Source organism: Lycorma delicatula, chromosome 3, assembly GCF_047948215.1.
Source record: "Lycorma delicatula isolate Av1 chromosome 3, ASM4794821v1, whole genome shotgun sequence".
In the NCBI taxonomy this organism is placed as follows: domain Eukaryota; kingdom Metazoa; phylum Arthropoda; class Insecta; order Hemiptera; family Fulgoridae; genus Lycorma; species Lycorma delicatula.
This window is the reverse complement of record NC_134457.1, coordinates 185,978,457-186,050,545: the sequence shown is the minus strand read 5'-3', so window position 1 is coordinate 186,050,545 and position 72,089 is coordinate 185,978,457. Positions and strand designations below refer to the sequence as shown.

Below are 72,089 nucleotides of genomic sequence, written 5' to 3'. Positions count from 1 at the left end.
AGAGGGACAGGTAAATGATAAAAATTGTGCAGGCAGGCAATGTTTGTAATATGTAAAAGAGATTGTTAAGGATGTAGAGGGTATACCGAAATGAAATGACAGGCACTTGATAGGGAATCTTGAAGAGCTGCATCAAACCAGTCAAATGACTCAAGACAAAAAAAAAGTAAATGAGACTATGTGATCATGTGAAATGATGTGTCAGAATCTACAATGCATCTCTATCAAGTAACTTAATTTTTTCTGTCTGTTGTTTCTCATTACTTGGATTTGATTTCTGAAGACTTGTTACAAATGAAATATTATTGACTTGTTAACTAAATTAGTATATCTGTAGAAAATATTTTAGCTTCTATGAAAATTATTGGATTAATAATGTTCATTACTGGTGCTTAATTGTAAAACCCTAATAAAATAATATAAATTTATATTTCACAATCCATTTACAAAACCAATCAACAGCTAAAAAAAATACCATTATTTATTATTTTTGGTCTTTGACAATGATTGATTTCATGCTCCTTTTATACGCCTTTTCTTTTCACAACATAGGCTCACATTACTTATATACTACATCCTCAACTAAAAAGAGAGCTTAGATTCACAACTAAGGAAAGAGCTCCGATTCCAGTGGTATTACTTTGGTTTGTAATGCTTGAAATCTATAACTAAATTGTTCCAAATTTTGAAGAAATAATTTTCATGATGTTTTAAATGGATTTCCTTAATTTCAAATTACATCTTTCATAATATTTTATGTTTGAAGATGCGATATCTGGAACTGAAACTTATGGAGTTAAAGGACTTAATATATTCAAGTCAGTGTATTAAGGGCTCAATATGAATTCAATGTTATAAATTGATAATTAAAGTAAATTTGTGATATGTAGCTCTTTTATTAGCAATTTTTAATACCAAATGGAAGAGGAGAGAAGTTCAACAATGTCAGAGCTTGTGGGCAAACAATTTTTCAACACTTGGGTGAGCTATATTTTTAAACTGGCAAGGAATCCATACAATTTTAATTTTTTTTTGCCACGAATACCATAAATTGTTTCTTTTTTACCTTTAATAGCTGATATTAAAAAAATATATATCATTTGAATAATATTATTTATATTTAATTTTATTTACCTATCGTTAAATAAATATTAAATTTTAGATTAAAAATTGTTTCCTGTCATTTTCGTAAATGAGCTTTAAATAAACTATGTTTGATGTTAAGTTTGTTTTACAGAGATTTATTTTACGAAATATAATAACTACTTTACGTGTAGGATGTGTGCATGAAAAATGTAACAATGAATTGACGTAAAAATGTAATCTACTGACCGGTGAATATTTGTTTTCAGTATTTTGTTTGTAGACGAGAACTCAAAGGAAAATATTTAGGTTAAGCGGTCATGAAAACAGTTGTACTGGACTTCATGTTATTTACACTGAATTAGTCTTTTTCTGACTGGCATTGAACGCAAAATGGAGACATAACGGACATTTTTAGAATTTATTTATTTTTCTCGACACGCATGGTTTTTTTCTGTAATAATGTAAGGGAGAATGTATTAATTTAAAAAATATTCAAATTAGTTTTCGTTTACTCGTTCATTAAACGACATAACTTAATAAATTCAGCCGCCACACTGTATGTTCAATTATGACGTTTTCATGACGTAACCGAAGTTTCACTGATGTGTAAAAGGAGGTATTTATATCGGTAAATATATTTTTAGTACTCACGGGCACTCACTCCGTTCATAAACATTACTAGTCGGACAAAATAACCTATTTATTACTGCTACACTGTTATAACAGTTCTTCACTTAGCGGTTACCGAATAAACGAACTGTTAACTGGATCCGTTTTCTTTCAGATATTTTAACACAACGTAACAATTCTGGAAGTGAGACACGCTGTTGTAGAATATACTACAAATTCGCTGTAAGTTCATTAGAAATGAAGAATATCATCTAGAGAAAAGCAAATTTATTGTAACAGCTGAACGACGGGAAAGTCTCTGAAATAAGATTATACTTTATCATTGTCCCAAAGATTGATACAGTTTCCACCAGTAAAAAGTAAAGAATTTTTTTTTTTGGTATTACAGTATTCTGAACTAGTACTAAAAAAATACCATCTTTTTTCAATGCCCAAACTTAGTTTGATGAATCAGTGAATTGATATTGAAAAAATATCAAGGGTAATCACTGAGAAATTCATGTCAGACAGGTATTAGTGTGCGCGCGCGCGTCTCTGTATTACGTGTTGTAATAATATTTTTGATAGAAAATGTTTTTATAGTCTTATTTTAAAATCAAAAATATTAATATTTCATAGTTTTTTTACACATTAACCATCTTCTTATCACAAACAACAATAATTTAACTTCCAGGAAAATGGATAATGAAAACGTTGAAATTTGATGTTTAAAGTCTCCCTTGGATACTGTATGTATTCTTCATTTATATGAGTACACTGTTGAATCAATTAAAAATTGATAAATAAATATATATGCACTAGGATCCCTGTCTCGGTTTCGCCTTCGCTATATGGTTACTTGCGTTTCTCGTCGTGGTCAATTTTTTTCTTGTTTTATGATTTTTATTCAAGTAACCGGAGGTAGGTGCAGCCAGACGCGTCGTACGTACAGTAACAGTCAGTGGCTATCTTGGTTAAGCCGCCGCGCCGAACACCGTCGCACCCTTAAAAAATAGAAATTAAACAAAAACTGAGAATGGTTTTTAAATATTTATCTATTCTAAAGAGTGTTTACAAGTGCGAATTTACTGAATAACTCATTTAATATATTCGGAAATTGGGAAAATTTACCATCATTGTTCAAAATTGTTTTACCTTTCTTCACCCCTTTAAGGTCTAATTTCGAGAAATCTAGAATTTTTTTTCGATATTCATATGAAGATTACACAGACCAAAAATCAGGCTAATATCTTTATTTGTTGGCGAAAAATTAAAAAAATAGCTGGATTTAAAAAAAAATCCACTTTAACCTCTTAAACTCGGAATTAAAAAAAAATATTACACACACTAAAACTCAAGTTCATATCTTCATTTGTTAGCGAGAAAATACAAAAAAAGTCATTTGTTACTCCATTTTGACCCTTTACACTCCGAATTTCAAAAACATTTTTTCTTAGTGTGCACTTTAAGAAGAACGTGCGTACAAATTTTCATCAATTTATCTTAAGTAGTTTTTGTTGAAGTTGATGAATCAGTCAGTCAGTCAGGACATGTTCTTATATATATATATATATATATATATATATATATATATATATATAGATATGAGTTGGGAAAAAGTCAAAATATATTTTTTTTATCGGCTAAATATTCAATATTAAAGTTGATGTAAGAAGATGTCTGACATGACGTTAAAGTAATACTCAGTGTGTGCCGAAAATGTATAAACGATTAAGAATGTTCCGAATATTATAAAAATGTTATTATTGTTATATTTTAAATGTAAAAATATAAATAATTTCAAACAGTCCTTATTACGTCGGTTTAAAAAAATAAGTAATAGTTATTTTTTATTTTAATTAAAAACTACCTTGTAGGTATTTGAATTTTTGATTCCACGGTATTATTGCGTCGTCTTGTTTCATCGTATAAACACACTAGACTGAAATTTAAAAAAAAAGATTATTTACATAATCTTTAATTAAATAAAATCTATTTTTCTTTTTCTGTTTAGCCTCCTGACCCGCCGTAAGGTATTACTTCAGAGGGTGAATGAAGATATGTGTATGAATGAAGTACAGTCTCAGGTCGACTGTTCCTGAGATGTGAGGTTTTTTTTTATTTTAACTTCTGGGACCACCGTTAGGTATTTACTTTAGGATGAGATGAATGAAAATTTTTGTAGCGTGTGAAAATGCCATGTCTGACCGGGATTTGTACCCGGAACTTCCGGATGAAAGGCAGAGACACTACCACTCGCGCCACGAAGGCTGGCTGAGATGTGAGGTTAATTGAATGAAACCCAACCGTCAAGGAACACCGGTATCCACGATCTAGTATTCAAATGCATATAAAAGTAACTGTCTTTAGTAGGATTTGAACCTTAGAACTGTAGACTTCGAAATCAGCTGATTTGCGATGACGAGTTCAGCATTAAGCCAACCCGGTGGGTAGATAAAATGCTTTTTTTGTTTTGCTTTTTTTAACCTCCGGGACCACCGTTGGGTATTGCTTCAGAAGACGAGATGAATGACAATTTTTGTAGCGTGTGAAAATGCCATGCCTGACCAGGATTCAAACCCGGGACCTCCGGATGAAAGGCAGATAAAATGTATCTTTTTTTTACTTAGATAAACTTCAGAGGATATTACTTCATTAGATATTACTTCAGAGGATGAAATGAATGATTTGTAGCGTGTGTGAAAATGCCATGCCTGACCGGGATTAGAACCGGGATCTCCGGATGAAAGGCCGAGGCGCTATCATTCGCGCCACGGAGGCCGGCAGATAAAATGTTTTTTTTTTTTTTTTCTAGTAAAGGCTTTTATATTTTATTTTTTATTTTATGCGGATTTGAATGCTAGATCGAAGATACCGGTGTTCTTTGCAGGTTTGGGTTTCAATTAATCATACATCTCAGGGAAGGTCGACCTGAGGCTGTACAAGATTACATTTCATTTACATTCATACATATCATCCTCATTCATTCTCTGAAGTAATAACTTACGGTAGTTCCGGAGGCTAAACAGAAAAAGGAAAGAAAGTTAGTTGTCATGAATAAATTATTTAAACAAAATAATAATCTTTTTTTTGTAAATCTTAGTAGTACTACAAATTTATATGGTCATTGTAATCAGAAGCATTTGAAACGACAGTAATAGTGATATGCTTAATTTAAAAATTAAAAGTAATTTATAAATGTAAAAGTAAACATTTTGTTAATTTTCGAAGCAACCTTATTTTTAAAGATTTTCAACATACCCGTAGTATAGTTCTGACGAATAACTTTGCACCGCCGCGCGCCGTGTCAAACACCTTCCTACATCTAGTAGAAGCCGAGATGATTAAAAGAAACATTAATGACAAAGGGTCTTGTTATTGAGTATATATAAACGCATAAATAGGCTGATAAGTATATTGAGTGCTAAGGACTTCATATTAAGGACACAGAGTAGTTTTCCTTTAATTACCCTTTGCATTAGTATGAAAGCTCCTGTGATAATCGATGCATTTTGAACTGATAACAATTTTTTTTGGCAGCTTTATTGCCTCCAGATGGTAAACATATTAAGGGGGTTAGTTTCGCCAATAAAATTAATATTTTTAGGTTTAGAAACTTAATCTGACATATCAGTCGGTATCAGATTTGATTTTCATTTGCTTACGATTAGCACAAGTCCTAAATTAAGAGTTGAAAAAAACATGCTTTATTACAATATTCATTACTTAGTTACTTGATCCTTAGATACTAACTCTCTTGTTAAAAATCAGTCCTCTTGTGTTTAACACCCATTGTAAAAGTAATAAATACGAGTTATTAGGTGCACAACGAAAAACGTATGATTAGCTTTTCAAAGATTTCAGTTATGAAATATTAGTATTTTATGAAACGATAAAGTTTATTTTTTGGAAATTGAAGATCGAGTTTACTTCAAAGATTTTTTATTTGCCTTGCCTTTGATTAATTTCAATGTTCTCCAACTCCGTAATCTTCCACTTTCTTACTATTTTTTTTTTTTTTTTACTTTTACAATTTTAAGCATCCTCTTTCTTAGAATTTCTTACCCGTCTAACGTAAAGTTTACTGCCGGATGACATAGATTTTTACCATGGATATAAGATACGCATGTGGCTTCTGACTGTGGTCGCTACTGTTCGCCTTCAATTGCTTTGAATGTCGTCACACCCTGCCATATACTACTGTACATGTATTCATTTACGCCGTTGCAGCTGGATAGTATCATTTAATGTTTGATATGTATGAGTTGTATGTTTAGTCACAATTATATTTTAAAGCAAACAGCCGAACCGATATTCAAAATATTTTTATAAATCAATCTTTTATCACATTTCTTAGCAGAATTTTTAACATTTAAATATTTAATTTTACAAACTTTTGAAAATTATTGTTTTGGCTAATATATAAGAATGACTTTCCCCTTAATAGGAATTTTACTATTTTGTGAATTAAGCTTTTTTTCAAAATAATTCTTTGAAAAATTCTGCTGAAATTTTACGTTTACAAGCGTCAGATAAAATTCTAAGAACGTAATAATAATAGCTAATATTATTAAGAATTTACTTTTTTCAAAAATTACAAATTTAAAAAATGTAAAGTAGTTTTAGGACGACCAGGAACCGCTTTTGAATAATCCATGGTGAGTTCATGTTTTATAAGTTTCCGCAACCACTTTTGTAACAATTCTTTCAGATAGATTTCAGTCATTTTCTTTCAGTTAATTTTAATATTACAAACTAATAATCATTGCGTTAATACAAACCACCAGTATTACTAAATAAAATCCAATATTGTGATTTTTCAATAGTTCTCCGAAAATTACCTAAAGGTGCTAAACATTTACAGTAAATTACAGTAAATTAGTTTTCTCAACAGCGATAATTATATCAAAATCGTGTGAACTATAATTGAGAAAATATTCGAAACAACGCAATGCAGAAGAATCATTGACAAAAACTTATTTAAAATCTAAAGCTAGATAGCCATTTCGATTGTTAAATAATCGTAATTAATGGTTTTGAGAAAAACTAAAGATTAACTAAAATTATAATAACTTATAATAAAAATTATGATTAACCTGAAAAAATTATGATAAAATAATAAATAAAAAAAATAAAATGCTCAGCGAAACACTATAAAAGAGGATTTCTATGTGTTTATACAAAAATAATAATTGTAAACAAACCCGATTGAGAGTGAAAGACTTTAAAACTACTAACTTTTCGCTTTCATTTGGGGTTGTTTTAAGTGGCAATTCCTAGGTTTTGTCAACAGGTTTTACTATCTTTCATCTCATAAACATGAGTAGAAATCCAATTTCTGAACCGTTTCGTAATTATTTTTTAAGTATTATATTATCATCATTGTTTTTTGTTTTATTTTAATTATATAACGATCATTTAACAATCAAAACAACCTTCTATTTGGAGATTTGAAATATTTTTTTTATGAAAGATTTTTAAGCGTTCTCTAGTTAAGAATCGATTTCAACAACCGTTAAGCACAGCTCTTTGTATTATTCTGAATCTAGTTTTGAAATTTTGTTGTCATCATTCAGAAATAGTAGCTTTGCATTTGTCGGAGGCTGGTTCTCAAACAATAGTTTGTAGTGTAATTTTTATTTTAATATTAATTTACGAAAAACTGTAACTCGAATGTTTTATGTTTAACTTTGAATTAAACGCTGTAATCTGTAATTAACTTTTGTTTGGTGAACGGTATTTTTTAAATAAATGTTTTCAGCGAGATGACTACTTATTGACGTAAGACGTTTGAGTTTAGGAATCCCTATGACTATTTCTTTCAAACTGCGCACCGGACTCATCCGAGTTGAATATAAGCAAGTTTATTATAAGTCTAGCGAGAGTAGGCTGTTGCATTGATAAATTGATACTAGTAGTCTAGAAACTGTAAAGTACACAAGATTATTTTTATCTCTTTTAAATTATTTGTTCAGAGCTTTACGAGAGTCAGAATAAACTACTTGGTTTTTTCTCCTATTCGTGAATGAATTGATGTTAAATAAGTAAAATAATACATAAAGTACAAAATAAATGAGTTTAATGAATAAATCTCTAAAGGTTCGTACAGAATATTATTATACGCTCTCGTTACTTTTTGTATCTACTAAGAGGCAACGCGCGCAGGCGATGCGATGTCAGTGGGCGAACTCAGAATACAGCCAGCACCAAAATAGGAGAAGTGACATACGCACGCAACTGTACGCGCATGCGTCCCTCCCTTCACTAAGTGACACTGGGCAAGCAGTTATGGATCGACGAGCGATTTCAAGTGCACGATTAAGAAAGATTATTTTGATTATAATTTAAAACGACTTTTGCATACACATATTCATATAGTAACGTTCTCTTATTGTACTATTGACCAAGCTACTAATAACTTTATTAATTTCTCATTTATGAATTCATTACATAGATTCGATAAGAATAGATTAATGATTCAAAACAGTACCCTACAACGTTAAATAATAATTTTTATTTACTCTATTAAGGTTACAAAATTGAGCAATTATGAACCAAAATAGACTCGATTCTATCGAATTAGATTATTCTAAAATATTGAATGGCCAGCAGTTAAGTAGATATTAAGAATTTTTTTATTGCGGTGTTTATCGTGCTTAAAATTTGCCATAACATTTCTTACAAGTTATGCTTTATTTATTTAACAATAATGCAAAAATACTCAGAATTATATTTAATCTCAATCATAAATACCGAACGTTCCAGGACGTATTCGCCGAACATCAGGAACTGATTAAAGACACCAAATTGAGCAAAAATGTTCATATCCACATAAGTCCTATTTTGTTTTGTTTTCCTTCTGGACGCCATCTTGTGATTTTCAACAAAAAAATTATTTCTCAGGAACGAGTAAACCTACTGTAATTAAATTTGGCAAATCTAAGACTAGTGTCTTGTTCTACAAAATAAAAAATTTTGAAAATGTCACCTTCAAAAATTTCAAAATGGCGGACGTCTAAATCTTCAATATCTTTGTAATTATTTGTTTGATCAAATTTTTATTTTCACAAAATTTATTAATAATTTTATTTTAAATAAAATGACACCTCATTAGTAAAAATCCGTTGACAAACGATCGAGTTATTGCAGACAATTTACCCGGCAGTAGCTTTTGTACCAGAATGCATGGTGATAAGTTTTATTAAATTTAGTAGAATTAAAGTAGGTCTAGTCGTCCCTGAGAAATACTTTGTTTGTTGAAAATCTCAAATTGGCGTCCAGTAAGAAAACAAAGCAAAATAGGACTTCTGTCGATATGAACATTTTTCAATCGGTTCCTGAAGTTCGACGAATTCGTCCCGGAACACTATATAGTTGCCACTGATAAATATTATTGAGTTCTAACCTAATGTTTCCTTAGCAATGCAATATTAAAATATTCTATTACACAACCTTACTGTACATGACTGCTAGTATTTTATTTATCTTTTAATCTTTTTTATATGAGTATTTTTATTGCAAAATAAATAAATGTAAAGAAAGGTATTAAAAAAGATTAAAATAAAATAAGGGGTTTTGGTACTTATTTTTAACATATTATCTATACCTTGTTATCAGTTTTCTTCACTTTCAAAGTTCAAAAAGCAATACTATGAAGTCAGTTGTACTACGTGAATGCTATCAATGAATAAACAATAAGCAAACATAAAATTCAAGATGTGTTGGCTAATAATACTAATCTGTTTATTATTATCGCTATATCTTCTTCGATTTTCATAATCTATATTTAATCGATTACTGTCAAAAATTTCAATCTGAATGCAATGCGACCAAGGATATGATAATTGGCTTATTATTTGTTTTCCCATCAATTTTCCGTATATTTTTGTACATCTCTAATAGCCTAAATGGTTGGCACAGTCTGCACACTGATCACACGTGAACTGATGTGTGATCATCGTCAAACAAACAAATTTGAACCAAATCTGGTTGCACATATTTGCAAACATTTTAATTGTAATCATAAAAAACAAACTGAAGAATCCTAAGCGCTTAACATTCTGCTTGTGTTCAGTCTACTGTATTTATTGTTCTTAAATTAAAAAAAAAAAAAATTACTATTATTTCAGTTAAGCAGTTACAAACACTAACTTTTATGTATTGTCTGTAGTTTAATTATTAGCATACAAAGGAAAAAGACATAGGTTTTTTAATGTTAAATTTAAACATCAACAATACAAAAACTGATTGAGAAAAAAATTGAAAATTTATGTCGGTAGTAATTTCAATCCTAAAATTATAGCACTTTATTTTTAAAGAATAAGAATTTTTTTATAAAGAATTCTTATAGATTAGAATAATGGTACTTATAAATACAATGTTGGGAAGCTACTAAAACAGTTATGAAAGAAACAAAAATACACGTAAAGTACAGTACCAATTCAACAGAGTATCAGTTTCCAGTATCATACAGTTTCTTTCTAGTAGATGTGCTTGTCGACTTCTGTATTCCCAAATTATCCTTTACTGAAAGTAGTAGTTTGAATATCTGATAATTTTCACTAATTTTAAAAGTAATTGAAAAAGTTTATTATAAAGAATTCCATTGATATAATATATAATTTATATATTTTAAGAATTTATGTTTTTTTTTATGAATTGTCAGTTGGATACCTTATTTTTAGTACTACAGCAAATTGAAACTATTCACTGTTTACCATTAGGGAATGGAAAATAATAAACTCGTGTTTATTGCACACACTACAATATTAAAAAAATAGATAACTTACATGAAAAACCAAAAAATAAAACTTTTCAATTTTTTAAAACTCAACTATTTTAAATTTGCATTAAATTAATGTAAAGTTTAGATGGTAATTCATTCAACCATCTAGACTTAATATTAAAAGATAAACTTTTAAAGAATTTTAATATTATATTTTAGTTTAATTAAAAATTTTGATAGTATTAAAATAATAATGAAAATAAAATTAAAAAACTGATAGCGCGATACAGAGTTGAGAAATCTACATCAAAAAAAAAAAAAAATGAATGTAAAAAAATAAAGATAAGAGTCTGCTACTGAAAGTACAATAGGGTTTTCTGAAATTCAGGGAATATCTATTACTGCTTTATTCCCTACAATTTTTCTAAATAGTGTGAAAATATTCTAAATATTAGAATGATGTCAGGCTCGCTTTCTCTATATTTATATAAACTATTCTACAACTCAACATTAAGCAATGATAATGACCAAAAAGTGAAATCTATCTTCTAATCATTCATGTGGATTAATCATCCAGTGTGTAAACATTGTAAACGACTAGACCGGTTTCAAACACGTGCACAATTCACAACATTTTCACACTTTCACAAGCTACAGCTCCAAAACGTTAAGTCGTACAAGAAAATTGTTTAATAAAAGTTGTCTGTTTTTTGAGATTAACAACTTTTCCAAATGCAATACAGACGAAAAACAATTTTTTCCGGTGAAAAAAAACACGTTTTTTACAACTTCAGTGCCACAGAGTATTTCAATTTCAAATTATACGATATAACTTCAAAGATATTAATTGTAGAGGAGAACGTCCTCTACATTTTTTTTTGAAAAACTTTTCTCTAAAATGCATAGATTCAGAGAAAACGCATTTCAAAAACGTTTTGAGTTTTTCAAAAATCTATTGGAGGGAGGATGTTAAAAATCTGGAGTTAAGCTTCCCTCATCACCCCTAACATATGGAAAAAAAATCAATCGGTAGGTAAGGATTTTCAAATAAAAATACAAATTGACTATACTGCTTTTAATGAACTCTGTTAAAAATAAATTTGTTAATTTTTATGGATTTCTATAAAGATTACATTTCTTGTAATAGAAATAATACAAAAAAGTATTATAATTTGATGTTTACTAATTATTAAAATCCTATTTACTCTTTATTTATTTTTAAATTATTTGTTTGTGGTTTATATCGCATTTAAAGCAAATGACTAAATTTAATTAATTAAATTAGATTTAAATTAATCAAATATATATTATACTTTTTTTCTGTTTTTATTTAAATAAAATTACTATTAATGAATGGAATTTATAAAGAAGCTAGTTTTACATACTTCAGATACCCTAGTAACACTGAAAGCGTGATTTAATATCTATTTTTATTACAGTTTTATTATTTATAACAGTTTTTATTATTTCAGACATGATGTTCACTCTTAAAATACTAATATTGACTCAAGAATACTTGAAAATGATATTATTAGTAAAAAAATTACTTCTTTTACGCATTGTTTTGTTAAATATAATTGTTAAGTGCAACAATCATAAAGATTATAAGTGATCTGGCTTAAGTAACTTATTCGATTGAAATAGCAGTAATCAAGGTTACATGCATCCCATGCCAACCTTTAAGAGAAGCAAGGAGTGAAGTGATTTCCTATTTACTTCTTCACTGATCCAAACATACAATGGTATACGGGCATGTCAACCCATTGTAATGCAAACGTTGAGTTTTCTAAGTAAAACCTTTCTTTGTGTACAGTACAGGGCTGGCTGAATAGTGAACATCACTATCAATATCAGAGAAAACAAATCATGACTATTGCTTCTTAATCTAGTTACTTTGTGTATTACAACCATAAGAAAATCTGAGAGTAGTAATCTAAGCAACAATTTAATTTAGCTCTACATTTGGTGAACAATCATACAGTTATACATATATTATCTCAACCTAGTAGGAATATGCCAAACGAACAATCCCTTTGTACAAGTCATATTCATAAAGTAAGGACCGTTTGGTCATTAAAAAAAATTAACTCGTGAGAAAAGGTTTTTACTTTTTACTAAAGAGTTTTAGTTTACTACATATACTTCACATTTCCACATAATCGCCATTCAGTTCTAAGCACTTTTCATAATGCTGCACGTTTCTTTAACCCCGCTGCATAGAAGTTCACCGCCTTGGAATTGAACCATTTGACAACGGCAGTCTTGAGTGCCTCGTAGTTTTCAAACCGTTGTCCACCAAGCCACTTTTTCAAATGCAAGAAGAGGAAGTACTTGCTAGGTACAAAGTTGGGACTATATGGAGGTGATCAAAAAGTTTCCAACAAAAATCTCGACTCTTCTTCTTGGTTAAGGCAGCGGTGTGAGGATGCGTGTTGTTGTGAAGGTGGATTACGCTGGACACAACAGTTTCCTGCATCATCGATTTTGGATCGCACGTCTCAGTTTGGTCAGCGTTTCGCAGTACACATCAGCTGTAACTGTTGATCCATGTTGCATGAAATCAACTAAAATGATGCCCTTTTCATCTCAAAAAATGTAACCAACATTTTTTGACTTGAATACAAAGATTGCTTAAACTTTTTCAGTTTTGGGGAACTTAAATGGCGCCACTACATTGATTGTTGTTTCGATTCTGCGATGGTGTAGGATATCCACGTCTTGTGACCTTTAACAATGTGGGAAAAACAAATCATCTCCATCTTGTTGATAGTGGTCCAAAAACGCTTGTTTACTGCACATTCTTTTTTTTCTTTGTGTTGGTCAGTAAGCATTTTTGGTACCCACCTTCCACACAATTTGTGATATTTCAGCTTTTCTGTGACAATCATGTAGATAGAGGTGCATCCAACATGTGAAAATTCGTCATCCTGAGCACTAATCGTGAATTGTCAATCACATTGCAATTTTTGGTTCACTTGTTCAATGATTTTGTCGGTCTGAATATTGGGCCTGCCACTCCACTCTTTGCCATGCACATTTGTACAGCCATTTTTAAAGTACCAACATCATTGTCCAACCTTTCCTTCACTCATTACTGTAGGTCCATACACTAGGCACAACTCCCAATGGATTTCAGCAGCTGAAGATCCTTTTGTACACAAAAATGTAATCACAGTGTGCACTTCACAACTGGTGGGAGAAACGATTGTCACAGACAGACATTGTGATCTGCATTCACCAACAAGCAAACGACTACCGAATCAAAATAACTGCAGTGGCTTCGTAAATAACCAACTGATGGCCGTGCATGCGTGAAACTGTATTCAGACCTGCTTATATTTAAGTATGAACTGGTGGTCCTTACTTCATAAATGTGCTTCGTAATTACAACTTTAATTTTCATACCAGTAAAATCTAAAGTAATAATGATATATAATCCACTTTATCTGTTTTACATAGAAGTACTATAATTACAGATTAATGTGAGTAATTGCAGATTTCTGTGATTCTCCCCATTAATAAATATGTTTTAAAATTTGGAAAAGATAACTGTAGTTTAAACAAATGAATAAAGCTGCAAACTGTAATTTTTAGCTTGAACCATGAATCAAGATCAATTCAGCATTATTTTAAATTCAATAAGCGAAATACACGTGTATACTTTCCCATTAATGAGTTAAACAATGTTATTAATACAGTTGTATTAGGTTAACAACTTTAAAATTTTCCATGCTAAGTCTGTAAAATGTGATATGATGAATGATTTTGGTTATTAAAAATATCCCAATTAAGGAATAAATGGAACAATGCCAAGATGTCAATGCTTGGAAAGTAAAATGAAGAGGAGGCAGAATTAAAACAAAAAATGGAACATAATGCAGAACAGTTTAGGTGTAATAAAAAAGCAGTAGGAAGAAGTAAAATTAATTAATCAATCTGAGGCTGCTGACTCATAGATTCTAGGATCATTTCATAGTATACTGATATTTAAGTAATTTTATTTTTAAATATTCACTTTTAATCTTGATCATAGTTGTCTTAAAATTAAAAAAAAAAACAGTTACTTTTTACGAGTAACACACAAAAAAGAACTGACAACACAACTTAATAAATGATATGTTAAAATTAAGGTAAATAATGATTTTTGAAGGTAACTAAGTAAACAAATTTCTCAGGCAAAAATTAATAGACTATCATGATCAAATTTATCGAGTGGCAACAAACAGGTGTTGCGTAGCAATAAAATAAATATTTAATAGAATTTACTTTCAAATTATAAATCTAAAGCATTAATGACACTTGGATTTTCTTTCTTTTTTTTAAGTAGGATGAAAAAAGCATAAAGAATTAAACTTATGTTGTTTCTCCCATGAGCAGAAATTGTAACTGACAAAGGTATTGCTCTTGAAGGGAGGATAGGAAGCAAGTTTGCAAATTATAGAGGCTGCTGTTACAGCTTGCCATCCACTAATAAAACCGCAATGAATTATCAATTCAAGTTGGAATGTGGAACCTATAAAATGAATACTGAATACTCTGGCATCCTTCATCAGCAGCACATTCATGTGTGTGCAGTGGTGATTGGTTTTATCTCAAGTGCGATTGCTTCACAGCTCGCTGCATGGAATTCGAAATGTTATTGCTTGTTGCAATAAACTAATGCTTTTCAGTTTCTCTTCTCCCAGCATTATGTCCGGTTCTGTTAATCTTGGGCCACCCAGTATTATGAAAATGAAGGATGTACAATCCGGGTGATTTGATTGAGGAAACAGAGTATTATGGGTCTGGCCAATCCCCAAACGTTTTTAATATCTTTATTGACACTGATAAAAAATACTCTAGAATGAAGGAAAAAAGTAAGAAAATAAACAGTGCACAACATTTAGGAATGAAGTTCAGAATATTCTTAATAGTTTAGCTAGAAATCAGTGAGAGAGAATATTATGAATGGTAGGAAAACAAATATAATGTAAGCAAGAGAAAATAAGGAAGAACTGAAAGCAATGAAGGTACTTTACATTTGTAGAAAATTGTGAAATTGAAAAAAAATATTACAGCAATTCATAGAAAGAAAGTTATTATGTGGTACAATGTTGGTCTTGTGAAAGTGTAATATTTTGGAGTGTACTTCTAGGTGGATGTTAAACTTGGACTCCAAAGAAAATATTAAAAGAAAGGTTGGAGGCACTTAAAATATGAGCCTGAAAGACATCAGAGAAAATTAAATGGAGATCATGAATAATAAAGTAATAAGAAGAATGAATGAACAGTACAAACAGAATTAAAACAATTTAAAATAGGAAAGCTAATTGGTTGGACATATGAGTGAAGGGTTGTTGAAATCAGTAGAAGGTAAAAAAAGAGGCAGTAATGGAAAATAGTAAAAACTGTATGTAATCTAAAAGGAAACAGGTGCCATCATAAATTCAACATGTCTTTTTCTTATGGTCAGTACAATAGTGTAATGTTCTAACATCTTATTTTTTCAGTATATCTCTGAAAGACATTAATATGTTATATAACTGATACATGAATAAAAAAGTATGCACATCATTTTCTATATTTAATGAAAAATGTGTAATAATTTTGTGTTACACTTAAACCACTCAAAACAATGCATGTAATATCAATGATGATATGCTGTAAACAATATTTCATTAAGTCATTTTTTATTTCCACAAAACTGTAAAATTTACAGGGTAAACATGAAAGCGTGACAAAAAGTAAACTCCACAACTATACATTACTGACTGTTCAAATTAAATTTACCTTTGTTAAAACCTGAATTTCTTAGCTGCGATGCATTGCTACATCTTCTTTTTAGACATGCTCACATTCTGATTGTGAACAGAATCTCTGTAAAATCCAATTAACTGTCACAAACTGTCTTTTGAAATCAGTGCTGCAATGGATTTATTAGGTTGAAAAATTGCTTATCTGTTGATAGAAAGTAAAATTGTTTATTTTTTTAATGCCAAATGAAAATATAACTGCAAGTGTCCTAATTTCATTTTTTTTATGTCAAGCAATCAAAATGCACAATAAAAAAATGTCAAATATCACTAAAGATAAATGTCATAAATTTCAATATACAAAACAAATCAACCTGTCAGCATGATCAGTAGACTCCCTTAAATGAAAAAAATTGTGTTATCAGTATGCATAAAAGTTTAAAATTTAATCATATTGAAGGACAAAACCTTTCAATACATAACTTTTACAAGTATCAAAAATTGCAATATGAATAGTTTTTACATCAGAAATCTAAATGACAGAAATCTCCGTAGTAAATGTATGTTAATTTACAATCAATAAAACTTTCATTCATGAAAAAGTTCACAGAAATTGGACATAAAAATATTTTTACTTTCCTGTAAACATAGCTAAATAGCTACAAAAATTAAAAATAAATCAAAATCTAGATTTTATAAAGGGAAAGTATGGTGATCATGTCAAAAATGGGGTATCATGTTTTTGCAAACCTTTACGTTTTAGGGCCCACATGTTCATCTAGAACAAAACCATATGTCTTTGCACTACTTTCGCCTTATATCACAGGATTGAACAAACTGAATTTCTTTCACATTTGGCTTAGATAATACTACTATATATAGGGCATTGATCATATAATTTTTTTTTCAAAATTTTTTAAGGAGTGGAGGAATATCACAAAAAATCCAAAACTTAAATATGTTTTTGTTCTACCTTCCTTAGGTTAAGATATTTTTCAAAATTTTTTTGAAGTTTATACTTAATATATAGAGCTATCAGAAATGTCCACACAATTTTGTTAAATTATAAAACCTCCACTAAAGGGAGTGAAAGATTCAGGGAAAAAACTTTACTTAAGCAAATTTGTTAAGCTTAACTATATATATTTTTAAAAAGAATTTTCTTAAAATATCATTCCTTACATCTAAAAAATATATATTTTATTTTTTTGGCTCTTTTTTTAATTTTTATTATCTGTAGCCGGGAAAGTCATACAATACTTTGCCAGCTTTTTTAAAATCAAGAAAACTTCTGAAAAATCACCTTTCAATGCAAAATTATAAATGAAGTGTTAAATATATTATACATTAAAAAAAAATACATATTAACATAAAATTTAAATAAGTAAGAATAGAACATTTTTTGTAACACTTCGGGTTTACTGTAAAAAGTGTACAGTGATCTACTTATCAGTAGATGAACAATTCTTTTGTTTTAATCAAGTAATAAATACATACTGTGTATGTTACGAGGGAAGTAATAAAATAAAACAGCGGAGGAGGAGCAATGCACTGAATTACTTTGACTGTAAAGCAAAGCAAGGAAGATCGGAAATGCTGCCAAGTTTCCGCTGTATTGAAATAGAACACATTACATTAAAATGTTTCAAAATTAAAGATATTGAAATGAATCTTTCAAAGAACAAGTAGTAGTATTTGATTATTATTAACTTTAACCTGTGCCTTTTTTTATTCTAAGGAGTTAATACTTATTTTAAATAGTATTACTTTCTTAAATTGTAGAATTAAATAAATAAAGTAGTTTCTGTATCAAACAATTTAATAGCCGAGTATCATTTTATTAACTATTGTTATCATTATAAAAATATCTCTAACACTAACATTAAAGTCAGGAGCTAGTAGGATTTCATAAACAACTTTAACAGAATTTTTGAAAAATATTGAGAAGTATGCACTGAAAATTTTATATAAAATTTTCTTTTATCATGATTTCTGAAGAGGTTCACATGAACATTTTATTTTTTCATAATGAATACTAAGATTAATTATGTAGTATACTTCAGATCTAAGCAAGTAGCATTTACATTAAAAGACTGACAAAAAAACTGTTATAAATTAAAATTACAAAAGATGAAAAAAGGTGCACATTTTTATTTATTTTTTAGTTATAGAGTTTCCATGAACTGACATGAAAGTTAATATAATTTAAATAAAATTCCAACGGTTTTATGCTGTATCTAGGGTAAACATTGAAAAGATTAAATGAGGTCAATATTGACATACAAACATATTTAAACTCAAGTACTGTACAATACATAAATGGACTGAAAACAAGCAAACTGAGACAAGTCAAGGCTATCAACAAACATTACAGCTGCATCATCAAACATCTGTAGAATAATTAATATGTACATAAAAAAAAGAATCGTGCATACTAGTAATTTTTTTGTGACAAACTGAGTAGTAAAAGTGAGATAAGGTTTATTTAAAAAAATAATAACGATCAAGTTTAGCACTAGGAATTTATTTTTACAAATGATCACTTTATAATTTATTATAAAATACAATGTATAACATTAACAATATGTACAAGTATTATGTATATAATATATTTATTAATGAATTATTTACCTAAGATATTTAAAAATAGAATTCAATATGTATAATACAACTATAAATAAAAATTATAACACATGTTCAATAAAAGCCCATACACCAGAATTATGCAAAAAATAAATAACAGTTTACCCAAGTTTAGGAGATTAAAAAAAATTAATTGAAAAAAGAAATAAAATAAGTTAGGATGGTACAATTAAATTAGTAATGTCATATTTATCAGAATCTAATTTTTTTAATATGCACAAACTCATTTATCAAAATTGTGATATTCTGGTTTACTAAAAAAAAATCGGATACTAAACCAAAATTCACAAATTTAGTGAAAGGTTAGCATTAAAGGTGTATTTACTGGATTTAAATCCATACACTATTGGTGTCATTTCATTACTGATAGTGAACAGACACCACTATCATAAGAATGACAACTGCAACTGGACAATACAAACTACCAGGCTTAACTGGGCTTAAACCTGCATTAAGGTAGTATAAATATTTAAACCAAAAAAATCTGCATTTGGCACTAAATTTCCACATTTTGAGTTTTTATGACTAAGAGACAGCAAAACAGTTGGATAAGAAGCATATGTTAAAATCTTATGAAAAATTTTATTTCTTGTTTTACTTTAACAAACCATAAATAAATGCAGATAAAAATTAATAATTTTTTATTCAGATATAAATAATAAAAAAGACATTAAATTTTCACACTGCAAAGGATTCAAACATTTTTTGTATTAATTATTCTTTGATTGTAATAATAATAATAATAATAAAATAGAAAGTTGTATTATTACATTTAAATCTGTTTAGTATTTAATTTATAGTAATAACAGTAAATGAATTTTCAATTCTATGCAATCAAAATTATAACAGGAACCATCAAATCAGATAAATGAGTGTTTATAGAGTGCAAGTTACATGATTAAATAATCATATCTGTTAACTGTCTGTCAACAATCTGATTCTTTGTAAAATTAATTACAAGAAGAGAAAGTGTATTTCCTAAAATGTACTAAGTACATGAATACATAGTGTAATAACCTAAAGCTCCTCAGTTATAGAAATTATGTCTGAAATAATTTGAAGGGTTTAAATTAGAAATAATCTTATTAAATTAAAATGATGTTTAAGTAAATGGAATTATGATTCATAAAGACTGACCTAACTGGAACATAAGAAAGAATTTAAAGCATTGACAGTATATAAGAAATATATTAAATAAAAATTTAATTACATTTAAGTGGGATAATATAAACATTAAAATTCAGTCTTACTATTAGGCATTATGAAATGGATACTCTTTAAAGAAAATTTATACAAAACTGTTAGAAGGCATATACATAACACAAAGAAATCTACTTTATTATTTATTTTAAAGAATAAAAAACATATAATCTTTTGATATAAACAAATATATTTAATTACAATAAAGAAATAATAACATATCTTAATAATTGTAACATTTTATTAAGCTAAATAAATTATTCTTTATAAAAAAGCAATAAATATTTGTTAAATGAGCAATGTTGATAAAAGTCTTAGAAGCACAATAAATTGTGTTCTCAAATAATCAAGCTTAAACTCAAATCAACCAAAAAACCACACAAAATAAAAAAAATTATAATTTATATTTTTCACATTAATTACATCACAACAGATTATTAATATGATTATATAGCTGACTTATAACATGTACATTACAGATCAAAAAGAAATAATAAATACAATTAATCATGCGATATAAAATGTCCATTAATATACAGAAAGGTATAACAAATCAATAATATCAGAAATTAACTAAAAATAATTAACTATTTAGCTTCTGGATATTTAACACAATTAAAGAGGAGTCTTGCGATTTAACAGAATAAGACATTATATAATATGAAAATAGGCTATAATGAGACCGGATATTTTGTACTAGTTCAGCTGAGTGTGCAAGAGCAACAATGGAAATTAGAGCACTACTTAAAAAAAGTATAAGATATAAAGAAAAAATTAACATAGAAAGGTTTTTTAATGTCAAGACACATTTAAACTTCAACTACTTGTATTGATAGGCAATACTATACAATAGTAACATCTATTCACACAGAGAAAACATCAGTGGGGAAAAACAGATTCACAGTGAATACTTCATTATCCCTACCACTTCACATACAGTTATTACCGATAATTTGTTAACAGCACAAAATAAAAATAACTTAAAATTTACATTATTAAGCGTTGCATTGTTATTTTATTATACTGTTAAATGTAATTATTATCTTCATAAAATATTTCTTAGACACAAACATAGATATTTAATTTTATGCATTATTCATTTATTAATTTTATCTGTACTGATATAACATTAAATATTACACACTACTTGTAACGTTATACTTATAGCAATAGAAATTTTATACCAGTCTGATGAACAATTTATTTTTTATTTATTTTATTTTTTTTAACAAATGCTGGATGAAGTATGATATGTGAATGAATAAGATGACAATGACAATATGATGATGATGATGGTGAAAATTGATGGTGTGACAGTAACAAAAATTTTATTACATCATAAACTTTCATTACTACGGTAATGTGTCGTATAAGATGTCTTTTGTGCTAGATGACAATGACTCGGGGAATTTGATATCAAATGATGCTAATAGATCTCCTTTGCGACTTGGTTCCTTAGGGAATGGTAAGCCATGTCCTTGAATACGTTTTACTGTAGTCGGTTTTACTATTTCATTGGTCAAATCCAGAGTTAATTTAGATCCAGTAAGTGTAGGTACCTCTAGCACTGTACCACACAGAGCCTGGAAAAAGAGAAAAAAAAGATTAGCAAAATTTATCTAATAAACAGAATTTTGTCTTCCTTGGTTATATATATTACTTTTTACCATTAACACTGACATTAAAAACTCAATTAATAAAACTTTATTACTTCCCAGTTTAATGTTTTATGAAACTATTAAAAATGCACAATTTTTTTGATTAAAAGACCCCTTATGAATTTAGGAATTGGCATAAACAGCTTCTTTCCATACACAACACTTCTTAGTACAAAAAAAACCTTATACACGACTCAATAACTATACAAGTATATTGAAGGCAAAGTAGAAAATAGATTTCCTCAGCTTGATCAGATAAATAAACAATTTCTTTATTAATAAGACTTTGATAATTAACTTTTGAAAAAAACAACTAAAGGGCATTTGGGTGTGTGTCTGTGCTGTGTGCGACCCCCCCCCCCCTTAGCTGAGAACGTGCTTACATAATCAAAAATACTGCCCGTCAAAAAATTAACAAGATTTTTCTTAATGTTTATAAACAAACAAGTAATAATAATTATAAAATAAATTAATAAATTTTACTACTGTAATTCATTCATTAAATATCATAGCAGATCTTACAACACAACTATTTTTGATACAAATAAATCTGTACTGAAAATACTATCGATTACCCATTTAGAATCATATATATGATTTATTTTTGGCCTTGTAGTTACAATTAAACATACATGTGGGCAAAACACGTGGGTCAAATCAAATGGTAAACAATAATGGTCAAAATTAGAAGAATTTTGAATCCTATATATCCTCCTTAGCGATTTATTGATTTTGAAGCCAACTTCTCTTATGTTATTGTGTCAAGGAAGGTTAGTGTTGTATTATGATATTTATTTTGTAAATTGAATATAATATATAAATAACAAATAAATTAATTTAATTTATATTTAAGCTTCCAACTCTCCTAAGTTGAGTGAATTTGCATATGGATATTATGGATCTTGATGAAAATTTTGAGAGTATGCAATGTTTAAAAGATGCCTAAATCGATCTAAACCAAATTTAATTGGGAAGATTTGCCGATATTTTTTAGTTTTTCCTTGATCAATTTTCATCATTCAAACGAAAAAAAAAAAAACATTTTACAAAAGACGTAATCAATTTTGGAAACCTAATAATCCAATTCAGAGATGCTGACTGCCAAGTCTAGCTGTGGATGTGTGCCTATGGCACGCTCCCTCCAGCTAGTATTGCTTATATAGCTGACTTATGACATGTACGTTACAGAACAGAAAGAAATAATAAATACAATTAATCATGGGATAATAAAATGCCCATTAATATACATAAAGGTATAACAAATCAATATCAGAAATTAAATAAAAATAATTAAGTACGTAGCTTCTGGATGTTTAACACAAAGAGAAGTCTTGCAATTTATCAGAATAAGATGTTATACAAAATGAAAATAGATTTCTTGAATGGAGTTGAGATATTTTAAAATTTTTTGTTTGTCAACTATTTTATATTAAATTTTTGTTGCATTTTATTGTCACTCTTTATACGCTCTTTAAATCACTCTTTATACGTATGGATCAATCATCCACATAGGCAACATGTTTGTTATACATATTATGACAACAAAGGATGTAATAATATAATGGAAATGAATGTACATAATTTCTATTTCAAATTATTTTTACCAAGTGGGGCGATGCATTATATTATTTCTATATGATATTAGTGGTTCCTTGTTGGTCTGCAGCGTTATTTTTAAAGTAATGTAATACATTTCAAAAAATTGGCTAAAAATTTATTTCACTTATAAAAATTCTCAACCTCCTAACTCCCATGTTTTATTCTTTTATCGCAGTTAAAATAAAATGCTTGCTTAAAACCTGTTTCCAGTCTGTCCAGACATTCTACTGGATGGGCTAATTTTTTCTATTCTGTTTGGAATGGCCTGCAAATATGTGATCAAGCATCATCAGACCTTTAAGTGATTTTTCTGTGAGTAATAACCTTGGAATGCTCCTCAATTAAATAATAAATGAGGATTTTTTGAGGAATTTTCAGACTCAAGTTTGGGGTCTGATGATGCTTCTCTATGACATATTTCTGGGTCACTTCGAACAGAATAAAAGAAAAAAATCAGCTCGATCCATCCAGTAGAACCACATGGACTGGAAATAGGTTTTCAACCCAATTTTTTTAATATACTAGATATTTTTCAACAGACCATCAATCAGTAACATTTTTGGGCAGATTTGCTCATGATTTTTATATTTACAATTTATGTTAACATTCCCAATGATGTGTGATAAATATTTTGTTTTATGTATATTTTATGATGAAATATAGTTTTTGTTAGTATTCATTAAAAGTAAATTCATTCTTTTTTTGTTGGTTTAGAATTTTCATTTCATTATTTAAAGGTTTTATTAAAAAAAAAAGAAGGAAATAGATAACTACAGACATTATACATACATATTTTACTTTAATGTTCAATAAAGGCGTTAAGATAAGGAGGTTAGCATGGTAAATTTAGAAAGATACTAAAGGAAGTTAAAATAAAATGCTTAGCAATTAACATTAATATTTATTACAGAATAAGTGAATGTAGGCAAATGATAAATCAAGCAATTCAACAGTAAACATATAAAAAATGCTTTATGGATAAGAGTTTTAGTGCTTATAATAATGTTTATTTTTAATAATATATCATTTAATGAAACTGATACAAGAGAAAATGGGAAAAATCATAAAATAAATGATACATAGTAAATTTAAAGTTATTTTCTCTTATATGCAAATTTAAATTCTTTAGTAAGTTGGAAATTTTAGCTATATAGTTGGCAGGTATCAGCTAATATAATTAGTGTTCATCAAATGTTTTTGAACGTGTATTGAGGATAATAATATAAAAATAATGATACTGCTGCTATTCATCATGAATTTTGTGTAAAATTTTCAAATATCCACTATCAAAAAACATCTGTGAAAACTTAACACTTGAGCAAACAAACAATTTGCTGTGGAGACATTTGTAAGGGCCCTCAAACATTAACTAGGCAGACTTCCATTAGTCTGTTAAGTTTAAGAAGCATAGCAAGTAAAAAAGTAACTGAAATTCCCAGCAAAGATTTCTTCTTGAAGTTGATTCTGATGTAAGTGTGGAATTTTAGGAAGAATTTATTGTGAAGTAAATTCTCATTTCTCAAGCTCAGAAATTATTGTCTGAAGAAGTATGATTCAAATATGAATGGCCTAGTAGTAAGCCATCATAATTGTGTATTGTTTGATGAAAATCTTGCATAATTATGGAGGAGTTCAAGTATGTGGGGCTCACGTTTGATGTGGGATCACAAAAAAAGAAAAACTGTGACCTTAAGATTAATAACGATTAACGACTGAATAGCTACTGTGTTCATGTGATTTGATGCTTTGCAATTTTTTGTTCTTGTGAATCATCAGACATGGTACTATCTTCAAATCCAAAGGATTGAACTGACTTAAGCTGTGAATTGATAACTATGTTGATTTTATAAATCATGATGCAACTTTAATGAAGGAAAAACCCTGAAGTGGAATCATGAATTTTTACAATATCCATCATTGGGTACAAAATAATTCTCATGTCATTATGCAGTCATGGTTACAGGGTCATTTCCAGTATTGCTTCAATCATTGCAGATTTATTAATTGATCCACGTTTTCCTGTCAGCACAACTGAATGGGGCAATTACTACACCTTACTTGGACCTTAATTACTACACATTACTTTCTACCTTGTTTGGATGAAACTATGGCAAATAAACATAATATGTGGTTCATGCATGATGGTATACCACCTTGCTTCAGTATCAATATCCATCAGTACTTGGATTATTACTTCCTTGAGAGGTGGGTTGGTTATACAGGACCAATTAGTTTGGTCAACAAAATCACTTATCTAAACCCAATAGATATTTAACCTTTGGGAACACCTAGTGTATATTTACGGCACGTAAGTGCTCAGTGTTGCAGAAAATTGAAGGTTTTTCTTACAAAGATATACCAGGAATCTACACTCTGGTACAGCTATACCAGAAATTTTTGAAAGGGTGAGAAATAAATAATTAAAATATAAAACCCACTTACCAATAATCTTTGAATGCATCCTAGCACTTTCAGAAATGAATTCCATCTTCAAGAACTTAAATATAATGGTGGAGACATTCATTATGAAAGGACGTAAAGTCGACGCAATTTTAACACACGACAACCACATTTATACAATTTACATAACAATTCTACTCATGATGACAAAGTTTTAGTAAAAAAATTAAGTTCCTGAAGATGGAATTTGATTCCGAAAGTGCTAGGATACATTAAAAATTGTTGGTAAGTGAACGTTTTATATTTTAATTATTTATTGTATAATCATACCAATGGGCCATGTTTGATAAAATTATTATAGTGAGACAAATGTTAAACTGTTAGCTACTACAGTGTACTACTGCCAATATGGGCCATTTCATTAAACAATCTACATTCAAATCATTGTATAGGGCGTTTTCATGTAAAATTACGAAAACTATATTAATTACATTAAAAAACTACCATTTTGTAATGTAAATAATGTTTCACAAGTTAGTCTATTTACATTAAGTTTAATTAGCAATTATTTATCACTGAAAGTGAAGAAAATTCAAGCTTGTTCAGATTAATTTAATTAAGAGGTGATGAAATCCGGTCATCAATTTCCTACAAAAACTGGATTAATTGTAAACTGATATTCAAAAGCAAGTATCATTTTGTTTACAATAAAAGGTTTGACATACACATATTTTAGTAAAAGTAAAATAAATATATTAAAGATTGACTTGTGCAATTTTTAATTTCTGAATAAGTTTATACCAAAATTTTTTTATTTATTGGAGAAAGTTTAAAATATTTATAACATTATTAACAGATAGGCTTGCTTTCATAAGAACTGCGAACTGGGTAACAAAATTAGTAAAGACTGATTGGTATAAAAACCAAACACTGTCCATGGCCTAGAAATTGATTAAATGGTATAACAAGGGAGATATGGAATACAAAGAGATTCTTGGCAAAAAAAATTTTTTTTTGTTTTTCTGGACAAAAAAGGCTTAGGCGTTATCATTACCCAAAAATTATGTATTTTTTTTTAAAACTAAATGTTAACAGTTCACAATTAAAATACATCTTAAAATGAAAAACCTGTAATGTATGCTATAATCGAAATAAAAACACAGTTACATCATGCCATATATCCGGAATGGAATGCAAAGTTGGCAGGAGTCTATTACTCCCTACTTAATCGCAGAGCCTGGACAGAGTCCCTTGCTGCTGGATCTTTCTAATCGGGCTTGTTTTTTTTTAAAAAGGTTATTTTTAATCTCGGATCTAATTTTTCAATTTTTGTATATTCTTATTATAGTGAATTTAAGACGGATTTAATTGCATTCCAATCCGTTGTTGAACCAGCGTTATCGAACCCATTTTATGGGCCGACCGCGGAAGGCTAGGCTTATAAAGCCTGTCCTCCCGACGTAATTCCCCTACCATATATCCGATTAAGACAATAAAATTACAACCTGCTTTACAGCAAATGGCATTAATAGCTTAAACACAACAATTAAAATTTTTGAACATAAATGGCCCTAAGAAATCGTAAAAACGTAAGATAACTTCAATTCATTATCCCCTAAAATTGGTCATATGTTAGCCCCTAGGTTAAACTTGCGATGTAATGCCACAATCCAAAAGGATGCAGTGCATTGTTGGCAGTCGCAGCAAGCAAAAAGGGGTGCATCTGTCTGCACCATCAGATATACATGAGTGAGCCTACTGCGTCCTGTTTGTAAATGGCAGATAATAACCTCCTCTTAACAGTTATTTCTACATGAGGAACTCCACGGTGATATAGTATTCTTAATTGGGTGAAATTTATTGTTCATGGTAGCATCCCATTCACTTTGCCAGTCATCATGAACTACCCTCTTCAGGAAACAGAAAAGATCGTTAGATGCAACACAACTGGTAAAAGTAGGCTGTGAACAAGCCTCTTTTACAGTACTAATTGCGCGCTTGTTGCCTGAAATTTCTATATGACTGAGGATCCAGCAGAAGCTCACTACTGTTACATCTCATCATTTGCAAAATGGCAGACTGAATTCCACATACAACAGAGTGTCTGGAGTATGTCACTAATCGCCTGTAAGGTTCTCATGGAATCCAAGCAAACAAGTACATGCCGAAATGTTGGGCTAATTATACCTTATTAATAGCAAAAAGCTCTGCAACAAAAATGCTGGGGAAGCCAAACATGTATTGTTTACTGTCAACCACAAAAGCACACCCAACAAAATTACCATTTTTAGAGCCATCTGTACAAATTGTAGCATCCAGAATCAAGCTATTTATAAAATTTTTTCTGCAGAAAAACCAGATTTGTGTTCTTTTTATTATACCGACATAGATCAAAGCAGTAATTAATGAAAGAAGGCCACCAAATTGGGTAATAACTTGGAGTAACAGTAAGTACTGGAGGCAATTGTATATCTAGAGCTAAGAAAAGGCACTCTGAGCTGTGGTGCCTAGCGGAGCAATAGATTTCAGCAGTTCCTGGTATCAATTTAACATGCTGGCTGGAGAATACCGCATCAAAGGTTGGATGAGTTGGTTGTGCTGTAATCTAAGCCACATAGGAGCATATAATCTGCTTCCGCCTACTTCAAAGAGATGGCTCACCACTGTTCACCAGCAGATTTACCACAGGGCTTGAACAAAACATGCCTGTGGCAGGACAGATGAACAAATGATGGACTGCATCAAGCATCTTCAGTGGGCTGGTCCATGGTGATGAATAAGCTACCCAGCCATAGTCTTAGTGGAAACAGAGCAGAGCTCGGTTAAAGCATCTTGACAAAAATGAAGATAGGTACAAGACGTGACTCAAATTTGTCAATGTAAAGAACAAAGGAGCAGTTCAAACAGCAAATGTACATTTGTTCAGTTAACAAGCAAAAAAAATTAAATGCACAATTAAAAGAAAAAACTGTGTAATGTTGTATAATGTTATGGAACTGCAAAGAAATTTCTCAGACAAAATTCATAGAACCTGAAACTTTTTTTTTTTGAGGCCAAAAAACGCTTTTATTTTATTATTGCCCAGAATAAATTGGTTTTATATAAAAAAAATAAAAGAAACTAAAACTAGTCTAAAAATTAAAACAAAAAAAAACTTAATTAATATCACAGCTTTTTTTTTGTCTTCAGTCATTTGACTGGTTTGATGCAGCTCTCCAAGATTCTCTATCTAGTGCTAGTCGTTTCATTTAAGTATACCCTCTACATCCTACATCCCTAACAATTTGTTTTACATATACCAAACGTGGCCTGCCTACACAATATTTTCCTTCTACCTCTCCTTCCAATATTAAAGCGACTATCCCAGGATGACTTAGTATGTGGCCTATAAGTCTGTCTCTTCTTTTAACTATATTTTTCCAAATGCTTCTTTCTTCATCTATTTGCCGCAATACCTCTTCATTTGTCACTTTATCCACCCATCTGATTTTTAAAATTTTCCTATAGCACCACATTTCAAAAGCTTCTAATCTTTTCTTTTCAGATACTCCGATCGTCCAAGTTTCACTTCCATATAGAGCGACACTCCAAACATATACTTTCAAAAATCTTTTCCTGAGATTTAAATTAATTTTTTATGTAAACAAATTATATTTCTTACTGAAGGCTCGTTTCGCTTGTGCTATTCGGCATTTTATATCGCTCCTGCTTTGTCCATCTTTAGTAATTCTACTTCCTAAATAACAAAACTCTTCTAACTCCATAATCTTTTCTCCTCCTATTTTCACATTCAGTGGTCAATCTTTGTTATTTCTACTACATTTCATTACATTTTTTTGTTCTTGTTTATTTTCATGCGATAGTTCTTGCGTAGGACTTCATCTATGCCGTTCATTGTTTCTTCTAAATCCTTTTTACTCTCGGGTAGAATTACTATATCATCAGCAAATCGTAGCATCTTTATCTTTTCACCTTGTACTGTTACTCCGAATCTAAATTGTACTTTAACATCATTAATTGCTAGTTCCATGTAAAGATTAAAAAGTAACGGAGATAGGGAACATCGTTGCCGGACTCCCTTTCTTATTACGGCTTCTTTCTTATGTTCTTCAATTATTACTGTTGCTGTTTGGTTCCTGTACATGTTAACAATTGTTCTTCTATCTCTGTATTTGAACCTAATTTTTTTTAAATGCTGAACATTTTATTCCAGTCTACGTTATCGAATGCCTTTTCTAGGTCTATAAACGCCAAGTATGTTGGTTTGTTTTTCTTTAATCTTCCTTCTACTATTAATCTGAGCCCTAAAATTGCTTCCCTTCTCCCTATACTTTTCCTGAAACCAAATTGGTCTTCTCCTAACACTTCTTCCACTCTCCTCTCAATTCTTCTGTATAGAATTCTAGTTAAGATTTTTGATGCATGGCTAGTTAAACTAATTGTTCTGTATTCTTCATATTTATCTGCCCCTGCTTTCTTTGGTATCATGACTATAACACTTTTTTTGAAGTCTGATGGAAATTCCCCCTTTTCATAAATATTACACACCAGTTTGTATAATCTATCAATCGCTTCCTCACCTGCACTACGAAGTAATTCTACAGGTATTCAGTCTATTCCAGGAGCCTGTCTGCCATTTAAATCTTTTAATGCTCTCTTAAATTCAGATCTCAGTATTGTTTCTCCCATTTCATCCTCCTCAACTTCCTCTTCTTCCTCTATAACACCATTTTCTAATTCATTTCCTCCATATAACTCTTCAATATATTCCACCCATCCATCGACTTTACCTTTCGTATTATATATTGGTGTACCATCTTTGTTTAATACATTATTAGATTTTAATTTATGTACCCCAAAATTTTCCTTAACTTTCCTGTATGCTCTGTCTATTTTACCAATGTTCATTTCTCTTTCCACTTCTGAACACTTTTCTTTAATCCACTCTTCTTTAGCCAGTTTGCACTTCCTGTTTATAGCATTTCTTAATTGTCGATAGTTCCTTTTACTTTCTTCATCACTAGCATTCTTATATTTTCTACGTTCATCCATCAGCTGCAATATATCGTCTGAAACCCAAGGTTTTCAACCAGTTCTCTTTATTCCGCCTAAGTTTGCTTCCGCTGATTTAAGAATTTCCTTTTTAACATTCTTCCATTCTTCTTCTACATTTTCTACCTTATCTTTTTACTCAGACCTCTTGCGATGTCCTCCTCAAAAATCTTCTTTACCTCCTCTTCATCAAGCTTCTCTAAATTCCACCGATTCATCTGACACCTTTTCTTCAGGTTTTTAAATCCCAATTTACATTTCATTATCACCAAATTATGGTCGCTATCAATGTCTGCTCCAAGGTAAGTTTTGCAGTCAACGAATTGATTCCTAAATCTTTGCTTAACCATGATATAATCTATCTGATACCTTGCAGTATCGCCTGGCTTTTTCCAAGTGTATATTCTTCTATTATGATTTTTAAATTGGGAGTTGGCAATTACTAAATTATACTTCGTGCAAAACTCTATAAGTCGGTCCCCTCTTTCATTCCTTTTGCCCAGCCCGTATTCACCCACTATATTTCCTTCCTTGCCTTTTCCAATGCTTGCATTCCAATCTCCAACTATTATTAAATTTTCATCTCCTTTTACATGTTTAATTGCTTCATCAATCTCTTCGTATACACACTCTACCTCATCATCATCATGGGCGCTTGTAGACATATAGATGTTAACAATCGTTGTAGGTTTAGGTTTTCATTTTATCCTTATTACAATGATTCTATCGCTATGCGTCTTGAAATACTCCACTCTCCTCCCTATCTTCTTGTTCATCACGAAACCTACTCCCTGCCCATTATTTGACGCTGAGTTAATTACTCTAAAATCACCTGACCAAAAGTCGCCTTCCTCTCCCCACCGGACCTCACTAATTCCTACTATATCCACATTTACCCTATCCATTTCGCCTTTTTAAATTTTCTACCCTACCAATCTTTTTTAAGCTTCTAACATTCCACGCTCTGACTCGTAGAATGTTATTTTTTACTTTTCTGGTGACCCCTTCCTTAGTAGTCCCCACCCGGAGATCCGAACAGGGTACTATTTTACCTCCGGAATATTTTACCAAGAAGGCGCCTCCATTATTGCTATGTAAAAATGCAGAGAGCCACATTTTCTTGGAAAAAAGACAGCTGTAGTTTTCCATTGCTTTCAGCTGCGCAGTACTCAGAGGACTGAGTGATGTTGATATGGCCGTTTATGTCACTGACTCACGCCCCTAACAACTACTGAAAGAGCTGCTGCCCTCTTCAGGAATCATTCCTTAGTCTGGCTCTCAACAGATACCTCTCAGATATGGTTGCACCTTCGTTCCAGCTGCTCTGTATCCCTGAGCACTCAAGCCCCCTCACCAACGGCAAGGTCTCATGATTCATAGAGGAGGAGACAGCTAAAATCTAAAATATAACTAATAATAAATAAAATTTAACAAAGTCCAAGAGGGGTGTAAAGGTTCCCTTCTCGAATATAGAATGAAAAGCTAACACAGAACCATAAAAATTAAAACAAAATGAAACACCTTAAATAAACTCTTCCAGTAGAAAACATATATGCAACAATATCAAATTTTTCGTATAAAACAAACATGAAGCAAGAATAGAAACATCCAGTCTAAAACTTCATTATCATTGTCCAAGATTTGACAGATAGAACCTAGAACTACAATATTGTTGTTACATGTTTAGAGCAAAATGCTGAATAAGATTTAGGTATTTTCTAACATCAACAGTTCAGGTGGAAGATATTTTATCATTTCCCCTTCAGTGTGGATTAGAAATTGAATAACTGTCATGTTTTTACAAGGTGAAAGGGTTGATTACTCTACGATTTGGAAAGCACATGGATGCATTGATAGCTGGATGATATTTTTTGATAAAGGTCTGAAAGAGGTTGGTGCAAGATTGAAAGTCTTAAATTCATCTTTCTTATTTTTTCTTTCTAAGAAGTACATTTTAGAATAATTGAAGTATATTTTGGGAAAAAATATGGACAGAAAAGAAATACTCTTGCACAAATAAAAAAAACCACTTCACAAGTCATGATTTTACAGTAGCATTCAGTACCATGTGATATATATTAGCACAGATGATTTATCTTGCCGATGGTAACTCAGTTTTCAGTTAGGTAAACGGTTCCAAACCAGTGCATATGGTTAGATTTGTGAGGTAGATTTCTGTTTCAAAATTAGTTTGTTTTGGTAGTGTGAGTTCAGAGATCCTCATTTATAAAAAAAATCATTCTATTCATAAACGTTTTTGAAAAGTATCTGCCAAAATTCAAAGCTATCTTTTAATACTTGTAGCTAATACATTAAACAAATTAAGTTTGCAAAATGTTGACTTTAACTAAGTATTTTTATCTCATTCTCATAAAATATCATGATATTATTAATATAATGCATTACAACATTTCTAAATAAAAATATTCTTCATAAAAGGTTTATTTTGAAATTTCAAATATTTTGTTCCATAAATTTAACACATTTGATTTTTCATTAAGAATAATCTATTTTTAGGAAATTTAAAATGTAAAATGAAATTAGACATAAATGAAAATAAACTATATTGTTGACTATTTTCCATATTGTTTTTTTTCTTCATCGTAATAAACATTTATATTACGTACTACTGTTTCGGTCATTCAAGAACACCACTCACTTTCAAACAAAATTACAACAGTAAAAGTAATTTCTTAAATTCTATTTTCATTCAGTATAATCTAACCTAATTTTCTTGTTTAAAAAAAATCAAACATAAGAAAAGAAGATAGCGTTTCTGTATTAATGTTCAAAAATGATAATGTAAGTAAATATTAAAATGTTACATATTACAATGATTTTAAAACACGTTTATTTATAGTTAACAAATAAAAGATACAGGAGATAAGAAAGAACAATGAAATTGTAAAAGCACTGCAAAGGATTTCTGTACCAAACTGGCCCATCCATTCATCTATATTTTGTCATAATTTAATGGTTAAATTATCAAATTTTATTTTTTAATCTAACATTTATTTCAAAAGCTCAAACCTACACAGATAATCACATTGTATTTATAATTTTGTTAAATTCTTCTGCCAACTTATTTGAACCAGTACTTTGGAGTTTCAAGAATGAATAAATCTAATTTAATAAATGGTGTATTAAATATGATTTCATTATTAATTTGTTACCTGCAGTTATAGCACAATTAGCTCTAATGTATTTTCACAATCGCAATCAATGAAGCATGAAATGATTTTGTTCTTCATTGGATGGAAAAAATACTTGCATATACAACATTTATTTGTTTTACAGAACTATCCTGTTTTTGTTATTTTTACAATGCAAAATAAAAATTTAAGAATAACTTTCATAACATATTAATACTAGTCTGAACTGAAAATCTACATTAGCATTAAAAACTTTTCTTTGGTTTAAAATGAAAATTATATATCCTTTCAAAGAAAAGATGTAAACTGGCATTCAATAGAGGGTTAATTGTTTGCAATAAAGTTCAGTCAATATAAATGCACCAATTATTGTCTGACAACACTTTATTTAATTAGGCTCCAATTAAAAAATAATCACAGCAATACCATTTCCATTCTTAATAAACAGAGAAATTCCAGCAGCATTTAACAGCAGAAACAAAAATATTATAGACAGTGTACTTAAAGACTGTTGGTTAGTTTATTAGTTATAAATGTATGGTTGAAAAAAAAAGAATTGGCAAAAAATGTAAAAGAATAAGCCAAATAACAGTTCTCTAACTTGCCAAGTTTTTTTTTACATCTAAAACACTACAGAATCTGACAAATTAAAATTGGAATGTATAACTTAAAAGCTGTAAAACTCAAACAATAACAAATTTTACATCCTTTTAATTAAAATCAGCTTGACTCTCAATTAACACTTCAAATGAGATACTCTAAGTAGTAAGAATGTTTATGAACCAAAAATTAACAGGAAAAAATGTTTAAGCTTTATCAATTTGATTTGTTCTCAAAATGTAAAATTCACATTTACATTTACCAATTTCATTTTGATAAAATGCCAGATTAATTTAATTAAATTCTTGTTAATTATACATGAATTACAGTAACTATTATTTTTTACCATTGGACAATAGAAACTAATGTATATTTTACACATGAAAATTGTTTATGGTCAATAATAACAAGTTTTTTTAAAAAAAATTTGGTCGACTGTATTTAAAGATTATCCTTATTCATACGGAACTGTGAAAGCCTTTTCCTGTTAAAAAGCTTCATTTCAAAGTGACAGTTAAATGTTTTTCTTTAAATGATTTTTTATTGTATATTGAAAAAAATCTGAATAAAGAACACAATAAACAGATACTAACTACAATCCAGTTTACAACCTTAGTTTGGGTTTGTCATCAGCATCTTTGTTGATCAACAATTCTACACAACAGTGTAACCTAGCATCATAAATAATTGAAGGTGATTTAGTTTTAATTTGATTTGAATTACTGTTATCAAAGTAATTTGCTATCAATAGGACTGTTTTAAAATTGTAGTCTGTGAATTCTAAAATCAACTGGACTCACAGCAAATTGAGAAAAATAACCTAAATTAAGAATTACAGTTGAATATATTATTTTCAGAAAAGAAAATTATCTTAAAAGTATAGGAAATGCTGAATCAAAAGTAATTTAACTCTAATTGGTGGAAACAATGAGCTGATGTGATCTGTGTAATACCATGAAAGAATTAGAACTTGGTTTACAAAATACCTGAAACTTCATTAACACAGAGGTTGTTGCACTGTTATTACAATATTAATTTAAGAAAAAATATAAATAAAAAAAAAATTAATAAATTAATCAATAAAGATAGACATACCTGTTTTAATGAAATTTTTGCTGTATAACGAATGTCACTTCCTTCACGTCTGAAATGTGGATGAGATTTATCCCTAATTATAAAAACAATATCTGCTGGAATTTTGTTTCTTCCCTGGTCACCTTCTTTCTGAAAAGTAATCTTTGTTCCTGCTTTCCAACCAGGTTTAACATTGATAGTTAATACTTTATCTTCTTTTCTGGTTGAACCGTCAGGTTGTAGAACTTTTCTGGATATTTTCATTTTCTTTGTACATCCACGAAGTATATCTTCAAGAGATACGTACAAGTCATGTTCTATTGGTGAATCTTGCATTTTATCTTTACCTCTGTTGGGTGAATTACCATGTATATTAAATGACTGTGACCTAAATGCTCCACCTGGACCCCTTCCTAATCCCATGTTCATACTACCCATGCCAAGAGGCCCAAAAGGATCTTGATCCATGTCCATATCTTCATCATGAGTGGCAAATAATCCTCCATTTCTACCAGGGCCACCATCAAAGCCAAAGAATGCATTAAATGGACTTGAAGTACCAAAGAATTGAGCAAATGTGGCCCGTGGATCCCCATGGAATGTGTATGTGAAATTGCCACCGGTTGGACCACCACCTCCTCCTTGGGAGCCCATATTACCCTTCAGACCTTCTTCACCAAACTGGTCATAAATATCACGTTTCTTCTTATCACTTAACACTTCATAAGCTTCAGCTACTTCTTTGAATTTTTCCTCAGCTCCAGGAGCCTTATTCTTATCAGGATGGTATTTAAGGGCCAACTTTCGGTATGCTTTCTTGATATCATCATCAGAAGCTCCTTTAGAGATACCAAGAATTTTGTAGTAATCTTTCCCCATAACAACTGAAACACAGAATTGATTTAATTTTATTAGCTTAACAACCATTAAAGTAGCATAAAAATAACATCGAAAAAATATACTGTCTAAGATGGAAAACAAAAAAATAATACATTCAAAGAAATTGCACAAAAATAAGAAGATACTGTCAGTCATCATACTGACTTTTATTAATTAATTCTCTGATGACTTTTTCGTATTAGATTAAAAAATAATTCAGCAATATTTATAGGATGTGATGCTAACAAGCCACAAAGTTAAAAATGGTTTTATTAGGTATTTAAACAAGGACTGCAGCCATTTTTAAGTAAGTATTCTAAACGTGAAAAATTTTGGTGTTCAAATTTCAACTAGTTTCAGTGTGACATTTGTATGTACGTATGTACATATGTATGTATCTCACATAACTCAAAAATGATTAGTCATAGGATGCTGAAATTTTGGATTTAGGAGAGTTGTAACATCTAGTTGTGCACCTCCACTTTTGATAGCAATCGACTACATCAAAAGTGTTCAAAAAAGCCTAAACATCTGAATTTTGGACTTTTTCTTAACAGCAGTAATAAGTCCTCATTGAGAGCCTTTTCAACAATACATCATAAGTAAAACTTATTTTCTTTGGTTCCAGAGTTATATCCAAATAAATTTTAATTAATGAAATATTTGGATCTTACAAGGGTATCTTACAAGGATCTTACAAGACATCAGTTCGAATCAGACTTCATCTCCTTTTTATAATTTAAATATATTGATTTATTAATAATTATTAACTTCCGATTGTAAAAAAATGTTTACAACAAATAATTCAATAAGAGTACTAAAAAAAAATATTCTACCCAGTTCAGTTATTATTATGGGTATTCTACCCATTCAGTTACTGAAATAAAATTTTATGTACTTTCATTTCAAAAAATGTATATATGTGTACAAGCAAGTCACGTGGTATTCATATCAGATTTTTTTTTTACTACGGGTACAGAAAATACTGAACTAATTAATTAATAATTTATTTATAGAAATTATTTATTTTTAATTTTTTTACATGAAATATATATAGTTATTGAAAAAAGGGAGTAGAATAAATTGGGAAATTTAAACCACTCATCCGATGATATTTCATGCTAGTGGTAATGTAATATCGCTTAACAAACATGTTAGCAATGCTAATAAAATTAGTTTGTAAGCATTACATTTTAATGAAAATAATCGAATAACTTCTAATATTGTGGGCAAGTAAGATAAAATGAAAATAATACGAATTAGCAGGAAAATTTTAAATCAGATATCTACTTGAGGCAAAAAAAAACTAAAAAATACCAGCAGCAGATGTAGATGACAAAGTACACTAAATTAAATATTTATAAATACTGCATACATAAAAAATAATGTTTACTTATCTAAATCATTAATGCAGTTTATATCTGTGAAATAATATTAATTAGTATCATAAAATAATCTGTAATCATAAATTTCAATTGAAAATACCACTACACATAAATTAATTCAAAAAACATCTTAAGGAGAACAATACATTTTTTCAACCCGTTTATACTATGATGTAGTTGCAAATGAAATTGATGCATTAATAAAACCAATGTTTAATTTACTTATCACTAATAATAAAATTATCAGCTAATTTAATCATGATCAACCAGAATGATTGATTAACAATAATTTCCAATTAACATCGTGCTGTTTAAGCAATATCGAGCAATAGTTACTTTACTTAGAAAACAATAAATAAGTTATTGCAAAAATAAAGCAGAAATGGTTTCAATTATCAGGTAAAATTATGAAGCGCTATCTGTGTTGTCAAAAGATCAACATGAAATTGCAATAGGTTTTTACATGAACAAGATACAACAAACACAAGTGCTCTATTACTCTCAATTAACTGACAAATACTGCTTTTTCTTGACAGAAATGCAAAAAAGATGAACCTATAAACAATTTATACAGGCCCTCAAAAACTAAGTTTGAAAGTGCCCTTAATAATACTAAAGTTCTCCTCAAAAAATGTATTAATGTACTGTCAACAGAACATTGCAAAATCTGCCATCACTTTCTGCATTAAATGTGACAGCATCATTCACATGAGTAAATACACAAATGCAATCACAGGATGAGACAATAACTACAGTATTAACTATGTTAACTACAAATTATTAATTACACAATTAATTTACCATGTGATCACAAAGTTATTGGTTATATTTTAAAATCTTTACTGGTTTATTCCATTACAGATTTAATAAAATCAACTTGTGTAAAGATCTTTATGCACTATATTGTTTAAAATGAGGAAAATCAATAACTAACATGATCACCGGTCGGAATAAACAGTAACTAAACTCAACTGATCAATAATACAACGGGCAAAGCAATGGAAATTCATTCATGGGATAATTTACATTAAAATATTTTTAAGACAATAACAACAAAAAAAAGACCAATTATTTATACAAATAAATGTTACATAATTTGTTAATATACTCAAGCTCAAAACAAAGTTTATTTTATAATATTTTATGTAGTTATAACAGTGAAGAAAGAAGTAATTAATTTGAACATTTAGTCTAGTGTTTGATGGTTTCATGTTTGGAATTCTTTTGGACAAAACAGATTGAGTGAAATTTGGACAGTAATTCGGGAGTAGCTCAAGAAACAAAAGTTATATAGTGTCGATGTGTGCTTTTACTTTGGAGTGGATGACACCTCTTCTGCGGAGTGGAAATTATTACATTCAAAATAACTGCAGAAATCGATGGAGGAATAAATTCTAAGCAAAAAATGTTCTATAAAAATTTTTTTGAGTCAATACTTTTTCAGTTATTTGTGATTGAAAATGTTGATTTTTCATCCAACATTGAACGATTTTTTATGAATACCTCAAAAACCGTACGTTTTATCAAAAAAAAAAAAAAATTATTATTAGCAGAAATGAAGCTTATAAAATAAGAAAGAGATATTTTTCTGTAGATGCAATACGAACCGAGTTATGCCTCATTGAAGGTAACTTTTTGTTCATTGAAAACTGAAGTCGAACCTTTCAACATTCAATAACAGAAAATTTTTAGAGGAAAACTTTAGAATATTTTTCAAAGTATTTAAAAAACCCTTAAAAATTAGCTTTAGTAAAAGTCATTAGTATGAGAACTAACAAAGTTATGATGAAAATAAAATGCTTGTCTTGCTTTTTCAGAAAAATTCAGCAATGAAACAAATGACTTTTCTGCAAGAATTGGAATTGGACGTGGATTTAAATCTTAAGGGCTGAAACCCTTAATAAATTAATAATATTACAAATAGTAAAGAGATTTTAATTCGTTATAAATGCCCATTAAAAAATGTAAAACTGCTGAAAACTAATTCTTTTTGAATTTCATCATAAGGGGTAGTTTCTAAGGGTTGAAATATAGTAAAAATCATAAGTAAATTATACTTCAGACATAAAAGAATGTTTATTCTACATATTTAAACATGATTTCAATCTATGAAACGTTTAAATGTATGGTTTTTGAATTTTTTTAACAAGCGGTAGTTTTCAGTCCTAAAAAACAAAAAGCGCACATCATGAACATATAACTTTTGAAGCAGAGGGACCAGGGTGCAGCTTTACCTCCTTTGTGATTTTTGTTAACAGTCTGATTTTCAAATGGGCAGAAGTATTTGTTCACATATACATTATTTAAATAAAGTAACAGTTTAAAAACAAAATAAATCTTTGAAAAAAAAATAAATAAAACCCTTCACGAAATTTATTCTAAATGTAAAAAAACAATCTTTTTGATTTATTTAAATTTCAATATTTAGAAATGATAAATTATATCAAATTTGCAACCCTCTGATTTGATGGCGACTTAATCATTATTTACATTTTAGGGAAGCATGTTTTGTTGATTTTCTAAAGTTGTTATAGCAGTTATAAAATACTAAATTTGACATAGGGAAAAGACTGTAAATCCAATGTAATATACTAAAATTAAAAATTTAATTTATAAAAACCATAAATACCAAAAAAACTGAATGACGGTTTATTAAAAAGAAAATAAAACAAAATTGTAGGATATTGCTATTTGTAGAACAGAATCCAAGAAAATCCTAGAAAGCCAACAAAATAACAATAAAAAATAAGGATTTAATTACATAAACTAATGGTATTCATCAGACCATGAAAATCCTTTGCATACACTGAATTCAACGATAGGCTGAATGAGAAATAGTAAATAAAAAATGCCAGACCTTTACTAGGAACTGAATTTTTTCCTGAGTGCACAATAAAGCGTCATTATCAGCAATCGGATACAATATTATCATTGTAAGCAAGTAAAATTAACTTAAAAATTTAATTGATTTAAAACCCTTATTGTTAAAAGCAAAATAAAACCACAATAAAAACAATATTACAAATCTAATACAACAAAACAGTTATCTTGCATACACCAAACAGAAAAAATCCATGTAACACATTATAAATAAATTAACAAATAATATTATAATCCACCTTACCAGCAAGTTGATATGTTCTCTAGATCTTTCGGCTTACTTGGAAGCTATCATCAGGAGTTAAAATTAATGATTGAAGTCAAAAATTTTAAAACAGTTATAACTGTGCAGTCCGGTATAACTAGTAGGATTGGTTAAACTTTTGACTTTAATCATTAATTTTAACTCCTGATGATGGCGTCCACGTGAGCTGAAAGATCTAGAGAACATATCAACATGCTGGTAAGGTGAATTATATTTTTTGTTAATTTATTTATTTAACATATCAGCGGTACCATGTTTGAGAAATTTAAACACAATATAAAAATAATAATCATCAAATATTTGAGTACAGATGCATGGCCATAAGAAATAGTGACATTGGATAACATAATTGTATTGTTTCCTAAAATATTTCTGATGTTAGCACCACATTTAAATTTCTGACGCAATGCCACATACACACAGTCACACACATATGTGATGTACTGTCAGTTGGCAGTCGCAGTAAACACAAACAGGTATATCGGTCCGAGTCATGAGATGTCCATAAGTGAGTCTAGTACCAGGGATTGAACCTAACAGTATGCCTACTTTTACATAAACACAAATTATTAAAAAAATGGATTTTTGTGATAACTTTAATCAGCAGGTAAATGCCATTGGTATGTGGCTTAACAGACAAATGAAAACGGCAATTTTTAATAATTTTATTTGTCAAATAATAAAAAAATGGCTAGCAACATTGATTTTATGTAATTATTGCAAATAAATAAGTACATAATAATTTTACTTAAAGTTTTCATAAATACTTTATTACAGCTCCTTCCTCCTTCATAAAAAAATTAATTAATTAAATAAACAAAAAATCTAATAGAACCTGATTTAAAATTATTTATGTGAAGTATATAATTAGATACTTTTAAAATTGAGTATTGAACAACTTTACAAAGTTTAGTAATTTGAAACTAGTTATTTAATTTAATTTTAAAAAAATGCTTAAGATTTTATTTAGGTAATAAATTTAACAATCAGGTAGCTGCGACAAGATTAGAACTAGAAAGACAAACTCCAATATAGAACGAATGAAATAAAGACATATTCAACTATACTTCTTTTCCAAAATAATTAGAAAATGGCCATAAAACAACTGAGAGCAAAGTAACTATATATAAGAAGAAAAGATAATGGGTGTAAGAATTGTTGATCGTATAATTCTTTTAAATGAAATTGAAAATTGGCTAACATTTAGCTTAAATGCTATGAAATCATTAACGGGAAGTTTTTTTAAATAATTAGGCGTAAAACAAGGAGAATGTATTATGTTAAGTTAAATGGTGTATTAAATATTGGCCATTGCAACATCTACTGAGATCTCACTGTAATGCTAAAATTGCCAGAATAATCTGATGAACTCATTTATTCATGGATTAGATTTTTTACATAGCTGAATGGTGGATTGATGACCTTTTATTTTTTTTATGGTGAAATTTATTCAATAACCAATTCACTTAACAAAAATATCAGTATTAATAAATGCATGTTATCAATATGTTCTTTATTTACATCCATAACCTAAGATTTTTATACAGTGTTCCATTAAACCATTGCTTTCTTAATTCCTTATATTTTATTTAATTGATTAATTTTTACAGTTTTATTACTCTATAAGTTAATAATTTAATTTATGTTTCTGTTCGTTTGATTTTGAGAACACTGTCACAGTTTTCATTAAACAACACAGCTCATCAATAGTAGCCATACTTTACAAATGTACAATAGTATATTGCTGAATCTTCATTAATATAAAATTAAAACATAACTGTTTCTGACAACTGCTGAGGGGTTTTTTAATTTAAGAGAAATCTTTATTTATAGTTACTGGCATCCATGAAAACCATTATAAATGTAATAAATATATTTATTAATATATTTATATATTTAAATATAATATTAGATTATTACTGAATAATGAAAATGTCTCGCTTGTATCATGTTCTTTTCATTAATAAAATGGGTGAATTTTTCATAAAAATTAAGAACTGAATGATCATTAAAGAATTTATTTTATGCTGACATTAAGTACTAGACATTTTTACTAATCTAAATTTTAAAATTCCTAACTAACAAAAGGTTGAGACAGGTGAAAATTATATACTGCACTAATAAATTTTGTAACCCGGTAGTAAAAAGTACTCACTACAGATGATGGAAGAAAGATACTGGAACATAGTTAGCACAAGGAAATTCAGCCTTTGCGCAAAAATGAACTTCCTAGTATCAAACGAAGATTAGAAATCAAAAAGACATTTAATGTTTGTATAAACTGTGGAATGTATGAAATAATGGAAACAAAGCTATGATAAAATGAAAACAAGAAAGGTGAAAGTGGCTCTTATAATGTGATCTAGCAAGAGCACTGAAAATCAGGTTGATAGTTTGAAATTAACAGATAAAAATTTAAGTAAAAAGAAGAAGTCTACAGGAAATTCTTATAAGAATTAGAGTGAGAGGTCACATATTAATGCACCAGTGTGCATTAATCTCTTGAATTACTGGAAAGAAGTGTAGAAGATAAAACATTCAGGAATAAATTTTTGTTTTTTGTTCAGCCAATTGATTGGATATGAAGGATTTTTCTATTCATTTCTATTTTATACCAATTTCTAAAGAGTCAGTATTTCTATACATTCTATTATAACTAATTATCGGTTTCATTCAGTTTGACTATAGTTATAGGATATTTGATTTAAACCTGTTGATATTAAGAGATTAGCATGAAAATGTGTTAAGAGCAATTCAATCAAACCAGCTAAGTAAATGATATTACATATTATCTACAGTAATAACAATTGCAACTACCTTGAACTTGACCAATTTACATAATTTTACTTAATGAGCAGTAGCTGCAAACCCAACATTCCTTGAAACTATGAAGGTGGTAAGAGTGAAAAAAATATGATAGAAAGAAATGCTCAAGAGCTAATACATTTTGCAAAACGTTTTCATTTACAAAGGAAACATAAAATTTATGTAGTTGCAGGTCAACTCAAATCTGATGCAATGGTTCACATCTGTCTCTAAAAATAAACCACCATGGTAAAAAATGTGAAAGATCATACAATGATGTGTTTCTTGATTAATAGTTCTTGACAAACCAAATTTTTTCTATATGAAATCAAAGATTTTTATCTCCATGCCATAGTGAAACGTTCCCAATGCTATTCAACTTCAATTATCTGTACGAGCTTTCTTACAAAATATGGCTTTGGACAGTGACATTTGTGCTGACTTTACATAGTAATTATTAGGATGCTAATCGATAGGATGTTTACAGTAATAAGAGGTTCTAATCCACAACTTATAGGTACAAATTATTACTTGTAGATATTGAAAAATTTCAATGCAAAACATTAAAAATAAAAGAGGAAAGTAAAATATTTTATTTAAACAGTAGTTTTAACGGAATGAGACACAAACAATTTGGGTAATGACACAAACATTTTGTGAATGGCCAATGTCCAGTGAAACAAAATTATTCAAATTTTTTTTTTGTTCCTTTTGCACCAAATACCTCTATCAATAAAATGGGGTAAAAAATCACACTTCTCTTAAGAAGAAATAAATTTTTTAAACTAAGTATTTCTATATTTCATGTTGCAATCAGGAAAATCTGAGATTTACAATAGCTTAATTTTTAATTTAATAAACAATGATGAAAATTTACTAAAGGTTAAAATTTTATGCTTACCCTTTAAGTTTTCTAAAAAACTAAACTGCAAGAAACTGGTATTTGGTTCGATAAGAAACTGTTATGGGGTGCATAAAAAAAGTTGGATTTAAAGTTTATTATTCAATAAAATTCTTACTTACTTGATAGGGCTGTATAATTTGGTTATGAATGATAATACTATAAAGTAATATTATCACTCCTGAGCAATGTTAAATCAACTATCACTTTCCAATTCACGTTTCAACAACTATTTGAAATCTGAAAAATTTCAAATTGAAATGTTTCAATCTGAAATTCAACTTTAAAGACAATATAATACAGTTTTAAACTACATTTGATTACTAAACCGGCATAGAACAACTGGCAAATGCTACTGTAAAACAAAACCAATAATAAACAATAAATAAATCTATTTTTAGAACTAAATTTTACAAGAAAAACTGATACAAGGTAACAAACAATATGGACTGTGGCAATAATTCAAGAGTTAAACTAAAAATATAAGGGTTTATTATGGTATAACGATGGGCTGGGCAGTTACTGAAATAAAAATATTTCAGATATCTGTGGTTTATGGTATGTTCTATTTTAAAATCTATAAACAGACTTTTAAAATTCTATAGAATTATAAATTACTTGAATGTTAAAAAGATGTGGTCACTAACTCGTACAAAGTTTCAATTACATAAACGAAACACGTTAATAATCCACAACTCTTAAATTACTCAAAATAAACGATGCACCCAGACGAAAAAGAAAATCTTTAATCTCCTTTTCTATCTGCCTGATGGAATGAACGTATTCATGAAGTAAAATATTAATTGATTACAAAAAATGTAACATTAATCTATGTTCTAACTATTTAAATATGTGGAACAAATAAATTAGTAAATGTATTTAAAATTGCAATTTTCGACATCTTAGACGTGTATTAAACTCTACGTATGTAATAAATAATCCACTTCTAAATATAGGAAGTGTCCAAATGCACGGCTATGGAATTGAAAACTTCTGTGTGGGTATCTTAACTTAAAATAAGACAGAGTTAATAAGATACTTACGATGTTTTTTAGTTGAGTAGAATAAAACGGCAAAAAATATTATATTCCTTCTTAAAAAAAAAATCCAACACTTCAAAATAAAATAACACAACACAAATAATCACTATTACACTCGCGTAAAAATTCTTTGACAACAGTCACAGAAATCAAGCAATAACCAATGGAAACTCGATGTTCAAGGTTTACCGTGTAAGCACGTTCTGGAACATTCTGCAAAGATCTAGATGTGGGAGACAGCCTGAACTAAAACACACACACACACACATATATATATATATATATATATATAATTAATAAATTTATTTTGTTAAAGTATTACAAAAAATTTACTGAATTTTAAATTAAAGTTTTTATTTTTGAATTAACATTACAAAAAAAGAACTATCCATTAAATCTATTTTATATTGATCAGAATGATAAAATTAGCTATCACTATACTTTCAAATCAATTTCAACATTATAATTACATTTTTTTTTAAATATGCATTTTCTTTGGTAATGCTATTTTATCGCAGATATTGCAAAGTTTTAGGATTATATGACAGCACACTCTACTGGCTTAGAGATATATCATATAGATTAAACACCAAGATTTTTCTTTTCGGCATAATATACAGCCGTTTGGTTGACTGGCTATTTGCCTACCAAGTAAGTAAAAAACTAAGTGTAAATAAGTAAAAATTTAGTTAGTAAAATATTAACTAACTCCTTTAGAGACCTCGTGACTCCAAAACTATAAGTTAATTTTTGTTTTCATCCCGAATAAATGATGTGAAATTTAACAAATTTTGGGTACGTCTGCTTCGGGAGGGACGCTATCCCCGTAAATATTTTTTGACTAGTAGAATATATGAAGCGAAAAATTTCTAGTTTTCACTCTCTATGCCATGCTATACCATCGAATTACCAAAACATGGATGTTTTGGTACAGAACCAATCAACAAAGTACATGTCTGGTAGATTCTGCAAAAAGGGTGGGTCTCCATAAGGACGGTTTAGGACCCTGCAGGGTTTTAGTTTCTTATTTATATAAAAGTTGAGTAGGATCATAATACAAAACAAACAAATCAGTCCAAAAAGTTTAATATATATGTGATAAGAAAAAATTACAATAGTAATATGAAATGAACATGTAAGTAGTTATGTAAAAATAATTAACATTTCAAAATGGAAAAAAGATAACAAATAATTATGGTTATAATTCTTCATCGCTACTGACCACTGTGAAGCAGTTGCATCCAAAGTAATCATTGTAGTTGACCTTGTGAGACTACCACTTTGATGTTTAATATTTTGTTTGCAGGTATAATTTATATATAACTTTTTTCTTGTATATATCCTCAGCCTCTAGTTGTCGTTTGACAGATCAGACTGAGCTCCAGTGGGAGCCTATTTCACCAAAAACCTTTGAGTTAGTGGGTGAACTGAAAAAATTATATACCATCATAATTTTTTCTTATTTGGGTGACCAAATTAAATTAAAATTACATTTTGTAATAAAATTATTTTGCAATTTAGTTTTAGAAGGTAACTAACTATCAGAAAGATTATTATTACCTGAAAAACAAAAGAGCAGAAACTCATTGAATCAAAAGTCTAATTTTGTTTGACCTATCAAATAGACAATAAGTACTGGAAGTACTTATAAGCACCTTGTAAATTATACATAATTATTGAAATAAAAATATAAATTAATATATTTCACTAATTAATATATTGTTTTTTTTTATAAATTGGTCATAAGTTTGTTTATAAACATATAACCAATTTATAAATTGGTTATTTATTAATTGGTTCAACTCCATGCACAGGTGCATGGAGTTGAACAAATCTACATTAAGATCAAGACTGGTTTTAATAAACAAACCAATCAGGTTAGGAGGAGCTACAATTCCTTATAGACCAATTTGTGTTACAAATAATTTTTGTAAGTTATTAGGAAGGATATTAGAGGTGAGATTGTGTACTGGAAAAAGGGGTGGTATTAGCCAGTGGCAATTCGGATTTCAATCAGGGAAATCAGCGACGGTTGCTGTGAAGGAGCTGATGAAATTGGTTAATAACACAGCAAAGGGTATGTGGCACACGTGCCGAATTCCTGTAGTCATAATAGTGGATGTATACAATACTTTTAATTTCCTGAGGTGGAAGCAATATTTGAAGTGTGTGAAGAAGATCAATATACTGCCATATCTCAGACAAATGATACAGAAATACTTACAAGAAAGATTTTTGGTATACCAAGTAGGCAGTAGTGAGATTGAATTCAAAGTCTTAAGTGGGGTGCCTCAGGGCTCAGTTTTTGGACCCATTTTATGGAATCTTATTTTTTATGGGATTTTGTGTTTAGAATACCCAAAAGGAGTGCAAGCAATAGCTTTTATTGATGACCTTGCGCTAGTGGTCACTGCAAAAAAGGAGGAAGACATAGTGACAGGGGATATGGCTAGACCACAGAAGGTCCTTTACTTTTCATGTACAGGAGGTTCATACTAAATTTGAACAAGAGTTACAAAGTGTAAATAGAATACTAAGAAAACTAATGGACCGCGGGCTTCAGTTAGGAAACCGTACTCACATGTGATGAATTCTATATTGTTATAAAGTGTGACTATGTGGCACAGGGCTCTGAGAAGTGACAGGAATTGGAGGTACTTAGAGGGAGTACAACGAAAAATAGTGTTATGAATAACATGTGCCTATTTGTCTGTGTCAACTGAAGCATTGTTTGTAATTACTGGGGTGTTAGCTATACAGCAGATGGCTTAAGCTGGGGTAAAATTTGATGAAGGGATGAATAAGGAAGACACGCAACATAAGTAAATAGAAGAGTGGTAGACAAGTGGGTCACCTCACGAAAAGGTGAATGGACCCAGTATTTAATAGGTGAGATCGAGCCATGGATTGGGAGGGGATTTGGTGAGCTGAATTATTGGCACACCCAATTCTTGACTGGCCACAGCTCATTTCGAGCCTATCTGCTCAGAAGACCCAAGGTAGATAATCTGGAGTACCAATATTGTGGTCAATGGATCACAGCTGAACATGTCTTTTTCCAATGCGTTAGATGGGAAAGAGAAAGTAGAAGATGTATGGTGATTACTGGTCATATAGACATAGGCAATGTTATTGGAGTAATGCTAACAGACAGTGATAAATTCTCTGCAGTTTCTAGCTTTGTATACAGAGTGCTACATAGGAAGGTGCAGGATGCAAGGGGGTGAAAGACAGCCTCTCGTGGAGCTGCCATTTATCTATGTTTACACAGGTGGATGGTGGTGTTGAAGCAAGGGGGGACTCTGGTAACCCCTGAGCAAGCGACAAGTAGTACCAGTATCCCAACTGAGGTGTCCAATGATATACAAGTATGTGAGTATCAATTTTAAGGTGAGTATATTTGCAGTTCTAGATCATAATGCAGTTGTCAGAAGTGTAATTAATAGTCTGAGTGGGGGGGGGGACAGCCCTCAATGGAGCCATTGTCTGTCCGTGTTTGTGCAGGTGGGGGACAGTGGTGAGGCTGTGGGACTCCTAGGCCTCCCTGCTTTGGCACCCCCAGGGTTGTGCTATACTTAATCGCAAAACGGGTGGAGAGGAACGGTGAAATAGGAGTTTTAGTTGATAGGGTGCGGGTACACATAGTCTCTTAATAACATCAGCTGAACCCGTGAGAGTCCAGCACTCCTCCACTAGTGGGGGATACCTAAACGGTATTTCTCCGCAACACCAATAACGAATAAAAATGTACATTATGAAAAGTAACTACAATGAAGTATCACTAAAAAAAGTGATAAAATGCTCTAATGAAAAAAAAATCATGTTTGTTTAATTGCTTATTCTTTCATGGAACAGGTATTAGACTCGGTTACAGTTACCAATGATAACTAAGAATGAATTTTTTAGTAAGTTAATAAATAAGGCCAAGGATGAATGGAATTTGTACTTGCAGAACACCAATGAGACCTCAAAAAGATTTCCTGGAACTCCTTGTATTAAAGGTAAAGCTGCAACTACTCTATGGTTAGTAAGAAAATCTATCTCTTACCTCTCCTGATAATCTATCATATGATGAGTCGCGTAAAGACATAACCTTACTTGTTACAATTAATGTGTACCAAAATTATGTTTCTTTAGGAAAACAGTTGTATCCTGGATTCTAAATATTTTAATATTGTTGTCTGTGGGTATCAAAATAAAGTTAAAAAAAATTTTAGTCAAATAGATGCTGGTGCTAAAACTGCAATCCTTTTTTTTATAGTCGGCAAATAAGCAGTTATTTAAATTCAAGAGCTGCCTGTATTTAACATTTTTAAAACAATTCAGTAAATACGGATTCTAAATTATAGAAGTTTTTTAGATAACAATTTCAACATAAATAATATGTAAATCACGTAATTATTTATTTATTTTTAAGATCCTCAAGGGTAAATTCCTCTTTGTGCTACTTTTCAGTTCTGCAACCTTTTTCTTTATACGCCCAGGACTTGTCTGTTAAGGCATGGAGGCATTACACAGTCAAATCGAACTGATATGTCCACCCACAAACTCATGTGTATGCACCAGCAGCAAGCCAGTTCTTGACTATCAAAATGAGGTAAGATATTTTCTTACATTGCTGATATCTAGCATAATGTGATAAAAAACCTCAAGATTATCCCATAGAAAGACTTTCAGACTTGTTTCTAGAAATTTGAAATCTGTACAAACAGATAAAGATGCATAAGGAAAGAATTGTGAAGGAAACAATAACATTATGTATAATAACAAATATGTTCTTACAGACATATTCCAGGAATTAAATTGTTTTATTACACATATTTCTTCTGAATGTATTTATTTGTTCTAAGTCATCAAATGGTACAGATGAAATGCAATGAATTTATTTATTTTTAGCAGGTATAGGCCAAATGTGCTATAACAATTACTTCAGATAAATAAATTTTGGAGCATACAACAAATGTCTTACCTTCCAAATGAATGGCAAAGATACTGCCATTTTCCCATGATGTCAGTGGTTTATGATGATACTTACCTTTTATCATGTTTGCTATGAATCATGCAGATTTCTAAAGGATTGCTATATCAGAATGGTACACTGTACCAATGTGATATGCAAGTCTATGTTGGTGGAATATGTTGAAATATTTTTATGGTGATCCTAGGCCCTTAGTGAAATTGAAAAATTACTTTTATTAGGGTCAGATAAAATTTCTGATGTTTTCTATTTGATAAAATTTTTTGTTGTTTCTATTTTTATTTAATTATCTATAAAATCTTATATTTCCTTATTCTCTGTATTAATTTTTCTTGAAAGACATAAGAATTGATTTAATTTTAATATGAATGGTGAAATTTTTCAGAATTGTTTCTCTTCTTTGTAAGAAGGTAACAGTAACTACTGTTTCTTCTTTATTATTTTTCAAATCAACAGTAATATTGCTTCATAATCCATATCTCTTTTTTGAGGTTATCGTACATTGTAAACCTTTCAAGTAGATGCTTAATAGAGAGCAGTATATTACATTTACTAGACAATGGTTTTTCATTACTACTAAATGTATATGAATTTGTATTTATAGGGAGTATTGTATTTAATTTATTGTAATATTGCATTGAAATTATTGGATTACTGTATTTAACTGCATTTAATTTAATATTCTCCATTTTTTCTGATAATATTACATGATTTTTGACATCTCATTTGAATAGGGATTATTTCCATATTCTCATTACTTGTCATTCATCTATGCTTCCATTTCTTGAGATACCAGCATGTCCTGGAGTCCATATAAATATACATCACTGCCTCATTTGGTACAATATATTTAGAATGGAAAGTATGTCTGAGATAATAGCATCCTCAATGTTTTTTTGTTCTGAATAGCAATTGCTTAAAACTCAGAACATATAAGAACTATTTTTTTGCAAGAATGTTCTGTGGAGCAAAGAGCTCAATGTGAATAGCTCATAGTGTAAATTCTCATGTATCCTCCTTAGTTACTGAGAATTAATGAAAATTCTGGTTGGATGATCAATACTGGTTTCTGTTTTATTTTTCCATAAAGAGATCTAATCTCGTTGGTGTGTTGGGCAAAAGCCAAGGAGGTATTTCTCTTGTACAAATTGTTAAAGTGTTAGGCAAAGCAATGTTTTTTTAATTTACTTTCTAACTTGTGGTGCAGCATTCCGGCTGGTCTGGAATCGTGTGGTGTGGTGTTTTTATAAAGCAGCCAATGGGTTATAATTAAAAGATTTATCTTTCATAACCTTCAGTCACACGCGTGGCGAAAAATAACCTGAACGTCCGCATGGCGCACTCCGTGACCCATTCGAATATGCGGCGTTTAGTTTTCTTATATCGCATTATTTGTAAGTTTTTAAATGTATATATATTTTTTGGTACATAATGTTTTTTTAATTACTTTTTTTAATATTTTTTTATTTTATTTTAATAACTACATTTATTTATTTGCATGATTTGAGTTAACAAAATGTGTTACATCTAAACTTGCACGTACATTTTTCATTGAAAAAGTTGTGAAATACAGTATGATTTTAGAGTACATATACTAATACTTAAATAATATAAGAAACTATAAACTTTTGGTATTTTGAATTTTTATTTACTATCACTTTGCGGTTCTTAAGCACAGTTTTTACGTTTGTACATTGTAACAGCGATGTGCTGTTTACACGGAAATTCATTATACTTCGTGAACCGTACTGTTGTATTAATATTTTAACATCTACCACGAGTAGTGCACCTTATTTTAGAGTAATTTTCTTCGATTCATCTTTCTTCGTTGTCGCACAAAAAACGGCGAATTAGTAATTTTATGTCTGTTAGGAATCTCCATTGTATGACCCTTTCTTGAACATAGGGTTTTATCATAGCTAAACATAATTTGGTTAAAAAAGTTTGTCTTATTTATTTTTTTTGTTGGCCGTTTTTTATTGTATATAATTCATAAGCATTGATTCCTGCTATATTCAGCAAACTAAAAAAAAATATTGCAGGGCCATCTTCTAGTTGTCCTACAGTATAAGCTGCACACATCTCATCGTTGGTATCTACTGCTCCTTTGAATCTATTATAATCCAGAACGATTATAGGTTTAATTGTCCCTTCATATATTTCACCATTATCATGCATAGTCAAAAGTAATACTATTGACTTTTTTTTGCAGTAAGACTCAATAGTCATGCCTTCTTGGTATCCAAGTACCACTTCTCGTGTTTTATTTGGAAGGAATTCTGTTGGTGGTATTTCTCGCTTACTTTACTTCAACGTTCCCACAAACGTAAAGTCACGACTTCGCAATTCTTTTCCCAGCGGATAACTGGAATATCAGTTATCGGTAGTGATATGTCGTCTTTTGTCTTTTAGGTGGTTTATGAGTCTCTGTGTTGAATTTCTGATATAGTCCTTCTGGCTGCAAGCCGCAGTAAATTTTCATATTTACTAGATAAAATGTCTTCGAATCTGCACACACAAACGTTTTATAACGTACTTTGTACGCGTTTTTGGCAAATACTGAATAAATGGACAATGGTCTCAAAATGCTTCAAGCTTCTCATCAATTGTAAGAAATTCACTCGGACTATATTAAAATTTTGAATTTTCTATCCATTTATCAAAAAAATATCTAACAACAGCTAATTTATCCATTTTTTGTTTTCCGATCTGGTTGTCTTGTTGTCGAATCTAAGTGAACCAAACAGAAAAGCAAACCGGTTTTTCCCCATAACTGCTTGACATATATCAAAACCTGTTCCGTTTTTTGCCCAATTCTCCGAAAGACTAGTCTTGCTATATTTTTTACGCTGATACAATGTAGTAAACCAATCAATGCAGTTATTTCAGATCTTGCGCAGAGATTGGTGACTCGCTCCCTCTTATATTTTCCGGAATTACGAAGTTGAATTTTGATATTTGTACATCTTACAATTTAATAGATCATATTTATGTCTATAATTGTTTGGAAACAGTCAAAGTCATTCCACGTGGCATCATTTTCTCTTTTCGGTATATTTCGGAAACGTTTTTTCAGAATATTTTTTCCCCAAGTTTTAGAATGTTTACTTTTATAGGGAGTTTTTGTTACTTCATAAACTTCACAGGTTTCTTCGAGATTTTTTCACGAAGTAATTTTCTCCGGCATCGTCAACATCGGTTACATTTTCATCACTTCATCTACAACTTCATCCGGTACATTTACATCCGCTCCTTCAATCTCTGAGTCTGTATCGTGTTCGCTCTCTGATACATACTCTACTTCTGAATCGGAAGACTCATCATTAGAACCACTACAGTCATCAGTTCTTTCATCTTCTTCCATGAGTTCAGGTAGCGTATCACAAATTCGATATTCAGGTATTATTTTATTCCTGAAGAACAGATTTAAGAAAAAGGATCATATAAATCGAAATTTCGAAACTAAGTGCTTGCAATAACATATATTTTACAAGAAAATGTGTACATTCAAAAAGTAACTACATTAAAGTAATTCCCAATACGAATACTAAATAATTTTATTATTGTATACTTAAGTACTAATAGGATTAAAAATGTTAAAAATACATATTACTTGAGGTAAAAGTACTTAATAAAGGTAAAACATGTACTTACATGCTTACTCACGTGGTGCACTTTATGCACAGAACTGATGTCACACTGAACAAGTTTTTTTTTTGTTTTCCCAATTCTGGAACCGATCTTCTGTATTACCTCTGCAACGGTAGTTGCCGGTATGCGGAGTAGCCACCCCGCGACCTCATTGAACAAAGACGACCCCCGCACGCTCGGGGAGCCCTCTAAGCGCTCAGCAGTGGGCCTGTCCGGCCCGGCACCCTTCGGTGTCGAATTTCCTGTCGAGCTTCCTCCGAGACATGCAATCATTCATTCACTTTCTTAACGTAATCCTCTGTAATCTTCCATTATAGGGGTCCTCTTATCATAATTTTCTGAGTGTCTTCTGGATTAAACATGACCTCTGTGACCAAGGCTTCCAGCATTTCTTGGTGTTCATTCTCAAATCAACTAAAATAAACCTGTAAAGGGGACTCCTCCTCAGCACATAGGACAAAGGTGCGAGTGGTCCAAACAGAATCTGTACAAGTAAGCTCTATAGCCTCCATGGCCCGCCAGGAACTGCTTTAACGTTGATTGAGCCATGAGTCCTTTGGTACCAGCTTCTAATATCACCAACGAGGCGGTGTGTCCACCGCCCTTTCGTCCCCTCGTCCCACCTGCTTTGCCAGATTCCTAACAACTCATTTTCTGTATCAACAGAAATTTTTCTCTTATCGGCGGGAAATAGAGGTCCCAATGCCCGGAGTCTCCTTTGCTCAATCAACAGGTCTGTAGGTAAAAGGCACGCAAAGATCTCGGTTGCTTCCTTAGAAACTGTGAGATAACTGCAGATTATCGATAGACAGCATCACTTGTGTGAAACCTCGAGTTGTCCTAAATATTTCGCTTACTTCGTGACCCTCCTCCACAATTCGGCCCCGTACAACATCGTGGCGTATGTAACTTCCACCAGTAGTCTCCTCCGTAACTGAGTCGGGCCACCGCAGTTGAGCAGGGGACCGGTAACCAACCTCATCGTCTTCTCCGCATAGGCAGCCACCTCGATGGCCTATGTTCCAAACCGGAATCTCGTGTCGATTCAGACTCCGAGGTATTTAATCGCAGGTCTGGCTTTGATCCGTCTTCCCTCCAGGGTAAGTATCAGCTTCAGGCATTGGCGAAAGAAATTGCCAACATCTCTGTTTTATCGGGGCCAAGCGTGAGGTCCACATCCCATCATTCACTCTTTGATGGCTTGATAAGGATCACATATTAACGGTAGTTTCACGAATTGTCAACCTCCACCACCAAAGCGAGGCCATCCGCGTAACCTACCGGTGTTACCCCCAGCGGAAGGGAGACACGGAAGATCCTGTTGTAACACCAGAGAGTCGGTCCGTGGACCGATCTCTGCGGTACTACTCTGTGTAGATTACGCTCAATTGTTGTTCCATCTTTCAGACAGCAAGCCTAGTTAGATATGACTTGGTCATCCGTCGCAGGTACAGTGGAATTCCGCACTCCACTAGCGATCCCATTATTGCGACGTGAGAAATGCAGTTGAATGCATTTCTCATATCAAGGGTGATGAGCACACACAGCGCCCACCACATCAATGGTGGATATCCCCTTCCGGAAGCCGTATTGGCTGGCGGAGAGTTCGCTCACCCTCTCCACTACCACGGGTATTCTGCGTTGGAGCATACACTCCAACACTTTCGCTAGGACGTCATAACTGTTCTTGTGTAAAAAGGGGTGGTTTGCCTGAACGCGCACATTCAGTAAACCAAATTCATTGTAGCAGCTGTATCCGCAAGGATCCTTCCCCTGATGTCTGTTCTGACGGAGCCCCAACCCGTAGACCAGGAATTGAAGTCTCCCGCCAGTAGAGCAGAACGGTGCTTAAAAATATCTCTGCCCAAAGCAGTCAGTGCCTCCTCAAAACTTTTGATAGTAATATTCGGTGACATATAATACGAATTTAAGAAATGCCACCGACTCTCGCCCCAGCGAAGCTTCTATCGAGGGGCGCACCACGTACGGATACGCTACCAGAAAACCGACCCCTTAATTGTTTCAATTTTTTATTTTATTATTAATCTTGTATTTTGTGTTCTGATCAAAATTTTACCTACGTTTCCTTTGATGCATCCAAGTGATGCTGTGACAGTTCCTTTAATTTTTCAATGGATTACCATATCTATCTATTCTGGATGTGAACTGTATTATGTACTGATCAGATGAAAAAAATTATTTATTGGCTTTATAGCTAGTATATATTATTTACAGTGATGACAGTATAATATTATGTTTGCATGATTCTCATTGTGCTGCTGCATCTGTGTTATTTTCTATTTAAACAAAATATCAGACAGCATTTTAGAATGTTTAGAAACATTCTAAACTAGCCTTATTACGTGAATCAAAAAAAGGATTTATGTAATATAATTTTAAAATAATAATTTTATATAGAAATTGCAACATCATTGAAATTACTGTATCCTAAATATACACAAATAATAATCTACCTGGACTTTATACATATAAATATAATTTTTCACCCTTGTACAAATTACATAAATATTGACTAATAAATAAAAATAAAATCTGCCATAGTAACAAAATAAATGTTAAAATCAATTATATCAAACTTCATTATGGGTCATCATACTTTATAAGTAACAAATTACTCGTATTACTCATTCTTTTTCTTCTTCTTGCTATCCTGGATAGGGATTAAATCTGTACCACCTTTAAGCAGAAATTATAATCACCTCTTCAGTGATCTCCTGTCACTTCTCTTTTCTCTTGGTTTATAACTAATCACTTGCTTAACCCATCTATTATTATCCAATCTAGATATATACTGAAGCCATTTCTACTTGTAATGCACAAGTTGTTCATTGAGAAAGAATATATCTAATTCTCTTCTTATATCATCATTCTTAAATCGGCCCCATCTAGAACAATCTTTTACCAATCTAAGAAATCGAATCTCTGCTGCCTGAACTTTTTGCTCTTGTGCGATCAACTCATACCTCACTTCCATATATTATCGGAGGGACAGCCACAACTTTATATAACTTCTGCACTGTATCTGTTCTAATTTTATTGCAAGGTATCTTCTTATTATTCCACACATATTTTGAAAATCCTGAATTTTGTTTTCTGCATCTACAGCTGATCTAAAGCTGATATTGCATCCTAAATATTTTAAATGTGAAACCTGTTCAATCGGTTTGTTTTCCGAAATTACTTTTGAACTTACTGGATCCTTGTCCCAGAAAGCCATAACATTTGTGTTATTCATTGATATTTTAAAATTACATTGACTACATGTGTTATTCAATTCATATCTCTGTAAAAATTCTTCTGTGGGCTGTATAATAAGTTGATTGTTGCAAAGAGTAATGTTTGGAAAATGGTTGTTCTTGGACTGAGCATTATATTATAATAAACATGAATTTTCCATTGTCTTACAGTGCCATCAACGTAAATATTAAAAAGTGTATATGATATCTTGTATTATAGCTACATCAGTATCTACAAGTCTACTGTTAAAACAATTATTACAATTCTTATTTTATTACAATTCTTGTTTATTACAATTCTTGTTTTAATATATACACCTTTAATCAGTTTTATTAGATGCAGTGGATAACCCCTTTTTATTATAATTTCTAGCGTTTCTGCCTTAAAACATAATAAAAAGCTTTTTCACAGTCAACAAATGCAATATGTGATTCCAAACCAAACTTCCTCTTCTCTTCATTCACTTTATTAAATATAAGAGTAGTTACATTATCAATGCAATATCGATCTCTACAAAAACCATTCTGTACCTCTCCCAATAAAGCCTCTGAAATCTGTTGACACATTCCTCTGTAATTTTCACATTTTGTTCTGTCACCTTAATTAAAAAATATTTATAACCTCTGCAACTTTCCAAGACTCAGGTATTGTGCAGGGCTTCCAGCACATGCTGTTGCAACAATCTAAAATGAAGTATCAGTCCACCATATTTCAACAACTCAACATTTATACTTTCCATACCAGCTCTGTCTTTCTTTTCAAGTTTGTTGCAATGCCATACAAAGTTCCTCCAAAGTTATATCATCCCCATTGTAAGCATAATCCAACTCATCAATTTCCTCCACTACATCATCTCTATACTATAAATCATGATAATGGGTGATCCACTGTTTAATCTTAATTGTATGTGTTTGAGCAACCTCTTTTTCAGATTTATTGAGATGTTTCATCATCTTATACCCAAAGGGTTGTCTTTCATGCAGATCACTCTCCATCATGCTTACAGATCTATCCTATGACTCCTTGTGTTCTTCTTGTGATCAGCTGCAATATTGATTTATTTTTTCCCTATAAATTTCCTCATTTTCTTCTGTTTTATTTTGTAACATCAACTGGTACGTTTGTATTTTTCCCTGGGTTATTCTATAAAAATCTTCATTCCACTTGTGTAAGCCTTGCAACCTTTTGTACTTCTTTGTAGTACCAATGACTTCATAAGTAATACCTTTAATACAATATTCCACATTTCACCACCCCTGATTTATATACTTAACTGTTTCAAATGTCATCAAACGTTCATTCAGCCGCTTCTGGTAAAAGTTACAAATGCAGTCCTCCTGCAAAAGATGCATTTTAAAAACTTCTTTTTCTGTCTTGTTCAGATCCATATTAGTTCTTCACTACCTTGCTCAAAGCCTTAATATTAAGGTGACCATAAAATGATCGGAACCTATTCTTCTCCACACCTCACTGCAACGTTTCAACTGCTGATTTCAACTTCATTGACAGTAATATAATATACTACTGATACTATAATATACTACTATATTTATGGATATCCTTTAAAAAAGGAGTTACTTATCTTAAATTTGTTAAAAGTCAGAAACTGCCTCAGTTCAACTCCATTACTATGCTGACAACACTCACCAAGAACTACAACACTTTCGATTGGTTGATTTCCGATCCTTGCATTGAAATCTCTACACAAAACTAAATGATCACTCTTATTAAATTTACCACATTGTTTCTGCAAAGATTTATAGAATATTTCTGTAACCCTTCTCCGACCTTCTTCCAGAGCATATATTCCTACAGTAGTTAGATGACCTCTACCAATCTGGAATCTTGCCAACACCAATCTCTCATTAGAAAACTCATAATTCTGTAGCTTCTATTTCCACTCTCTATTAATCAATAATGCTACTCCACAGCAAGCTCTTCTACTCTGTGATGTACCACTGCGTAATCTCCACACTCTTTCATTCCCCAAAAATTTTTTCTTTGTTTCGGTTAATACAATGATATCAATTTCTTGTCTTTTCAATATTTTATCTAGCTCACCTACTTTGATTCCCAGACTGTGTACATTCCAAGTAATTAACTTTAATTTACCTACTATTCCTAATCTCTTATTTTAACTTTTCTGGTTATTGTTATTGCTAATAATCCTGCCCTGATTTTGTGCTTGAAGATTGTGAGTAAGAAAAGAGTTCCTCTAAAAGTGGTACCAACGCTTTGTAGAGTAAAATCAGTGGTGAGGCTACACCTAAGTGCTCCTGGAGTTTCTCTGGATTTCATTAGGAGATGCATCTCTTTGGCTCTTCCACCCTTTCTGCCATCGGGAATTTCTTCCTCATCTGCCTTCAAGGATGTTGACCAGTTCACTGATTTTGTCTACCCTTAGTATTTTATTTCCTCAATACCCTCCAACCACAGTTGGTGAGCATATCCTACTGCCATAGGCGGCTCTCTGTAACACATCCAGTAACAGCCGTGGGCTTATTACTCATATATTAAAAAACCAATAATTATACTTTGAACAGTTTCTCTAAGAATGTTTTGAAAAAGTAAACATATTATTCAAATATTGATATTCTTCAAAATTATTATTTTTCAATTGGTGAAAATGTTTAACTCAAAAATACAAATTTTGTTCTTTATTGATGGATTTGTAGTGTTAGTGTGAATATATGTGAGTGTGAGTGAGTATTTCTGAATATATCATACAATTCTTTTTTAATTTATAATAAAAGTTATGTCTTTAAACCAAATAGTAATTTACTACTACAAAAATATATCAAAAAAAAGGTTGTATAATTGGGTCATCAGTGTTTTTTGTTTGACACATGTAACTTTTTTTATTACGATTCTGGAGAGTATAACAAATAGATTAGTCTAGTGTTGTAAAGGGAAAATGGGTAAGATAGGTTTTTTGAAAATATTAAAGAAATTATTAATTTTACCTAAATCTGTCATTAGATCTTGTTCAAAACTTACAAAATTACCTCTTTCTGATAAAGAAAAGATTTAAATATTTGTAATTTAGTTTTTGTTTTTTATCCCTCCTCCATCACTGTTAAAGAGTACTATTTCTTATGCTAGTCATCATAATTAACTTTATGAGAAAGAAACAAAGAAAAACATTTGAAACATGATGATTTTGTGAAATTACTTTCCTACAATTTGCATATTCTCTCTATATTGCACCTACAAGACTGATCAACATATGGATAAAATTTCAAGAAATCTGTCACTTCTTTGTTATACTTTTCAAGAATTAACTCTGTTATTGTGAATTTAGTCAAAAATATCTGTATAGACTTATTTTGTAGTTTTTAAGCAAGGATAAGCTTGTTAGTGTTTCAATTTTAAATTTCATAAGACAAAAAATTATTCAAATATAACATTTTTCTAATATTTAAAAGTTTTTATTATTTCAGGTGCAGAATAATTAAATATCACTAAAACAAGCTGTGTGTTTAATGTCTGAATAAGCCTACTTTTACTTGTATATTGTAGCTGTAGCTTTTATGTACATGCAAAATGCTGTAAAAGGTATTTTAAATTTATATATAAAAATTTCACGTACCCACCATATTTCTTTTTATGCAGTCATAAAAAAGTACCATTGCATTGTAAAATATGAGTGCCTAAAAACCAATCTACATGTTTTAGGTAAATTCTCTTGCATGCTAATACAAACAAGAAGTCAAAATTATATCTGTACTAGTTACATAATATTTAATACATTATGTAACTCATGTGTTTGATAAATTTTGAAACATGAGGTACATCCCAATCCCCCAATAGGGGGAAGATACCTACCTTGTGACGTTACTGGTCGCCACACCATCCCCTCCATTCCAAGCCCTGAGGGGCTTTACCGGAGATCGTCTTTAGATCTTCTAATTAATTACATCTCACAGTCATCAGCCAGGCCTTGGTCAGGTTGCTACCGATGTAAATGGCTCGGCAGACATTTGTATCAGTAAATACATATCAAATTTCGCCTTCACGTAGGACTCAAACGGACATCTTCACATCCAAGCTAACATGATTCCTTCAAAGTAACTAATCGAAACCGCGGACCTCGCGCCTAGTACAGATTTGACGACACCATTAGTGACTGTGAAAGCCTCAGAAAACGAACGAGTTTAAAGTTAAATCAGTGCTACATTCATACCAATCAAGATTGTGTTTTACGCAACATAGAAATTCAGACCTACACCCAAATAAGTCGACCAGTTTTGTCACCTAACAGGGGGAACGCAACATCATTCCGATTCGCGCAGGAGCCGGGTACAAACCCCGCACCGCCACCCGGTCCCATTATGGAGTTTCGCGTGGCATTACTAAGTCACGATCAGGATTCCCACCGGCGCAGGGAAACCACGCCCCCGGTCGTACGGGTACCATACCCCGGCAACGCAGCCACCCCCACCAGCGGAAGCCCCAAATAGAATCACAAACAATACCAATATAACCGTGGCACGATGCCAATGCGCCTACCTACAACCAATCCAATGCCTAAGCCGGAATCCTAGCCACCCGAGATCCTACCACGATTGAGTGCCTCGATTAAACTCTCTGCAGACCTACACACAGCAAGGGCGCGAAGAAAACTAGACACTATATACCATTCCTCGTGGATCATCCAGTTAATACGGATATCCAAAAAAGGAATACATTCTCTCAAGTTCCCTAACAGTTTGTGAACGTTCGATCTCGTATCGGGAACAGACGTAGAGGATGTGGTCCATTGTTCATCAGTTCCGCAATCCGGGCACTGACTCGAATCCACCAAAAGAAATCTAGCCAAACTCGTCCAAAAGGCACAATGCCTGGAGATAAAAAACTGTGTGATATACCTATTGGGAAAGACCCAATAGGTCGGGAAGCAGCCAATCGCCCTTAAGCAACATCACTGTGGTTTTCTCTGGACTGAAAATCATCTTATGTTGGAGACTCCACAGTCGAAGTGTCTCACAAGCACGAGGAACTCGGAATTCTACCTCGTTACACAAATCCCCTTCAATCAGTAGCAGCACGTCGTCAACATAAACGACGACATGACAACCTTAAACGCAACATGAAATGAATTCTATGATCCAATGAAAGGGACTCAGAACACTGCTCTGAGGGCATCCTTTAGTTAAGATCTTACGAACCTCCGAGCCACCATCACGCAAGGAAATGGTCCATTGGCTAAAATAACTTGAAATTCATTTCGTGTACACTTACGCTTCTTCATCTGAAACACGCTAGAGAGCCACTATAAGTTGTTAAATGCCCCGGATATGTCCAGAAAAATCCCTAATACATATTTACATGGATTAGAGGAAGCTATATCCATCACCTTTAATACGGCATCCTCAGTGCTCTTGCTCGGTGGGAAACCGTACTGGTTGTCCATTAACAAATGATCAGTGGCCAATCTAACATTAATGTGCAAATATAGGTCCTTCTCAAAAACCTTGCTAATCACAAGCAAGAGCGTTATTGGACGGTAAGAAAAACTAACAGTAAGGTCTTTGTCGCCACCTTTGAACAGCAACACCAAGTCTCCACGCTTCCAACACGCCGAAAAGTGGACCGGCGAAAAACAACCTATTATATATTCTAGTTAGAGGACCAAGGACTACTGGAAGCGTTCGGACGAGGAGCTCCACTGTGATACAATCATATCCGGGGACCTTGTGTCATGCCATACTACAGATCACCTGGCACACTTCCGTCTCAGTGATCTTAGAAGATTGTAAGCTGGTGTCGAAAATCGCGACTTCTTGCCTGACACGCCGGTGGTATGAAACCTCACCCACCATAGTGTCATCTGGGAGCAAATCATTCAGCAAAATATTAAGGACACAGTCCATATCCATATTACACACCCTTGCAGGTTGACAAAGCTGACAAGAGTATATCTTTCCTCCGCTTATGTCCAAGGACTCTATACACAGTGCCCCAAGAGTCTCTATTCCCTTGCTCCTGAGTGAAGGAGTGCCAGGAATAGTGCTTGGAGGATCTAATGCTATGAAAGTATGTCAAGGGCTATGTTCTCCTCCTCGGTGTAAGCCTCCCTCACCTTCAGGGCTCCCTTCCTACCCTCCACAATTGCTTTGGAGGGCAAGCCTTCCACCAACGAGTCAGATGTTACAGCATCAGTGGCAACCAGGATGGGAAGATCCTCCATTGCCTCCTGTCTCAATGTCGTAGGCTCAGGGATGACTTCCAGTTCTTCTGCCGGATTCCCTTCCATAATTATGGAGGGGACGTTAAAAAAGCCAAAAATAAAATAAATTATATATTCTGATTAAATATCAGTAATGTAATAGTTAAGCTACTAACCAAGGTTAGTAGGTTACTTAAACCGATAACACACTGAACAAGCTGCTACGAAAACAAAGACAAACCAATGAACTAACTCACACACTCAGTAGACTAACAATAGATCTTTATTTTTCTTTTAGATTAGTTTTTTAGATTTTAAAAAACTATTAGATTTTAAAAAAGATTAGTTTTAGATTTTTTTTTTTTTAGATTAGTTGCCAGACTTATTTAGAAAAAAGTGCCTGTGGTATACTTAATTCCATTATTGTGTATGACCTCTAATTTTCTTAAATGTAACTTTGTAAATGAATAAGCAATACACCTGTAATCAAGCTTTGACAGAACCAATGCTTTATATAACCATATGTCTCTTTACCTGAGCCTCAATCAATATTTGATAAACATTTATTAATACTGAGGGGTTTCTTGGGCCTTCTTCTATACCAAAGAAGGATTTTGACAACACCATTCAACTACTTATCAAATTGTCAATTTAGATAATATAATTTTTATCAGTTTCATCAATGTGTTGCAATCTTCTTCAATCTGCATAAAGCTTTTGATATATCTTGGCATCATAACATAAAAGTAATACTTCAACTAAATGAATAGGACATTCCTGATAATTTATCAGTATTGCCTGGCAACTAAATGAATGATTTAACTGAGAAGAAGTTTTAAAAAACATTTAATTAATTTTTTAAAATTAAAAAAAAATTTGAGGTTGATATGAGTGTCTTGTTGTCCCAGATGATCTGCATGATGCTCTTTGCATTAAGATGGAATTTGATTATTCTGTTATATCAGGTGGCTATTGGCAAGTTAAAAATTTTGCTAATTGTGACTATAAAGTCTTCATAAATTATATTAAGGATATTAATTGGGTTCTGATATATAATTCTCTTTGCATAGAGGTAGCTGCTTGTGAGTTTTCTGATATACTTTCTAGATGTGTTGACATTTTGTAACTCTAAAGAAGGTCAAAATAAAGATCTATCCTGACTGGTTTTCTGCTGAATTGATCAGTTGTCTCAAGTGAAAGTTGTATGTTCACAGGAAATTCAAAAGAATAGGAAGTGTTGGTTATCATGATAAAAATGTGCTGCTCAGAAGGAAGGAAGGAAGATATTTCTCTTTAAGAGAAATATCATCAATAGAGCTAGTTATGTTGAGCAGGAGTTGAATAAGCTAACCTTTTCAAATACATTAAGTCCTTTATGAAAGAGTCATCTGCTCTGTGTCCAATTAAGATCAAGGATGCAGTTGTCACTGATGCTAAGAACTGAGTGAGGAGTTTGGTAGATTTTTCCAGTTTATCTATCACCTATTGTTGGTAGAAGGAATAGTGCAGGTGTTGTAGGTGCCTCCACTGATGTTAGAATCTCTACCATTACTGAAGATGATGTGCTTGTGGGGATAGTTTCATTGAGAATGAAATGTACTGCTAGATACGATGACATTCCATCATATACATTTAAGGGTGTTAGTATTTTGATTGCTCCTTTTCTTGCATGGTTATATAATCTTAGTTTGAGGAGTGGTATGTTTCTCAAATGTTGGAAAATTTCTTTGGTTTCACCTACTCCCAAAATTAATTTGCAGGTTATCAATAATTACATCCCTGTTTCAGCTTTGTGCTTTGTTATGAAGGTCTTTGATAAGATTATCCATGAACTTCTATGTATGTCACTTTCATTGTATATTGATGCCAAGCAGCATGGTTCTATGTTGAATAGATCAACTGCGACCAATCGTAATGAGATGATGTCATTTACAGATGATGATGAGGTTGAGAATAGAGGGCAGGTCGACATTGTGTACTTCAAATTTGTAAGGCCTTCAACTTGGTGCTGCATGACATTCTGTATATGGATACAGCATTGATGGAGCTTTGTTAATTGATTACATTCGTTATCTCACTAACAGCCCCTATCTATGTCAAGGTAGCAAGTGAAATCCTGGTGGGTTTTGCTGGTGTCCCGCAAGGGTCAAATGTACGTCACTTTTGTTCAACTTTTTTATAAATTATATTGGCAAGGGTCTTCAATCTGAATATCTTCTTTTTGCCAATGATTTAAAGGTGTATGGTTGGTCATATCAAAGAGTACAATGACTTGTGATTCTGCAGTCTGATGTTGATTGTGTATATAGATAGGCAGTTGTTAATGATATGCCGTTGAACACTGACAAAACTAAGGTTATGACATTTATGAGAAAGTCATTGTGGATTAAATATATGTATTTATTAGATGGTGTTGTCAAATGTTGAGTTGATAATGTTTGTGATATTTGGGCATTAAATTTGATTCTAAATTGTTGTTTTCAGTTCATGTTGACAAAATCACTTCCAGAGCTAGAAGAAATTTAAGATTGGCACTTTGGATTGAGGTCATTTTCAGCAGGTTGACACTCTTCTGCAACTATATCAGGCATATGTTAGGCTCGTTTAGAATATTGTTCAACTATTTGGAATTATAACAGAGGCATAATGGATCTTCAGTTTGAGGCAGTACAGAGGAGGTCGCTTTGTCATTTACTACATCGTGATCTGATTTTCTGCCATGATAGATACGAGGTGGAATGTGGACAGTTAGGATTGCACCCTTTAAAAAAGCATAAGTCAGTGTTTGATTTATTGTTTATTTTTAGGGCCATGCATACTTGAATGTTGATATTTCTAGAATCGAGTTTTGCGTTCCCTATTTGAAAAGAAGGAATCAAGGAACTGTTATCTTTACATATTTTCCCTTCTCCACATGACATATACTAAATATCTTCATTTAATTTTCTGGTGTGCTTTCTTCTGCTTGTAGGTAGATCATATCTACAAAAAAATAACTGTTATTGTTAAAAAAGTTTTATTATAAAAATTATTGTTGTTTAGTTGTATAATAACTTGTGTAAATTTTCTTTTGAAATGTTATTATTAAATAATGCAGAAACAAAATAAAAAATAAAATAAAATATTAATAATAATATAATATTAATTAGTTTTAACTCGACTAGAGAAGTGCTTGATTGTTTACAAGTGATTCAGCAGACTAAGGTACTGTTATAACTTCACCTTAGGCATTTTGTTTATTAGCGTTTGAGAGGCAATTACCACCAAACATGTTTACTAAATTTTGTGAAACTTTTCTCTACAGTTCCTTACTATTAAAATAGATGGTAACAATATTTCATAAAACATATTTTAATTAAGTTCTAACATTAATTAATTATAAATATTTTAATTTAATTTAAAATTTAATTATTTAAAAAAAGTTTAATTACAATTAATTAAAACTGAAATTCAATTTCTTTTCTTTTTTTTTTAAATGGTTATTCATAACCAGTGAGGTTAAAAACAATGTACATTATGTTGTAAATTTAATTCTAATAACAGTATGTAATTTAAATAAAATTGTTGGATCAGTGCTATTTTTCTTAGACAAGTGGAAGCATGAGGGAGTAATAAGAAGCATGTAAAAGTAAGAAGAATGAATAATAAATGAAAAGGAGAATACTGGTTTTGCATCCCTACCATTGTCCCTTGGGTTTCATCCCACTATACAGTGTGGTTCCTGACTGCACATTATGTGACGCTGTTCTGAGTCTAAAGACCAGCATGCGCATTGACCTGGGTTCAACTTATACTGATGATTGCATGAGCCAGGTTTGGCTGTTGGGTCTGAAAGTGGATAAAATGCAGTTAACTAGCTCTCATTCACTGTAACCAGCTGACAGGTGATTTTTGTATGACAGAAAAGTTTTGTGATTAGGAAACTTTTATTCATTCTTGTGGTGCAGGCAGGAAAAGTAAATAAATTACAACAATAACTGCACACAATTCATTTGATAAATTGAAATAACATTGTAAATAAGGAAACTTAAGTTGTAAGGCAAAGAAATTGATATGATTTTCAAAATATCCAAACATAAGTTTTGTGTAACCACACATATTGTCTGCTTATTTTAATTTTCTAAATTAGTACTTTTGTAACTTGTTTATCTTCTTTTGTAATTGAAATATTATTGTGAGAAAACTTGAAGTAATTAAAGAAAAATATTTTATAATAAAATTTAAATCTGTTATTCACATCAACGATTTGAGTTACTAAATAGATACAATAAGAAATAAAAATTTGCTACAAAATATCTGACTGTTAGTTAAAGAAACAGACTAATTACACCCTGAAGTCAAGTACTGTCAGTGTGTACAAGATTTGTTTTTAAAACCTCACAGACAGTTAAGTGGGTAGGAGAAGCATATGTGTTATTCATCTTATTTGAAAATTTTGGAAATAATATCTGAGTTAATGTTACCATTTTGGCATTAAAATACTGAGTGGGTAGAAGTACAGCATAGTACAAGAGAACACATTCTGCATCTTAGAATTAAAAGTGTATTTCACATGATTGTTATAATTGAAAAATCCAGTTTCAACTGTCTGTTAATGTTGGTAAGGTATCACTTTAACTCTAAGCAGTAATTTTGATATCATAGCAACTAGGTCTTCAATTAGTAAGAAATGTAGACTTAATCTACTGTTTAACTGAAATTCCAAAAGATAAAGAAACATTTTTGTTTCGTGTGTTATTTAAAATAAATATCAATTAAAATTTATTGGAATATACAGAATGATTCAAAGAAACGGTAATTTTAAAAATTAAATAACGTTAATGAAAAATTTTTTTTAGAAAATGAATTTTATTTCATGTAATTGTACAAATGTTGCCATTTTAGGATACATACATTTTAGTTGATTTTTTAAAGATGACATCTTGCAGGTGACCTCCTCTTCTACGTAAACACTCACGAAGAGACTTCGTTAAATTGTTCATGGTTTGATGTAACATCTCAACTGGAATTTTCGCAGTTGCTTCTCGGATTTTTGCCTTCAGTTCTTCCGTTGTAGCAGGTCTACTGAACACTTTGCTTTTAAGGTGACCCCACAAAAAGTAATCGCAAGTTGAGAGATCAGGCGATCTGGGAAGCCATCTAATGTCAACATTCGTGAAATGACACGTTGTCTAAACAATCGGCGTACAGCTGACATCGATATTCGTGCAGTACGTGACGTTGCTCCGTCTTGTTGAAACCAGGCTGTGTTAAGAATTGGTGGAAATCTCTTTTGTTGTTCCACAACAAAGGTTTCAAGCACGGCTACGTAACGAGCCGTTGTCACTGTAATCGCAAGACCGTTGTCATCCTCAAAAAAATAAGGGCCTATAACACCGTAAGATGACATAGCACACCACACGGTCACTTTCTGGCTGTGAAACGAACGCTGGTGTAGCTGCGTAGGATTTTCTTGTGCCCAGTATCTGAAATTTTGCTTGTTAACAAATCCACTGAGGTGGAAATGCGCTTCGTCTGACATCCACAGTTCGTGAACAAACTCTTCGTTATCATTTCTCTTCTGAAGCATTACATTACAGAATTGTGCTCGCACAACTGCATCGTTCGGTTTCAGTTCCTGGACGATCTGCAACTTGTATGGATGGTATTGCAAGTCCTTCACTAACATTCTTCGAACACATGAACTATGCAATCGTAAAGATGCTGAGAGACGACGGACTTCGTGTGACAGCATCTTGTAAAGCTTGAACATTCTGTGGTGTACGGACGGTTCGCTCACGGCCTGGAGGTTTCTTTTTCATTGCCGAACCAGTTTCCTCAAAATTAGATATCCATGTTTTAATTGCATGTGCTGATGGAACACCAGATTAAAATGACGGCGAAATTCTCTACGCGCTCCCTCCACACAGTCATTGTTTTTGTAAAACGCTTTGATAGCAAATGCACGTTGCGCACCACTCCAAGGATACATGACAACTAAACGGCAGGTTAGGTTAGAGAGGCTGGCGCCACTTATCAAGTGGTACCAATCGCCCACGGCTACCAACACAACTTTCAAAATTTCCCGTTTCTTTGAATCACTCTGTATTTTCAGAAACTGGGAAGTAGTCAGCTGAATTTTTCTCCTAAAACCATGTTGAAGGTTAATTAATGTATTACTTTTTCAAGAAATCTTAAAAGTCTGTGTTAAATAATTTAGAAATACAGTTGAAAGAAAAATTGATTTATAGAAGATTTCTAATAGTAGAAATTACAACTGAAGTACTGAGAACTAAAAAATACCTATGAAATACTTAACAGATGAAAGATTCATTAATTAAATTCTGATGTTTTTAAACTATACTATAACTTGGCAGTTACATGGACCTAAATGGTCCATGTAACTGCCATGTTGCCAGGTTGAATAACTGTTAAAGAGGTACCATAGAGGAAACCATAGCGTAAAGATAGAAAATCCCCAACCACTGTCCCAACTATTAAAATAATGTTAAGTGTTGGCCCACTACTAAAAGAAGTAGATATAGTTAACAAAGTAAACAAGTATTCATTGGAAAAAAAAAGTGATAGATATCTGATATTAGTTTTTGGGAACAAAGGAAGGAGGTAAGATATCTTGGCTTACTAACAGTGAGATGTTGCATATGTTAATTGTTACAAGTGGGTATCTTATAGAAGGGTGTTCTAGAAAATCCAGCTGTACATAAATGATTCCTTAAAGTAAATTATCTTCATATGCCCACTGCTTTGCTTATGCCCCCACCCACCACTGCTGTAAAAGTAATGTGCATTTCAAATGATGATATTGTATACATTCAATTGAATGAGTGATTTATATTTTATATAGATTGCATCTTAAATCCATTTATTCATTTTTATTTTATGTATAAGAGTTGGAATACATTGTAAAAAATGGTAATGAATATGGATTCTAATTTACTTTCAGAAGTATCTCAATCACTTCATAAGTATAAACTACAAATATTGAAAGTTCATAATAAATTAAAAAAACTTTTCTTAATAAATTAGTAGAATGTAAATTGTTATAAACAGTTTTTATTAAATTAAATGTTAAAAATTGCTTTAAGAATGTGACAGTTGATAATTCATGTATTTCATAATACATGAAGCGGATTTTTTCCCCTAGTTAAAACAATTATAATAATGAAAAACAATGTCTAATTAAATAAAATAAAATGCAAACATGGCTAAAAATGTCTATATTATAAAAAATTGTATTAAATTATTAAAACAATTTTTACATTAAGTTTAAATAAAGTTGTTTCATACAAATTTACAAAATCATAACGATTGTAATTTTTTTTTTGTAATGTTTTTAATATACTTGTTTGGCATTACTTTGAATTGAACAGAGCATACATATGAAAACATTCTTTGAATGAATTTGAGGTAAAGAAAAATTACTTTGTATTTCTGCTTTGGTGGAATCACTTATATTATGCATTTCATAAATAATTTGATAAAATCAAATATTTAATGAACTGTTTTTTCAATTTATTATAATTTCTATTAATATTACAACAGGAAAAGTATAACAGACCAGGGTAACATATTTCTTCCAATTAAGAAGAAAGAAAGAGAAAATAATAATGAAAAGAAGAATCTGAAGAAACTAAAAGTTTTCTTAGAGTAACAGGTCCGTTTAACAATCTGTTCTTTGAAATACACACAATGGTACCTCCAAAAAATGCTGTTGGACTAGAAGGGTTACTGGGCACAGACAATGAAAATTGTTACGCTTCAACAATTGAAGGGATGAGGCGGGTACTGGTTTTGCAGGCCAGGGGATATAAACACTGTCAGGGATCAGAAAATAGAGTCAGTAGTTCTGTAAGGCTATGTTCGGCGCAGTTGTGATAACAGTGAGTAGTTTCACAAGTCTGAGTTCGACACAGTTGCAGTGACAGTGATATCAGTAAGTGTGCAGTAACTATGAGTAAAGAGGACATCACGAGTATACCAGATTGGACTGTGGATGAATGCAAGAAGTTGTTCGGTTTGTTATTGGTAAACAGTAGTGAAAGTGACAGTTTTCTACTCATTCATAAAATGTAGGGTAGTTCTATTGTAAACAGTAAAAGTAATAATACTTACAGAAAGTAAATTTTATGACTTTAATTGGACTGTATTCTGGTTTTTATAATTTAACTGTCATTAAATAAATTTTGTCTTTTTATTTGAATTACTATTTTGTATGTTTATATATATATATATATATATATATGTCATTATTATTTATTTTGTTTATATGTCTAGAGTAATAAATTGCATATATAAAAATCTTTAGTTTGTTAGTCTCTCAATATCCTGGTAGAACTGCAAACATGCAA

The 72,089-nt window shown here is 31.2% G+C and overlaps 2 protein-coding genes across 3 annotated transcripts; one reads left to right on the top strand and one right to left on the bottom strand.

The window, feature by feature from the left end:
* Positions 1 to 18,655: 18,655 nt before the first annotated feature.
* On the bottom strand, positions 18,656 to 45,892 carry LOC142322283 (dnaJ protein homolog 1). 2 transcript variants are annotated; one of them, XM_075361192.1, is made up of 3 exons: positions 45,689 to 45,892; positions 35,552 to 36,414; positions 18,656 to 21,578 (listed from the first exon to the last, which is right to left on the bottom strand). In XM_075361192.1, exons 2-3 carry the CDS (start codon positions 36,407 to 36,409, stop codon positions 21,348 to 21,350), a joined length of 1,089 nt encoding a protein of 362 aa, XP_075217307.1. In that variant the 5' UTR covers positions 36,410 to 36,414; positions 45,689 to 45,892; the 3' UTR covers positions 18,656 to 21,347. The 2 variants fall into 2 exon arrangements, with proteins under 2 accessions (XP_075217307.1, XP_075217308.1); XM_075361193.1 differs by lacking the exon at positions 45,689 to 45,892 and adding an exon at positions 44,768 to 44,892.
* A 19,438-nt stretch (positions 45,893 to 65,330) lies between these two features.
* On the top strand, positions 65,331 to 65,783 carry LOC142321263 (uncharacterized). Its single transcript, XM_075359260.1, has one exon. The coding sequence runs from the start codon at positions 65,331 to 65,333 to the stop codon at positions 65,781 to 65,783; it is 453 nt and encodes a 150-aa protein (XP_075215375.1).
* The last annotated feature ends 6,306 nt before the right edge of the window (positions 65,784 to 72,089 follow it).

Bases quoted from the DNA above. Each gene is read 5' to 3' on its own strand.
- LOC142322283 (XM_075361192.1), bottom strand. From the start codon at position 36,409: ATGGGGAAAGATTACTACAAAATTCTTGGTATCTCTAAAGGAGCTTCT. The intron at 21,579-35,551 runs GTATGTCTATCT...CTCTTTTTCCAG, and splicing joins CAAAAATTTCATTAAAACAG to GCTCTGTGTGGTACAGTGCT.
- LOC142321263 (XM_075359260.1), top strand. From the start codon at position 65,331: ATGAAATGTACTGCTAGATACGATGACATTCCATCATATACATTTAAG.